Here is a 72,089-nt window from a genome sequence, read left to right as displayed (position 1 = left end):
ATCTTATGAAGGAGCAAACCGCTGATACCCAGATCAGTTGGAATATCTGTCTAATGATTTAATTGCATCAGATGGAGATGTCGCCTTGATTCCCAGATCAAAGATACTTACTACCCGTTGATGCCCATATCAACCGAAATATCTCCTTTCGATTCCCAGATCGACTAAGACATCTATCCCCGATTCTTGTTCGGAAGACATCTACTACGTCTGATACCCTGATCAATTGAAGATGTTCCTTCTCTTGATGCCCATATCAATTGAAGTTTTTTCCCCTGCCTGTGGATGCCCGTTCCTTCTTATCGCAAGTTGGAGCTTATTTAATTATCCAGGTCAATTGAAGTTTTTTCTCCCTGCTTGCGAGGTGGTACATTCCTTATTATTACAAGGCGGAATCTTCTATTGATCAAGAGCGCAAATTTTCGAGTTCATTCTGGTATTCAATCTCCTTCCACCTCAACGGTTCGAGACTTTCGTTTCTCACTCGTTGGGTTCAAGAAGTTTGAATAGGGGCATCTGTTGAAGGATAGAAAAAAACTTAGAAAGGGGGGTTTGAATAAGTGTGTGACTTTAAAAACTCTTAAGATAAAAACAATTGCACATTGATTGTTATCCTGGTTCGTTGTTAACGAAACTACTCCAGTCTACCCCCTTAGAGTGATTTACCTCAATTGAGGATTTAATCCACTAATCAGTCTTGATTACAATGGTTTTCCACTTAGATACCTTCTAAGTCTTCTAGAGTATTCTGATCACCACAACCTGATCACTCTAGGAACTCAATGCTTAGATACCCTCTAAGACTTCTAGAGAATTCGATCACAACTTGATCTCCTCTAGTTCTTTACAAATGAATGTAAACAAATTCTTACAAGAGTTACAATGCTTCTTAATAAGTTATAATCACAGTTGGGATTTTTCTCTTAAGTTTAAGCTTAATCTCACTAAGATATTACAACAGTAATGAAGTGAGGTTGAAGATGAAGTTTTGAGAGCTTTTCACTTTGACAGCGTTTTTGTATTTTTGCGTAGAGTGTTGTATTCAGCTTCTCATCAGAATTTCTATTTATAGGCGTTTTGAAAAGATGACCGTTGGGAGCATTTAATGCGTTGCGTGATCCGTACAGCATTGCATTTAATGTTTCACTCTTTTGTCAACTACCTCGAGCCTTGCTTTTCCTGCTTTAACTGACTTTGCCTTTAATAGCTTCTAACGTTCCTTTTGTCAGTCAGCGTAGCCTGTCATCTTGTACTTGCTTCTAATCTGATCTTTGTAGATACAATGTTTGAATATATTAGACTCAGACAGCTTGGTGCAGAGCATCTTCTTGTCTTCTAACCTTGTACCATAAGAACTTCAGTGCTTCTGCTTCTGATCTCAAGTTCTTCTGATGCTTCAATAGACCATGTTATGATTCTACTTGACCATCTTCTGATGTCTTGCGAGAGCATGTTCTGATGTTGCATGTTGAACCTTCTGAGTCAGTGCTTCTTGCACTAATTTTGTGCATACTATATATATATTTCCTGAAATGGAAATTTCATAGGATTAGAGTACCACATTGTCTTAAGCAAAATTCATATACATTGTTATCATCAAAACTAAGAATATTGATCAGAACAATTCTTGTTCTAACAGCTGTTTCACCCCAAAATTTGCTCTTTTTATTTGAGATATAAGTTATTAACGACGTTTATTTCGTCATTCAAAAATTGAAGAAAAATAATAAAGAGTTCTTATGGTTTTGAGGAAGTACGATGTGAAGGATGGTTTAAACGGTGAAAATACGAAGAAATTCATAAGTCCTATTTGAAAAGTGATATGAGATGAGTTACCGCATGGCCTAGACTATTTCGATGATATCAACAACTTTCGTGTTCGGCTCGAAAGCCAGTTCTTCGAGGAAAGTGGTCGAATTAACAAATTACCTGGATTTTCATAGTGGAAAAAGGTGCTGAATGTAGGGTTTCGGACCTCAGAAAATTCATATCTCATGACCCGCTTGTCGGATTTGCTCGAAAATTTAACCGGAGCTTCGTACCGTTATTCTTTAGATTTCATATGTTCGGACCGTCGACCAATTATGCACTGAAAATTCCCAGCATTTTGAAGAACGTCGTAATCTTTCGGTAAAAAGTGTGTTTTCGAGTATGTCGCGCCAAGTTTGAAAATTCATAACTTCTTCGATTTTTATCGTATTAAGTCCATTCTGGCGGCATTTTCTTGGAAATTTCGTTAGCTTCAATTCTTTGTCACACATGCTTGTTCAGCTTTTGAGCCGAAGATGGAGTTTTATCGAGTTCTTTAAGCGGTACTCGCAAAATTCTACACAGTCGCACCCGAGGAATCGGCGTTTCTCGTCATTCAAACGCGCGTAATTTCTTCATCGCTTATCGGATTAAGACGATTCTCGCGGTTATGAGTCACAAATTTAGTCATCTTCAAGTGGGTGTTGGTCTCGTCTCGGAATTTCGTGTCGAATCACATTTCCTCGAAAACGAGCCAAAAAGAGATAATTAAGGGCGATTTGGACATTTCACCACTCACACTATATAAACTATTTTTCTTTACATTCTCTCAGAACTTCAATTTCACCCAAAAGATCAAAAACACTTTCTTTCAATTCTCTCAAAATCAAAAACTACAAAATACTCAAAATCTCAAACAATCTTCATCAAGTCTCAAGAACACATCAAGATCAAGACAAGGATGAAGATTTTATTCCCTCATTGATCATCAATTGAAGTTCGAAGACCTCTCTCTCCACACTCTTGTGTGCCTCACTCCCTCCATAGATCTCTCGGATTCGCGTTCGTGTTCGTGTCGTGTTCGTGTTCATCCAATTTTGATTTCTTTGTTTGATCCGGTAAATTCACTATAAATCTTGTTAGATCATTGATTTTGTTGCTTGATCCGAATTTATATGATAATTGATGATGATGTTTGATTGCCGATGGATGATTTTTGATAATTGATGATAATAATCGCTTGTTGTTTGAATGATTCATGTGGATATTGCTTAATTGATTCAAATGTGAGAATTAAATGTGGTGTGTGTTGATAATTGTTGATGTTGTTCTTGAATTCAAAATTAGCACATAATATGTTTGTTGAATTGAGTGTGAGAAGTGATTTTGACTATAATGGGTAGTATATTGGGTGGTGTTATTGTGGTTGCTAATTGATGATACTTACTCATGGTTTTATGTTGATTTAGTGACTTATTGTGTCATTTTAATATGTGTTCAAGTGTTGGAACTTGTTGCTATACCATGCTTGTCGCTTTCTTTCCGAGCTTTTACATAACGCGTGCAATACGTCGGTTTTGCTAAAAATGTCATATCTTTTGATCCGTGGGGATTTTTTTTTACTTCCTTACATGTATCCGTACTAATTCGATGATTCTGAAGCTTTCCACGCGACCGTAATTTTGATTCGGGAAATTTTTGGTAAATTCTGGAAGTTGTGACAACAAGTGCGAAAATTGGCTTTTTAGGCTGAAAATTGACCGAATCGACCATTTTGCCGAGTCCGATTGCGTGGAAATCATCACTGAAAATTCTAATAAATGATAATGTTTCTTGCTCAAATTTTGTATTGGTTTTATGTAGCGTCTCAATGCGTTTGTTTGTTTTGTTATGTTTGCCGTAAATGGACGTAATTTGTTTGATATTGTGTTTTATCATATCTTTTGATCCGCTTAGAGTTTTAACGCATATGAATAATGTTTCTTGAGTGGAATAATATTTTCAGAGCTGTTTGTACAGTTTATTTACGGTTTCGACCGATTTTTTTTTACCGTTTTCGCCACTGCCCCTGTTCCAAAAGTCGCACTTCCAGGACGATTTTGTAAATTTCGACCGCATATTTGAGTTCTTTGGCATGTTTCTAGCTTACCATAAAATTTTGGTTTAATTCTGACAAGTTTAATTTTTATCGTTTTTACCTGATTTTACCGTTTTGGTGTACCTTTTGACTTGTAAATACTTGTTTTGGTTTCCATAATACTTGTGTACATATTTGACTAACATTTGAGTGTTATTTCTGGTTGTTATCTTACTTTTGCTCGATTTATGTTTTAAAAGTGTATTAATGTCAAATTTCTCATTTCGTTATCCTTTTTCGGTGTAAAGCACCAACGCAATTTCGATTGCGATGTTTGATATCTCTAACTTGTGTGCTAGTGTGCAAGGCATTTGGATAGTCACCGATCGACGCTTATCACTTGAGTGTTCCGCTTTATTTGCGGGACACAATTTCATTCACTCGTGTCGTGTTCTCATCTTGGAGACACGTTTCTTTTACTTTATATCTGTTTGCTTGGATTGCTTGTTCCTCTTGCAGGTGTATTGTGATTATGCTCGATGCATACGCCAACCCTTGTTTGCTTACATGGCCAATCGTTGTGCTGACTGTTTGCTATTGCCTTTGCTAGCTCGCTCACGCGATCCCAAGTTTTCTTTCTCTCTTCGCTGCAGTTTATGGATCATAATTCGTTTGGTATTGATCCCGTTTCATTTTATCTTTCTCGCACTTTATCGCCTTTTGCATCATCCTATAACATGAGAAGTAGGACTTAGACATTCATCTGGCCAAGCCCTCGAAAGAGGCTCTGTTTTTGTTGGTGTGTTTATATTTGTGCTTTGCGGCATGGAGTCACGGTGTAATAAGACCTAGATGGCACTCCGTTAAGTCCTCATGGAAGGCATGCGGAAAGGGTTTGCAATCAACCCCGCCCAGTCTCATCGAGTCCGTTCCATATGCGCACGCTTCGCGTTGCTTGCTTTTGAACATAATGGAATGATTTTAGTTCTAGAATATTATTGGAGATAAGACTAGAATGAATAAGGTTATTTATTTGGGTTTATTGTGTTGGTGGAAGTAGAATTATGGGAGGTGTGATTAATAGGCCCAATAAGAATAATATGATATAATTGTTATTATTTGGTTAAGGAGAATAAAAGAAAAATATGAGAAGTATCAGTAGGTTTAGAAGTGCTATTAGACAAGTGGGAAGAGGCACAAGGGTTTTGAAGAGGAACGTGGAGATAGGAAAATTTGCAGATAAGGCATATGGTTGGAATCTACGGGGAAGCTCGGATTCGACCGAAAATTCGATTCGAGGAATATTTTAGAGCGGTTTCCAATCCAAGGTAAGGGGTGGGTTTCTTGCTCTATAAACAGAGATATGATAAATCGTATGTGGGGTTAGGGTCATGAATTTTATCTCTGCATTTGTATAATTTTGGTGTTTGCTGTTATGTGATTTTCTAGAAATATTTGCATGATGAAATTATTGTTGTGTTGAACGTTAATTAACTCGGTTGGTTTGTAATTTTGTGAATGAAATTGATTGAATTAATTGAATCGACGGCTGTATGAAAGATAATTCTCTATGTTGTTGAATTACTGTGAATGTAAACCGATTATGGAAAAATAAATTTAGGAAAGGACGAAGGAAGTATAGAAGAACAAAAAAGAGAAGAGAGATTTTGTGTGGTAGGCGCCCCTTAGGCTAAAGAAAAAAAAAAGAGGAAAAATATATGGGACGGGGGCCACACCATGAGGGTGGGTGCCCATTAAGGCATGGGATGATGGGGGTGGACGCCCTTACCTTGGGGACGGGGGCCACCTACCAATTTTTAATACTTTCCATATTATTTTAGATGCTTGTATACAATTAACATATTTTCCATCATTTTCACTCTAATTAATTCAGTGGCAGTTACTCTATAATTAATGGAACTAGTAATAAATTAAATTAGGAGAATTGGGATGAATTAACAGAGTTGTAGATTATAACAAATGAGTTACTCGTGTGAAATTCAGTAGCAGTGGCAAATGATCAAACTCAGGTAGTTACATAGGTAAACTCTACACAACAAGTACAGGTGAATAATAATAGGAACAAAAGTATTAGTAGTGTTAGAACAAGATTTGTTCTAGTCAATATTCTTAGTTTTGATGATAACAATGTATATCAATTTTGCTTGAGACAATGTGGTACTCTAATTCTATGCAATTTCCATTTCAGGAAATATATAAAGTGTATGCACAAAATCAGTGCAAGAAGCACTTACTCAGAAGATTCAAGTATGCAACATCAGAACATGCTCTCGCAAGACATCAGAAGATGGTCAAGCAGAATCAGAACATGGTCTATTGAAGCATCAGAAGAACTTGAGATCAAAAGCAGAAGCACTGAAGTTCTCATGGTATCACGCTAAAAGCTCTCCAAGGTCAGAAGACAAGAAGATGCTCTGCACCAAGCTGTTTGACTCTGATATATTCAAACGTTGTATCAACAAAGATCATATTAGAAGCAAGTACAAGATGGAAGGCTACGCTGACTGACAAAAGGAACGTTAGAAGCTATTAAAGGCAACGTCAGTTAAAGCAGAAAAAGCAAGGCTCGAGGTAGTTGACAAAAGAGTGAAACATTAAATGCAATGCTGTACGGATCACACAACGCATTAAATGCTCCCAACGGTCATCTTCTCAAACGCCTTTAAATAGAAGTTCTGATGAGAAGTTGAATACAACACTTTGCACAAACATACAGAAACGCTGTCAAATTCAAAAGCTCTCAAACTTCATCTTCAACCTCACTTTATTATTGTTGTAATATATTAGTGAGATTAAGTTTAAACTTTAAGAGAAATATCACAGTTGTGATTATAGCTTTTCAGAAGCATTGTAATACTCTTGTAAGAATTTGTTTACATTCATTTGTAAGAACTAGAGGAGATCAAGTTGTGATCGGATTCTCTAGAAAGTCTTAGAGGGTATCGAAGCATTGTGTTCCTAGAGTGATCAGATAGTGATCAGAATACCCTAGAAGACTTAGAGGTTATCTAAGTGGAAAACCATTGTAATCTTGTGTGATTAGTGGATTAAATCCTCAGGTGAGGTAAATCACTCCAAGGGGGTGGACTGAAGTAGTTTAGTTAACAACGAACCAGGATAAAAATCATTGTGCAAATTGTTTTTATCTTAAGAGTTTTAAATTTACACTTATTCAAACCCCCCTTTTTAAGTGTTTTTCTATCCTTCAACTGGCATCAGAGCGCCGGTTCTAAGGTGCAAGCACTTAAACGTGTTTAGAAAAGATTCAGGAAGAGAAAAACGCTTAAGTCAAGATGGCTGGTGAAACTCCAACACCTACATCTACATCTAGCTCTGCTGAGCAATACAATGGAAATGGTTACAATGACTACACTAGACCACCAGTATTCGATGGTGAAAAATTTGAATATTGGAAAGATAAACTCGAAAGTTACTTTCTTGGTTTAGATGGTGACTTATGGGATCTTCTGGTGGATGGTTACAAACATCCAGTGAAAGCTAGTGGTGTAAAGCTCTTAAGACAAGAGATGAGTGATGATCAAAAGAAGCTATTCAAAAATCATCACAAGTGTAGGACTGTTTTGCTGAATGTTATCTCTCATGCTGAATATGAGAAGATATCTAACAGGGAAACTGCCTATGATATATATGAATCATTGAAAATGACTCATGAAGGAAATGCCCAAGTCAAGGAGACCAAAGCTCTTGCCTTCATCCAAAAATATGAAGCCTTCAAGATGGAGGATGATGAAAACAATGAGAAAATGTTCTCAAGATTTCAAATGCTAACTGCTGGATTAAGAGTTCTTGACAAGGGATACACCAAGGCTGATCATGTCAAGAAGATCATCAGAAGCTTGCCAAGAAGATGGGGTCCTATGGTGACTGCTTTCAAAATTGCCAAGAATCTGAATGAAGTGTCTCTTGAAGAATTGATCAGTGCTCTGAGGAGTCATGAAATAGAGCTGGATGCTAATGAACCTCAGAAGAAAGGTAAGTCTATTGCATTAAAATCCAATTATAAAAAATGCACTAACACTTTTCAGGCATGAGAACAAGATTCTGAAGAATCGGAATCAGAAGAAGAAGATGAACTGTTTATGATCTCCGGAAGGGTAAACCAACTTTGGAAAAGCAAGCATAGGAAGTTCAAGAACTTCAGAAGTTCTAGAAGCTTGAAAAAGGAGAATCTTCTGGAAGCAGAAGATCTGACAAGAAGAATGTCACATGCTATGAATGCAATGAGCCTGGTCTCTACAAGAATGAATGTCCAAAACTTCAGAAGGAGAATCCCAAGAAGAAGTTTCATAAGAAGAAAGGTCTTATGGCAACGTGGGATGATTCAGATTCAGAATCAAAATCAGACTCTGAAGGCGAGCAGGCAAACATTGCACTGATGGCCACTGTTGATGATGGATCAGAATCTACATCAGAATCAGATTCTGACGAGGTATTTTCTGAACTATCTAGAGAAGAGTTAGTTTCCAGTTTAACAGAACTTCTAGAACTCAAGACTCATCTTAGTATCAAATACAAAAAGCTGAAAAAGTTATTTGACTCTGAAACTAAGAAGCTGGAAGTGGAAAATTTTGAACTGAAGGAAAAAGTTTTAAAATTATCCAAAGATATTGGATCTTCTTCTGACTCAGAAAAATCCATTCCTAGTCTCAATCATATTTTGAAAGAATATGACTCAAGTTTTAGAAAGTTCTTATCTAGAAGTATTGGCAGAAGTCATCTTGCTTCTATGATATATGGTGTTTCTGGAAACAAAAGGATTGGAGTTGGCTATGAGGGTGACACCCCACACAAATTTGAATTTGTAAATTATTTGAAAATCACATACAAGCCATTGTATGAGCAGTTCAAATATGGCCACTCACATGATATTAGGCTCACTTCACATGCCAAAAGCTTTCATGCTACACACACTAAGAAGCATGTGACACAACCTAGAAAATATCATGCTGCTAAACCTAAGGAATATCATGTTGTACCTCCTGTTGTTTATTATGCTAAACCCAAGTTCAACCAGAACTTGAGGAAAACTAACAAGAAAGGACCCAAGAAGTTGTGCGTACCTAAGGAGAAGATAATTTCTGTTGCAGATATCCTTGGCAGCAAAGAAGACAAAGCACAACATGTCATGGTACCTGGACTCTGGGTGCTCGTGACACATGACGGGAAGAAGGTCTATGTTCCAAGACCTGGTGCTTAAGTCTGGTGGAGAAGTCAAGTTTGGAGGAGATCATAAGGGCAAGATAATTGGCTCTGGAACCATAAGTACTGGTAACTCTCCTTCCATATCTAATGTACTTCTTGTAGAAGGATTAGCGCATAACTTATTGTCCATAAGTCAATTAAGTGACAATGGGTATGACATAATCTTCAATCAAAAGTCTTGCAAGGCTGTAAGTCAGAAGGATGGCTCAATCCTATTTACAAGCAAGAGAAAGAAAAACATTTATAAGATTGATCTTTCTGATCTTGAGAAGCAGAAGGTGACTTGCCTTATGTCTGTTTCTGAAGAGCAATGGGTCTGGCACAGAAGATTAGGCCATGCTAGTTTGAGAAAGATTTCTCAGATTAACAAACTAAATCTGGTCAGAGGACTCCTAAATCTGAAATACAAATCAGATGCTCTTTGCGAATCATGTCAGAAGGGCAAGTTCTCCAAACCTGCATTCAAATCTAAGAATGTTGTCTCTTCCTCTAGGCCGTTAGAACTTCTGCACATTGATCTGTTTGGCCCAGTAAAAACAGCATCTGTCAGAGGGAAGAAATATGGATTAGTCATCATAGATGATTATAGCCGTTGGACATGGGTAAAGTTCTTAAAACACAAGGATGAGTCTCATTCAGTGTTCTTTGAATTCTGCACTCAGATTCAATTTGAGAAGGAGTGCAAAATCATAAAGGTCAGAAGTGATCATGGTGGCGAATTTGAGAACAACTTCTTTAAGGAGTTCTTCAAAGAAAATGGTATTGCCCATGATTTCTCTTGCCCTAGAACTCCACAGCAAAATGGAGTTGTAGAGCGAAAGAATAGGACTCTACAAGAAATGGCCAGAACCATGATCAATGAAACCAATATGACTAAGCACTTTTGGGCAGAAGCAATAAATACTGCATGTTATATTCAGAATAGAATCTCTATAAGACCTATTCTAAATAAGACTCCTTATGAATTTTGGAAGAACAGAAAGCCCAACATTTCATATTTTCATCCTTTTGGATGTGTTTGTTTCATTCTGAATACTAAAGATCATCTTGGTAAGTTTGATTCAAAGGCACAAAAGTGTTTCCTTCTTGGATATTCTGAACGCTCTAAAGGCTACAGAGTATACAATACTGAAACATTGGTTGTAGAAGAATCAGTCAATATCAGATTTGATGATAAGCTTGGTCTTGAAAAGTCAAAGCAGTTTGAGAATTCTGCAGATATAGATATCTCAATCTCAGAAGCTGAAGAACCAAGAAGCAAAGTGTCAGAAGCTGAAGATCTCATAAGCAAAGGATCAGAAGATCAAGTTGCTGCGTCTTTAGAGAATCTCATAATTTCTGAAGAGCCAACAGTCAGAAGATCTTCAAGACTAACTTTTGCTCACTCAGAAGATGTCATTCTTGGAAAGAAAGATGATCCTATCAGAACTAGATCCTTTCTAAAGAATGGTAGTCAGAACATTTGATCAGAATCAGAAGATGAGAAGTTCTATCTTTCAACAGAAGCAAATTCTTTGTGACACAGCTGTCATCAAGCGCTTTCTGATGGTGAACACCTGTTCACACGATAGGTAAAAGCATGCGTGAAACTGATGGGACGCCGCCCTAGGTAACTGTGTAAACCATTTCAAATATCACGTTCTCTCACCTAACGTCACTCATCATTTAATGCATTTGATTTCAATTGATTCTGTAACTGTTCATTCTCATAAATTAATTGCATTCTTTTTCAAATTCGCCCTTATATATACATTTCAAATCATAACGTTTATCTTTTTCGCTCTCATTCTCTCTCTTCTTGCATGCATTTCTGCAACTTGTTTGCCCTTTTCTCTAACCCTAAACACAAAACCAAGAAGAAACCCAGTAATCTCAGTAGCGCTCAAATGGCTGCTTCTTCATCGCAAGTAGTTGGTACCTTGTCTCAGCAACATAATCAAGGAGAAGAACAACAGATTGTTCCTGTAGTCACTTGCTCGATTCCTAGGAATGAGTTAGAAGTGATATGTGAATTAGTGGTTGACTTTGACAGTCTTGAAGAACATGAGTTTCATCTCAAGGATAACATGCTCTTTCAAGGGTGGACGTCATTGTTTTCTAAGTTCTGTGGACCGGTTTACCCAGAGCTAGTAAAGGAATTTTGGGTTCATGCTGTGGTAGCCCCTAAAGCTATTATATCCTTTGTTCATGGAAGAATGGTCGTCATCACTGAGAACATTCTGAGAATGATGTTCGACTTAAGAAACCCTAAAGGTGTCTTTGAATCTGATCAGAGAACAGATTGGGATGCCGTTATGATTGAACTCTACACGGATGTAGAGAATACAAAGCGTGTCAAAGACATGAAGGATATTTACAAAGTCTGGACCAAGATTCTTCTAGGGTGTTTCTATCACAGAAAATCAACCCACTCTCCAGATTTCGTCAACAAAGAGCAGCAATACATTATGTACTGCATTGGCACTCAAAAGAAGGTTGATATTATCTATATAATTTTCAATCATATGTGGCATGTTACAAGGGTTTCCAGAAATGCGTTCAGAACGAAGAAAGGAAATGTTATTCCTTTTGGAAAAATCATTACCAATCTTTTGGTTCACTCCAAGACTATTGAAGACTTGGAAGTTCAAGGAATCATCAAGGATCCTGTTATGACTACAGGAAGTTGCTTGAATGCCAATACCTTGAGGAAGATGAATCTTATTCAAGCTGTTAGAGTCATTCCTGAACCTCTCCCTGGAGCAAGAAGCAGAAGAAGTCCTATTCTTGCTGAGTTTGAAACATTCTTCAAAAGCGGGCTGCTAGATGTTAGGGCTCTATATCTTGACACTCTCAAAGAAGGTGGTGCTCAAGATGCTCCTGCTAAAGGTGGTCGCAAGAAAGCTTCCACTTCCAGGCTTGCAGTTTCAGAAGATGTTTCAGAAGTTGCACCAGAAATTGTTGCAAATAAAGAAAGAAGGACAAAGCGTAAGTTTGATCGTCCTTCTGTTAACCAGGAGAAGGAAACCCAAGAAGAAGTTGTCGCAATAGTTGATGAGAATGCTGCTGAAAAAGAAGTTATTGCTGAAGAAATTCAGGAAGTATTAGTTGAAAATGAAAATACTGAACAAGAAGGTGTTGAGAAGAAGAAGAAGAAGAAGAGAAAGTTGAAAAATAATAAGAATGTAGAAGATGGAAAGGAAGAAGTGAAGAAGAAGAAAAAGAAAAGAAAATTAATTATAGTAGATTCGGATGAAGAAGAAATTCCAGAAGCTGTGAATCAGCAAGAAAAAGTAAATCAAGAAGCAGCAACTCAAGAAGTTGAAGGTCAAGAAGCTGTGGATAGAGAGATAGAGAGACTGGAAACTACTAGAAGAAGGGAAAATTCTCTTGGGAAGGCAAAGATTGCGTATGAGAAGAAGAAGAAGCAGAGAAGACTTGAAGCTAAATTTGAAGCTCTTCAGAATATGTCCAAAGGTATACATATTTCTGAACCTGTTTCTGCCTCTGTTTCATTTTCAGAATCTGTACCAACAAAAGTTCTGGTTACCCCTCAACCAGAAATTCTACCAGAAACAGCCCCATCAGAATCACCTCAACTCACCCATGTTCTCACACCTCCTTCTTCTCCCCAAACCAATGTTCTTACCCCTCCTTCTTTACCTACCACAAATGCTCTCATTCCTCCCTCTCCACCCACAACCAACATTGCTTCTGACCATCCCCTTGAAACCCTCGTTCTTGATATTCAACCTCTTCAAACCCTCTTTCCTCCTCACTCAAATATCTCCACTTCTAAACCTCCTCCTAATGCTAATTATGAACCCATTTCATCCCCCATTCAAAATAATCCCTCCACCTCTGACCTCCCAAATTCTGCATCACATGAGCAACTGCTTCGTGATTGCAATTACACACCCAACCCTCGTCCTGAACCTGAGTTAGTGGTGTTAGAATCTGAGAATGAAGCAGAATCATCTCTTTGTCTCGATAGAGAACCTTAACCCTACTTCCTTCTGAAACCAAATTCTGCCAAACTCAAATTAAAATTCCGTAAGGAACTTTTTGTTGGTGTACATTTTGGAGTGGTAAACATTAGGATGCAGGAAGGGTTAGATGCCTTGAAAGCTGCATATCAAACCAGGATGGATGATGTGGCCTTCGGAAATCTCTGGAGAATCTTTAGAAGAAAGATGGACTCTATGTTTCTGGAGCTTCATAAGAGGTGCATAGCAACAGCTCCAGGTCCTCGTAAGATTCTCAGACCCTATGAAGACTTCTGGCATAGTCCTCTTGGAGGCAGGTATTGTTTTGAAGAGAAAGTTTTTGTTGATGAACTGGCAGAAGCTTCAGAAGCTTCAGAAGCTGAACAAGAAGCACATTCTTGGGAGATTGTTGTTTGAAAGCCTCAATATCCGGTTCTGACTGGAGAATTCCAATGACTATTCAACTGGCTAAGGGTGAATCCTTCTGAGGAAGCACCAAATATGGTCATTCCTGAAGTTATCTACCCTTCAGAAGTTGTTGCTCTCATTCCTCCAAAGAATTTGGCTGAGATTCTTCAAGCTTTAGAGAATGAAGATTCTGAGATCCCTGATCCAGAATATGCTGAAGTTGCTTCTGAATCAGATTCAGATGTTGAGATGCAAGATGCTGAGAATCATCCTTCTGAGAAAAGTTCTGTTCAAGAAAATCAAGGTGATGTTCTCACTCTGGATGCTGCTGCTGGTAATGTTATCCCTTTGAATGATAGCAATGCATATTCTTCTGCTGAACCCTCTGTTCTAGTGAACGCTATCAAGGCTCTTCAACAGAATCAAGATGTTCTTGCTTCTCTCCTAGATAAGCATGATATAGCACATGAAGAGTTCAGAGACTTCATAAAGGAACAGAAGGAAAGCAATGCTGGAATTCATGACCTTCTGGCCAAGATAGTTTCCAAACTAGGCTAGTCGTAGTCTTTTGTGTCTTAGTTGTCTCTATGTTCTTGCATCTGTTTCTCTGCATCTCCTTTTGTATCTTCTGATAATTTTCTGATGAAATCAATGAATATTATCTTCTTTTCTCTCATATTGTTTGTTTTTCATCTTGAATCTTTTTATGCTTTTTGATGTTATGACAAAAAGGGGGAGAAAATGTGATAAATGATTTGATTTATATTATCAGTTGCTGGGAGTAAGTCTCCACATTTCTAACAGAATTTGCAAGTTCTATGCTTGAGATTTTTTGCAGGATTGAAGACATTCTGAAAAAGCTCAACATGAGAAGCAAAGACATGGGGAAAAACAATTCTATATAGAAACATGCTCATGGGATCTGAAGCAAGCTTAGCATTGTGAAGCTTCAAGATCAAAAGCAAGAAGGAAGAATGTTCTGATATTCTCATGGCAGAATATGCTCTAACACATTCTTATTCCTTATATGTTCTGATGCATTTTGATGTGATTCTGATACATATTATATGCTCGGATACATTTTTTTGTGCTCTAATACATACTATATGTTCTGATACATATTTTATGTTCTGATTCATTCATGCTCTGACTTTTGTCGTTTAGTTTGTTCTGAAATATTTCAGGATGTAAAGATGCTCTGATGATGCTCTGGTACATTCAACAATGTTCTGATACAATCTAGCATGTAATGATTCAAGAAAAAATTCAAAGCTCTGAAGCTGTCCTACAGAAGCAAGAAGCAGAAGCTCTGAATGTTCTGAAGGTATAAGCATATGTGAACGTCTCAACTGAAATGGAAAATACTCAGGGAAGTCCTTTAGTTATAAATTTCTTCCAATATTTATTTCAGGGGGAGATTATTCATCTCAGGGGGAGATTGTTAATCTTAGGGGGAGACATATTCATACACTATGTTTATATGCTTATGCTATAACTATGTAATTTTCTTTAGCCTTCTGATATTCCGATTGCAAATTCATATCATTTGTATATGTTTTTGTCATCATCAAAAAGGGGGAGATTGTTAGAACAAGATTTGTTCTGATCAATATTCTTAGTTTTGATGATAACAATGTATATGAATTTTGCTTGAGACAATGTGGTACTCTAATTCTATGCAATTTCCATTTCAAGAAATATATAAAGTGTATGCACAAAATCAGCGCAAGAAGCACTGACTCAGAAGGATCAAGTATGCAACATCAGAACATGCTCTCGCAAGACATCAGAAGATGGTCAAGCAGAATCAGAACATGGTCTATTGAAGCATCAGAAGAACTTGAGATCAGAAGCAGAAGCACTGAAGTTCTCATGGTATCACGCTAGAAGCTCTTCAAGGTCAGAAGACAAGAAGATTCTATGCACCAAGCTGTTTGACTCTGATATATTCAAACGTTGTATCAACAAAGATCAGATCAGAAGCAAGTACAAGATGGCAGGCTACGCTGACAGACAAAAGGAACGTTAGAAGCTATTAAAGGCAACGTCAGTTAAAGCAGGAAAAGCAAGGCTCGAGGTAGTTGACAAAAGAGTGAAACATTAAATGCAATGCTGTACGGATCACACAACACATTAAATGCTCCTGATCCGCTGTCGCGCACGGATCAAAAACGAGTATTTTGAAAACGTAGTTTAGCGGTAACGACAACTCGAATATCGTTCTCACAAGGATTCTTGATTTTATTAACTAACACTAAAAACGATAATGGGGGTTTGTTTTAGAATCAATTTATAAAACAGAGTAAATTAAGTGATTATCAAAATAAGCTAAACGACTAATCCTACTGATTCGGGTTCCGACTTATCATCGGTTATAATAGCACCAATCCCTAAACGGCTTCAATCCTATTCGATTATGAGATTAATCAGACAAGCGCTTATCAAAATCATACGAGTTATGTTCCTGTTTACCGAATTAAGCAAACGGTTAAGAATATGACGAGTTAACGAATTAAGCAAACGATAACACGCAATTAAATTTAGGAACATGCATACAATCAAATTTAATAAATTCTATCCTATGAACAACAATCGAATTAAGCAAAAAATTGTAATCAAATTAAGCAAATGATTTCATAGAAAAGAATTGAACAGAAATCGAATTTAAATTAGTATTAGAATAACCTCAAAACAATGGAACCCATAAGCAGCAGGATTTGCCGTCGTAAATTAGTTCTTCATTCTAATCATGAAACCAAAAGTAAAATTTGTGGGAAAGAAAGGTCTCCCGTATTCTAGCGGCTGCCAACCCTTATAAAACAAAATAAGGTTTTCTTCTCTACTCACTCAAACTGGGTCAAAAACATAACCCAGACCCAAAACTAACGATCCAAAACTAAATAAAACTAATGCTGCAGCTTCAAACGAAATTTTGGAAAATATGCGCTCAGAATCTGACTTTGACTCCAACACAAAAGTTGTAGCTCTTTCTCTTAGCTTTCCGGAGATTATTAGAACGCCTCAATCGGATTCCCGGAGCTCCACTTATGATCATTTTAGTGCAGACTACTAATGCTGAAAATAAAGTGCGAAAATCAAATAACAATAAAAATAAATTAAAATATAAAAACATAATAAAATAGAAAAATAAACAAAGCAAACCATAGAAATGCCTAAGTACAAACATAAAAGAACGTGCATCAAAATGCACTGATCAGCTCCCAACGGTCATCTTCTCAAACGCCTTTAAATAGAAGTTCTGATGAGAGGCTGAATACAACAATTTGCGCAAACATACAAAAACGTTGTCAAATTCAAAAGCTCTCAAACTTCAACTTCAACCTCACTTCATTACTGTTGTAATATCTTAGTGAGATTAAGCTTAAACTTTAAGAGAAATATCACAATTGTGATTATAGCTTTTCAGAAGCATTGTAATACTCTTGTAAGAATTTGTTTACATTCATTTGTAAGAACTAGAGGAGATCAAGTTGTGATCGGATTCTCTAAAAAGTCTTAGAGGGTATCTAAGCATTGTGTTCCTAGAGTGATCAGGTTGTGATCAGAATACTCTAGAAGACTTAGAGGTTATCTAAGTGGAAAACCATTGTAATCTTGTGTGATTAGTGGATTAAATCCTCAGGTGAGGTAAATCACTCCAAGGGGGTGGACTGAAGTAATTTAGTTAACAACGAACCAGGATAAAAATCATTGTGCAAATTATTTTTATCTTAAGAGTTTTAAAGCTACACTTATTCAAACCCCCCCCCCCTTTCTAAGTGTTTTTCTATCCTTCAAGTAGTAGGTTTTGTTGCACATCTATAAGTGACTAGTTGCATAGGAGAGACATAATAAGTGGGAGAAAATATCCTAAGTCATACCAGTAACAGAAAAGAATAGTATCAGTTAATAGATATTTTAGGAGGGACCGTTTTGGGGAATACTCCGTTGACCACTATTTTCTTTGTGATGCATTGCGATGTTTGTGTGGATTAATGATTTTGATTTGTTATTGTTGAATTGTTTTCGTTGATTGATTATTGTGATATATTGTGATGTTGTGATGTGACTATTATGAAGTGCGGGAATTATTGTGACGAATTAATTACCTTTAATTATTGGTAATAACTGCGATATTGGCGTATGCCTCGTGACGATTTGTTGTGATTATGTTTGTGGTGTTGTAGGTAACATTTATGATTTCTAACTCTAATATATTATTTATCATAACTTTATTTATATTGTTAGATATCTTACCCTTTATGTCCAGCGCCAATCACTACTGGACCAACTAACGATTGGTTGTGTAAACTCTTGTTTTGTTTAAGTTGTTTAATGATTTGGATGAAGTTGAATAATGTGGAATAATTATGACTTTGTTTCCGTTGTAATAATAAATTGAAGTTTAAAGACCATAATTTGAGTAGTTATGTTGGTTCATCCATTTGCGTGTTGTGTATTCAAATGTTTTAATTTGAGTATATTTTGCTGCTATGAAGTAAATGTGACATTCTATTCTATTGTTTTATTATTATACTCTGATAATTGAATTAAATACCGTGGCTAGAATTGGGGTGTTACAGCTTCCGCCACACCGGAGACGGCAGGCGGAGCGTGTCAACCGCTAAAACTAAATCCGTTTTGGGATCCTCTTTCCCCTCTTAAACCCGATTCCACCTAAAAAATTGTCAATTAAAAGCCTAAAATATCTTGATTAGAAAGGGGGAGAAAGTAAACCCTAAGTCTAACAAAGAAAATTCAAGTCTAAGCATCAACAAATTCACTAAATCAGAGACGAAACAAGCATCATGGCAACAAGTAATGAACAATAAGGCACAAGAATGAGGGATAAGGGAGTTTACCGACTGGAGGAGTTTTTGGTGACTCTTCAAACTGACGGCGTTCCAAGAATACCAGAGATGCGACGACTTGCAAAATAAATGCAAAAGAGACGCGGAGAACTTCAATCTCAGGTAATCTTCCTGCGTTCCTCTAGATATTCATTATTTTTCTTCTTCTTTCTGGCAATTCTTTTGTGTGTGGTGCATTATTGCTTTGAGGGAGAGTCGAGAGTTGTTGTTGTCGAATTTGCAGTGAAGAAAGGTGAAGAGATGCTGAAGATTTCTTATCGTGAATGAAGATTGAAGCGCGTGGAATATATTTTCTATGACTACGATGAAGGATTGTGGAAGTTTGAAGTTAGAAGATTATTGAAGCTATGAGGATTTATGGAGAATTTTGCAGATCAATGCGAAGATGAAGTTATGGTGATTTTGGAGATTTGTGGAATGATTGAAGACATACGATGAGGATTGTGTAGAATTGAGATTGAGATGAAGTTTGATATTAGGTTGCAAAGAGAAAGATGAATGTGAAGTTTGTGGATTTTCTGCAGAATGATGAATCTACCGATGAATGAAGGTGAATCAAGCATTTATAAACAGTTGAAAGTTGTTAGAGGTAAAATGTTCTGAACCCTTGGATTGAGGTAAGTTGTTATCAGATGAATGGTGACAATGGATAATGTTATGAATGGTTAGTTGCAATTTTTCTCTTCTCGATTTTCTGTTACATGTAATCTCTTAATTTCTGTTATTGAGTTTTAGGTTAGAATTTCGGTTAGACTAATTTGATGCTGAGCTAATGCCGTTAGTGAACTTTGTTATGCAGGTTTTGTAGCTTGTAGTCGGTCCCTCTTGGTAGTGTTAGGCTGTAGGGTGATTTGCCATTTGCGGTTTGGCTGTTATTTGGCTAGGAATGTTATGTATGCCGAATTTTTGTTAGCTTTGAATCGTGAGCTTAATTGTGTTACGTTTTGGTTTTCTATGTGTAGGATTAATTGAATTGTTGCAGGTCTCAGAATTGTTGGAATTTGGTGCTGATTCGGATTAATGTGAATTCTTTTTGTTAAAGTGAAGGAAAAGTGGCCCTTGGAATAGGTTAGGAAATCAAAGCTTGTAGAATAGTTTTTGTAAAGCTTTTTCTTGTGTTGTGTTTATGTACAAATGGCATGATTGAACGTGTAATGGTTTTTTTGGATGTAACAAAATTTGATTGGGATTGTAATGGGATCCACGCCTTTAATATAACCACGCAACATGTTGTATGGGATCTTCTTGTAACATGACTTTGAAAAATCAACGCTAATCTCTTAGAATATTCAAACTATTTCTTCAAAGCTAAATTTGAATTCACAATCCTCTTTGACGATGTACTCGTGACATCCCAAGTTTTTCTTTTCCAACCTTGTGAATTTGATGAATGAACTTAAAACTGATTCCTGACCATTTTCCAATTTCCTTAAAAAACATTAAATCAACATTGCACCTAAGCCATGATCCTTGAAACACTAATTGCTTGAATAACCATCACCTAGTAACTTGTACTTGAAATAACCAAAAGTTAAAAGGATGAATTATGAAATGATAACTTTGAACTCAAAACAACCCATGCACATGAATTCTCTTGACTCACTCTTAAATAGTGGACAGATCGTGGGCTTGAGGTGCTTGATACCAAAAGAAAAACCATAAACCACAACCTTGCCTCATGATGAATGCTTTTAAGCTGGTAGCTTGTGTGCCGCGAAAACCATGTGAATCAAGTTTCGAATGATCATGAAGACCAAAGGAATCCTCAAAGTGTTGCAATGAACTATATACTGACAAAACCTTGGAATTATCACTGGGAGACTTGGTTGATACAATCCCTTATAGATGATCATTAGTGAGATAGCTTGTGAACCAAGCAATGACCCATAGAATTATGCACTTCACCAAGGAACCAAACCTCAAGAGAATGCCCTTGGTTACAACATGAATAGGGAAATAAACCCTAGTTCCCATAGTTCGGTGCACACAGAGGAACTAGTTGAATCAGACTTATTTAAAGTAGGAACTTCACAAATATAAAGAAACCCTAACATTCGGAACCCTTGATCTCATGCCAAATTTATAGGACAAATTTTGGGGTGTAACACCAATCATAACTTTTTATTAATTAATTTTTTTTCCTCCCTCCTTCCTTATCACAACCACCCCACGCCATAAATCCAATAAAAAAATAAATTAAATTTTATATAAATTTAAAATTTTCTCTTTTTTTATGGAATGTTTATAAGAATATAGATTTATGTGTGTTTTCATGAAAATATTTCTCTGTAATCTGTCGCTTTTTCTTTAGTGTTGATTTTAACTGACATAGCGTGACATGTAAGTATGACATAACGTGACATGTAAGTATCCGTTAGTAAAATTTAACTGGAGAGACAAAAAATAACGACTAAAAATATTGAAAGAACCATTATTTTAAAATATTTTTTGTGGATTTAAAATTGAGTCGACTTAAAAATATATTTAACTCTTAATTTGATACTAGCAAAGGACCCGTGCGTTCGCACGGGTCACGTAAAGTCAATATAAATATTAAATAAATATTATATAGTTACGGTTAAAAAATGTTTACTAATTTATATGAATTAACAGAAAAAAATTTCAATGTTATTGTCATACAAAGATTAGTTTATATACATATGTTTTATAAATTGTAATTGTTATTAAACCAAATATATGGTGGAAAAACAGGATTGATTCGTCGGACATGCCTATAATTTTTATAATTGTTTATAATTTTAATTTTATAATTTCTATTAAAAATTATTATAAAATAAACATATTATACACCAAAAAAATATATTGGTTTAATAATTTGCTTAGATTTAATGATTTGAATAATATTATGTTTGTTAACTTTAAGTAGTAATTTAGAAGTTATATGCTATAGTAATTCAGAAGTACATATGATCTCTAATATCTATTCAATTTAGGTAAATATTTTGTCGGTCCGTCAGAAAAATAGGTTCGGATCGTCGGCATGCCTATAATTTTTAAATGGTTCGGGTCGTTGGGCATGCCCGTCGGACATGCCTATAATTTTTAAATTCTTCAGTATTGTATTATCGACTCTGTTGTAATTCTGGGATTGGATTTATATACTCATGACTTATAACTTTATATGTGTCATTTTCTTCATAGCCTTCCTAATGTCGAATCTTAGTATACATTATAATTATTTGATTTGAGAAACAATTAAATACGTATATTAATTTATACGAATTAACAGGAAAAAAATTCAATGTCGATTGTCATACAAATATAATTTAATTTATGAAATTGTAGTAGTCGTCAGGATATACATAGATTTCATAATTGCTATTAAATCAAATATATGATGAAAAAATACGTTTGACCCGTCAAGAATGTTTATAATTTTGATAATTGTTTGTAATTTTAATTTTACAATTTCTATTAACAAATATTATAAAAATATATATATATTATACACCAAAAAAATATATATTGCTTTAATAATTTGATTAGGTTTAATGAATTGAACAATATTATGTTTGTTAAATTTGTGTAGTAATTCAGAAATTATATGCTATAGTATATGATCTTTAAGAAATGTGATAAGAAAATTGTAAAAAGTATCATACATCATAATTTTCCAACTAATGAAATTATGATGCATGGAAAACACAATTTTCTTGAGAATATTATTGATTTTTTAATTTAATAACCATTTTTTTACACTATAGAATTCTTCTTTATTATCCATCCACATTAATTCGTCTTGTATATAAGGATGCTATTTGACTCATTCCTAATGAGCACATGTAATCGGTACGTGTTATAATTGGTATGAATGAATAATTGGTAAAAAACCAAATATTTATATCATTAATTAAATCATAATTGACATTAATTTTCATTATTCACTCGAAATCAAATTTATTTATAATATCAATAATCAAATAACTTGTATTAATTTTAAAAAAATATGGATTATAACGCATTACATTTTCATTATATTGACTAATCTAATTTAATAATTATATCATTTAATGATTCAAACTTATTAATTATTTTGCATCCTTTAATATAAATTTTTACTAATATTGATCATATAAATTTAATGGAATTTTTATGCCAGAATATATTTAATGTGATGAGTAGTAATAAATTGAATCATTGTAGAGACCTTATACCTTTTTAGGCAAATGATAATGAGAAGGAAGCATTGGAAGTAATGAAGTGACAAAATATTTTGATTCTTAATGTCAATTATATAAATTTAATAGAGTTTTTATGATAGAATAAGTTTAATGTGATGAGTAGTATAATAAATTGAATTGTAGAGACCTTACATTTTCCTAGGCAAATGATGAGAAGGAAGCATTGGAACTAATGAAGTGACAAAATATTTTGATTCATGCTTGAATCATTGTAGGGAAAAAACCAATGGTTCAATTATAATTAAATAAAATCTGAAAAAATGATGAGTATTATTTGCATTGGAGAAGTCAACAGCCATGACTTTGGGAAATTTATTTTTTATTTTTTAGTATATGTAAATTATATAACTATGAAATTATTAAGTACTATTTTTTAGCGTCTTTTCATAAAAATTAAAAGATAAAAATAAAATTTAATTTTTAAAGTAAATTTCAAAATTTAAATTAACAGCATAATTATATGTCAAAGAATAATAAAAATAAATATTATTTTTGTTCCTGATTTTAAAAAAAAAAAACTGAAACATAATAGCAAAAAAAAATATCAATTTTAGGACAAATTGATTAAAAATGTGTTTGATATAGAGATATTTAAAATTAAACGGAAGTTATATCGAATCAAAAATATAATAAAGGTATTTTTTAAAAGAATTAATGATGAGAAAGTACACTTTATATATTTTATATTTATGTTACAAAGTATAAAATGATAAATTTATTTGTTGAAAATGATAAAAAATTTGTTTCAAAAATATATGATTATGATTAAGAAACATGAAAAAAAAAATTTGTGAATATTATAATAATAAAATATAATAATGCAAAAAAAAAAGACTTAATTTTTAAAAATACACTTCTTTTGGACATATTAAAAAATTACCCTTATATATATATATATATATATATATATATATATATATATATATATATATATATATATATATATTTGGGTAGATCCTTTTTTTCTATTTTTTTTAATATTAGTTATTTACATAAACATATCTTGTAAATTGATTATTCACAATAATGACAATTATATCTTGTAAATTGATGTTCTTAAAAGCAACCCCCAACTGTAATTGGTGATTTAAAAGCTACGATAATTGTTGCAATTTTTATTCTTTGAGAATTTAAAAACGGCACCTGTCATAATAATTAGAATAAAGTTATTGAAATTGATAAAACCCTTTAGATTCTCATGCCAATTTAGTTGTATAAAAATGAATTTATAACTTTTTGAAATAAAAATGGTATAGATATTTAATTATTATTTAAAGAAAAAATAGTTGATGATTTATATTGACTTTACTAAAAAATTCAAAAGTCCTAATAGTTAAACAAAATTGTTAATATAATTTAATATTAAAAAATTGATAATAAAATTAAAAGTTTAAATTATTTTTTAATATTTTTACAAAGAGAGTCATCTAAACCAAAAAAAAGAGTCAAGTACATTTTTTTAATTGAACTATACTAATGATATTTTTTAAGATGATTTTTTATTATTTCTTTTTTCTTTTTACATAATTACCATTCTTAATTTTATTATATAAGAATCACTATAATATTAATTATAATTGACATAAAATCTGCAATCAATCTGGTTAATATTTGTATTAATTATAATTTTAAATTTGTATTTATAATTGATTACAATTAAACAATCTTAAAATTTAAATCTTAAAATCAGAAGTGATATCCTTTATGGGGATATTTATTTTGATATGAGAACATGTGTGTTTACGTATCATATAATTATTTAATTTAATCATTTAAAAAAAAATTATAACTACACAAATTATAGATTTAAAAAACAACAAAGGTTTAAACCAAATAATTATTAATAATGTCAAAATAATTAAAATTGTAAACTACAACTTCAACGATTGCATTAATGTCGAATGTAAATTAATAACTATACAATTTTGTATGCCAAATTAATTTAATAGTTTATAATGATTTGAAATGTTGAATATAACCCTCCAAATGACGATTTAATTCTTAACCATTCAAATAGTATAACATGATATAATTATAATTAAATATGCATTTATTTTTAATATTGACATTAATCATAATAGTTGGAAAACATTAATTGATAATTGTATTTTCAAAAAATCATTAATGATGAGCCATCTAATTTCAAAAAAAGATAAAAATACAATTGGATTTAGGGTTAGTGGTGTTTTGTATTCGTGTGGATCCTAAGGTCAATTCATCAATAGGTTGGTTTTGGAAAAATGCAAAAAAATATAGTTTTGGTATCACATTTAATATATTTTTAAACATTTTTAATAGATGGATTTTCAAGATTTTAGAATATAAAAATTATCATTAGGCATGCTAATGATATTATAGTAACAGTAACACAATACACAACATAATTATACAAAAATTAAGAACAATTATATTTTATATACATTGACATCCAAATTGTTTGTCAATTTGATCACTAAATTGCTAAAAAGCATAAAGAAAAAAAAAACATCATAACTAAAGTATCCAACTCCTCAAAATAAAATTCATCTAAAATTAAATTGTGTAATAGTAAAAAAAAATCTAAAGGTTAAACCATTTTGCACAAAGGATCTTGAAATATTTGAGAAGGCTTCAAACTCAAATCTGTATCAACATCCTTTCCCTGTCATATCTTTGAATCTTTGGTTCCTTCTAGTAGAGAAAATAATTCAAAATTAAAAAACTGGAGAAGATAAGAAGGAATGTATGTGAAAGAAAAAGGGAAATTATTTTGAATCTGATTTTGAATTTTTGAAACTTGAATATTGGACTTGTTTTTTCTCCTTCGCAGACTGACCTATAATATGAGAAAGAAGAATAAATATTGACATTAAAACACAGTTAAGTATATGTATCATTTTTAAATATATGACAGTTTAAAAGGTTGATGCCAACAACAACTGTGTAACATCAAGAGAATATGCAACCAAAGAAGCAAAATGCAGAGTTCAACAAACACAACCACAATTAAAAGCACCACCACTTACTATTGAAGAAAAATATGTAAAAGAAATTCTATCTGAAACCGAAACACCCATTTTGAAAACACAAAAAGTTTCAATTTTGACAACATAAACAAAGACTCAAATGCAAAGTATGAAAATTGAAAAACAACCCATCACAAACAAAGCATTGTAGAAATCTATGGATCTAAGTTTTCTTATGAAATTAACATTTGCTAATTACATACAACAAATATTGAAACAGAATATGAAAAATATAGAAAAGGACAGATGAATACTAAAGTTATGCAAAATGTTGTACCTTTTTTAGAGTTATTGAAGGATGGCGGAACAACTAATGGTGTGTGTATCATCTTCTACCTCTTGATGGTGTCACTACTTTAACCAAGACATTACCACCATAAGCATCAAAAAATAAATTCCCATCATGTTTCTAACCACCCCCAGATCTGAGCGTCAACCACCTTCCTCACAAAAACGGCGGGAAGAACACCAACACCACTATGTTCTTATTGTCTTAAATCTCCTTTCCGCCATAACAACATTCCACACAAACACTAAACAACCGTGAATATCCATACTAACACTGCAAGCACACCAAAAAATCAAAATCAATAATGATTTGTTTGTTTTTTGTGATTTAAACAGAATGGAAACATTGTCAAAAAGTTGAATGAAGGAACTGCAAAAACAACAATACTGAAAAATCCTAAGTAGGTCACCTACTTGAATAAATGATGTGGATGAGTGTTGGAAGGAGGAAGGAAGAAGAGGTTAGGCATGCAATGTTGGTGGCTTTGTATTGTACGACTATATAGCTGTAGAGAGAAAAAATGAAATGGTTTAGGGTTTATTAATAGGAATGTTCCAATGCATTGAGTGGCATAGAATGTAGTGCATATTTTTCATATTCCAATAAAGTAGTTTTGCATTAAATTGGTTGTTGGAATGTAATCATGATTAGATGTGTAATTACTTTCAGGGGTATGTAAAACCCTGTTTAATTGATTGTGATTAGGGTAATTAAGGGAATTTGGTAGTAATTGATTTTTATATATTAAAGTAGATGAAAAATATTAATCATTAATTATATAATTCATAAAATATTGAATTCAAATCATAAATAAAAATACAATAACAGTCTTAGAAGTTTGAAAAACATTTAAAACTATTGAAAACGTAATATTACAATTAGTTTTGAAATATAAAGAATTTAATACCTTTGAATCCATTATAATATTACAATCAGATTTGGATAAAATCTAATTTTTTTAATACATAATCCTATTTAGAATATAGAAAATATAATATCTTTTAATACATTATAAAATTCTAATCATATTTAAAATATTAAAAACTTAATACTTTAAATCCATTGTAACATTCCATATATAAAAAATCCCAACAAATTTTTAAGATATTTTCCTGCCATAGCAAACAAATTGAAGATAAACAGTAGAAATTGTAAATTAAAAAGAAACACTAACTATGGATATGAAGGACTGAAAACTAAAAGTTCAGTTAAAAACAAACTTGAAGAATTAAAAATTAAATAGGAGTTGCACAACTAAGCATTAATACTTATGTGTTGCAAATTAGAATAGAAATTAGGGGAAATTAAAAAACATAAATTGGAAGATAATAAAAAATTTGCGAAAACAGAACACTAACTGAAAATGATGATGAGGAAAAATAGTATTCGAAGAATCAATATCATAAAAAGAACTATTTTACTAACAAATTTTATTGAAAATAATAGAAAATTCATGAACAAAACCATTGATATTTTCAGACAATCAAATTCTATAGTCATTTTCCTATAAAAGAAAACAAATTTAAAATAAAGAGTTTATATGGAGAATTGAAAAAAATCATAATAATACATATTGGTCTTTGCAACTGGATATTTAATTTTTGAAACATTGAAAAGGAACCCTATACTTTCTGAGTTAAGAATCTAAAAACAATGACAGAAATCAAACTGATATTTTGTTGATCATCGTATAGAAATCAAATGGACAAAAAAAGTGCATGTGCATAATTAAAAATGAAACCCTAAACCTTTGAAATGGAATATTGAAAATTTGAAATTATAATAGTTAATAGAGTTGTATAAATGGAGCTGCTTGATAAAAGGTTGAAGAAGGTTAAATAGATAAGGTTGTTGTTCATTATTTAGGATTTTACATGGGTAAAGAAGAAAGTAAAATCGATGGATGTCAAGAAAGAGGAACAACAACAGTACCGTAGTTTAGGGTTTGTTCGCTCAAATCTGGATTTTGGACGAAATCTGAAGCCATAGTATATAGATTAATGAGAGTAATTTGAAGGGTTTCTCCAAAATCTAAGAGGAGAATAATGGAGATCGTTTTGCACAATTCCAAGGAACTTTTCACAGTTTCAAGGAGATTTTGCACGTTAGTAATGATGGGAGTAAAAATAGGGTAGAATTGAAAGACTATTTAATAATTAAAATATTTAGGGGGATGCAATTATCTTTATGTCCCCGTTAATCACTCTCAAATGGGTGATTAGAGGGTTAATAAAAGAATTTAGCATGTATTCTACTTTATTATATTAAAAATATTAAAAGTAGATTTAAAGATTAGAAAATGGAAAAGAGAAACATAGCGTTAAGAAACGAGAAGGAGTTGTTTAGCAATTAGCATCGTCTTCTCCAAAACAAGATCCAGTAATATAACTGCACCTCCTGGCCTTTCTGGCTCCGCCAGTGTTATAACTCATTGAGTGAAGAAGAGAGAATGGTTGATTTGAAGTAGTAATTGTATCGTAATCAGTAAATGGGTATGGGTTGGGGAAGAGGAATATTCGAAGGTTCGGTAGTGCTGGGATGTCTGTGTTCACTTGGTTGGGCAGGTCTATGGTTTTTGAACCGTCGTCTCTACAAAGAGTACGAAGAGAAACGAGTCCTCGTTCAAATCATCTTCAGCGTCGTCTTTGCATTCTCTTGCAATCTTCTTCAGCTTGTCATCTTCGAAATCATTCCCATCCTCTCCAAAGAGTCAGTAAATTAACCTAACTTTTCATTTTTACTTTCTGGATTTCAACATTATCATGTATTGTTTGATTTATAATTTATGTAGGGCAAGAGTGGTGAATTGGAAGATTGACTTATTCTGTTTGATTTATAATTTATGTAGGGCAAGAGTGGTGAACTGGAAGATTGACTTATTCTGTTTGATTCTATTGTTGGTGTTTCTTCTGCCTTATTATCATTGTTACTTGATGCTTAAAAACAGCGGTTTCAGGACTCAAAGGGCTGCTCTTGGAGCTCTTTTGTTTTTGTTTGCTTTTCTTTATGCTTTTTGGCGTATGGGAATTCACTTTCCCATGCCATCCCCTGATAATGGTTTCTTCACTATGCCTCAACTCGTTAGTAGAATTGGAGTCATTGGTGTTACTGTCATGTCTGTTCTATCTGGTTTTGGTGCTGTAAACTTGCCATACAGTTATCTATCACTTTTCATTAGAGAGATTGAAGAAACTGAGATCAAGGCCTTGGAAAGACAATTAATGCAGTCAATTGAGACTGCTATATCAAAGAAAAAGAAAATTATTCTCGGTCAAATCGAGATGGAGAGCAACCAAGGATCTCAGGAGGTTACATTTTTTTTAATCTTTTTCCACTCCCTGTTTTTCATTCATCCACTTTTTTTTAATGTTTTTCTTGTTTGCCACAGAGGTTAACTGCCAGATCATTTATCAAACGTATTGTTGGCACAGTTGTTCGATCCGTGCAAGAAGACCAAAAAGAGCAAGGTTAGTTTGCTTTAATTCTTGAAAACCCCATGTAAAGCTTCTGCATTAGAGATCTAAATTTCGGTAACTATAGTATTCAAGAATTACATGATCAATTTATAGAGCAAATAAAATCTGTGTACACAAGACATATAGATTGAAAAACATCTGTTTATTTTAATTATTACAAAATGATTCGCAAGTATGCTGTGGTTTATGTGGTTGGTTGGAGGTTAATGTTTGAATTTTCGAGGATAATTTGTTACCAACTATTACCACTTCTTTGGGAAAGGTTTTTTGGATAGTATTAACTAGTAATTGAGTGGGAAGAAAGGGAAACTCACACCAACAGAGAAGAAGAAATGCCTTATTGATGGGTCTTGGTCAATGGTTACACAAAGACTTAGAAAACTTACACTTCCAAGACTGAGCAACTTTCCAACCATCTTCTGATTCTGCCTCAAATCCTTCCCCTCCCTTTACTAACTGACGGGCAAAAAATCAACTAACTGAAGGCATATCTATAATTTTTGTAGCTTCTCTATGGACGTTGATTGGCCCTTCCCTAGATCCCACTACAACAAGAGCTCTAAAGCAACAATGACTTTGAAGTGGGGAGTCTTTAGAAGTTACTGTTTGATTCATGGAATCAACGTCTTGTAAATGCTAGATAAGATTGTCTACAAAAGACCCATGACGCACAAATTGGTCCGACCCTTCTCTGGACCCCCCCACCCCCCACTAGTGGAGCTTCATAGCTTAGGGTTTCCATTTTTGGTATATTTAGAGAGATTGGGATCCATTACTCAATTCATCAGTGTTTCCCTTTTATCAAAATGGGGTCGTCCTTCTTAATTCATGCAAATAAATATTATCGTGTTTAAATATGATTGGGGTTTGGATGTAAAGTTTGCTCAAGTTGGGGGTTTAAGTGATTTTTTTGAATGCTTGTCATGAAGATACATTTGATAGTGGCACATCTGATTGTATATTTTTATTTTTCTTTAATTATGTTATAAAATTGTCAAATACATATTTTAAAATTTTCTTTTATTAAATGTGAAGATATCAAAGGCATGGAAGCAGAGGTACTGGCTTTAGAAGAGCTTTCAAAGCAATTGTTCTTGGAGATCTATGAGCTTCGTCAAGCAAAAGTTTGGCTCATTTCCCTGACCCACTTTCTTTTGGAATCTGCAAATAGTTTTGTTGACATTTTACTTCGTAGTAGTCAATCCTCACGTCATAAACTGCTTCTCGATATATTTAGTTTCAGATTTAAAATAGTGATGGACTGCTTTGATAACACTTAAAATCCCAAAAGGCTTTTCTGAAAGAGCTTTTTATAGATATTAGTTAAATCATTATGCCCCCTTTTAGAAGTGTTTGGACTCTTGCTTCTGGTGATATATATATTTTGGTTTAAATATATTTTTGTTCCCTGCAAATATACATTTTTTTGCTTTCAGTCCATGTAAAATTATTATTTTGTTTTTAGCCATTGAAAATATTTCATTCTTTGCTTTTGGTCCTCGGTGTTTTATCTTAGTCCCTCCATAATTTATTTATGTTGGAATTGATCCATGTAATATGTAGAAGATTTGATTTTAATCCCTTAGAATATGCACTACGGAAGGACTAGAATGAATATTACATAGACTAATTCCAAGTTTGGACAAATTTTGCCAAGACTAAAACAAATCACCATGGTCCAAAAGCAAAAAGTGGTATACTTGCAAGGACTAAAAATATATTTAATCCTTCTTAATCACTCTTCCAGTTCCATTATAAAAGTGTCTCCTAGATAAACCCTTTGGAAAGTAAGGCTTGTAAATTGTAATAAGGTTTTAAGTTCTTGATATGGACAGTGATCCTAAACATTATCAATACTAACAAAGCAATAATAGTGTGATGATTGAATATCCCACAAAGCTCTGTTTCTTGATTGTAAACTATCTGGTTCTAGTTCAATATATAGTGGTACTTGTCTTGAATGTAAAATTGATGCCCCATTGTAACTGTACATGATTTTTCAATGAGGTTCTACTAAAGGGTTTTCAGCTGCTGGACTGAAGCCCTGAAGATAAAACAGTTGCTCCCAAGGACACAAACTATAACTATCATCACCAAAAACTGGCATTACCCTTTGAAAAACCTGGAGCCTTATTTTGACGAATGCATGTTGTAATCAATGATAAAATCTTGAGACTTGTTTTGTATAAAAAAATCCAACTTCATCTTCAAAAATTCTATTAAAATAGTGTGATTGAACTTTGTTGCACTTTCTCATATTTTCTACATAAATCTACTTACTATGAAAATGGTTTTCACTTTGCAGGAAGCTGCTGCATATTCTCGCACTTGGAGAGGACATATGCAAAATCTACTAGGTTATGCTTGTTCTGTTTATTGTGTGTATAAAATGATCAAGGTATATTGGACATCATAAACTGATATTTTATAGGCTAGAATTAGCGTTTATTGGAAAAACTAATGCTAGTACTTGTTAAGAAATGTGGTTGGGCCTAACTCATCCCTACAAAACCGGCTAGTAGGGTGAGGATTGCCCCTACTTATAAGCACATGTTCAGGCCATATATTGTCTGATGTGGGACTCTTAACACACCCCTTCACGCCTAGGACTAGACAACTAGAGCGTGGAAATAAATGGTGGGTGGCCTGATAGCGGAAACCATAATAGGTGGTCCACCAGAGCTTAAACGAGACTCTGATACCATGTTAAGAAATGTGGTTGGGCCTAACCCATCCCTACAAAACCGGGCGAGAATTGCCCCCACTTATAAGCACATGTTTAGGCCATATTGTCTGATGTGGAACTCTTAACAAATGGTGGATTAGAGCTTTCTTAAGTTATAAATGACTCGGAAGCAATGTATGGTAAATCCATAAATCCATTTGCTGAATGATGCCAACCTAAAGATTCTTTTGTTTGATAGCAACTTGTTTTCAATTTATTGAATTAGGAGAAACTAAGAGACATTTAGGTAAACTGTGTGTCTGAATAGCACAACAAAAGATGCATTACATAAGAGAAAATACAAATCCTAGTATTAATTACATAGATATCCTATTCTATACTAGAATACACTAAGGAATATTCTAGGGAATATTCTCTCTATATACATATAATATAATTATCAACACTCCCCCTCATTCTTGAGCATATAAGTCAAATGCACGAAGTTTGGTACATATATAATTGGTTATGGGGCTTCAAAGGGATTTTGCAAACACATCTGCCAATTGATCATTCGAGTTGACAAAGCTTGTGGCGATGTCGCCTGACTCGATCTTCTCTCTGACAAAGTGACAGTCTATTTCAATATGTTTTTGGTCCTCTCATGGAAGACCGGATTTGAAGCAATGTGCAATGCAACTTGATTATCACAAATAAGTGTCATTGGTCTTGCTTCTTCAATTCGAAGTTCCTTGAGTAATTGTTTTAACCAAATAAGTTCACATGTTGCCATTTCCATGACTCTATACTCTGCCTCAGCGCTTGATCTTGCAACTACATTTTGTTTCTTGCTTTTCCAAGATATAAGGTTTCCTCCAACAAGTACACAATACCCAGAGGTGGATCGTCTATCAATGGGTGACCCTGCCGAATCAGCATCGGAGTATCCAACTATCTGATGCACACTTGATGTATCTTAGATTCCGGACAATAACATCCATGTGTTCCTGGCAAGGAGAATTTAAGAACTGACTTACCACACTATCTGCAAAAGAGATGTCCGGATGGGTGACTATGAGATAATTTAGCTTTCCAACCAATCTCCTATACCTTCCTGGGCCAGTAGGCTCCCCCTGATTGGGTAGCAGTTTTACACTTGGATCCATAGGAGTATCGGCTGGTTTGACATTCAATAACCATATTTCTTCCAAAATATCCATCGCATATTTCCGCTGGGAAATCGCCAAACAATCACTAGATTGGACCAAATAAAGTAGAAACGATACGCGAGGGACCCCAAACATCGGAGTGAACTAACGTAAAAGGGGACGCAACCCATTTATTGACTCGATCGTGAAAGTGACTACGAGTATGTTTCCCTAACTGACAAGACTCACAATGTAAAGTAGATAATTTAGATAAATTAGGCACCAACTTTTGTAGCTTGGGAAGACCTGGATGACCTAACTGCGTATGTATAATAAGTGGAGAATCTGTGGTGGAGCATGTGGTAGATGACGTAGAGAAGTAGTAGAGGTCTTGAGACTCACATCCGACGCCAATCGTCCGTCCCGAACTCCGATCCTATAGAGTAACATTACTGTTAGTAAAAGTGATAGAACAATTAAGGGAACCGCATTAAACAACTGACTGACAGTAAATTAAATGGACAATTAGGGACATATAGGACAAAAGTAACAGAGAGAGATGATAGAATTTGAACAGTACCAATCCCTTGGGATCAGGTTTGAGAACCATTTGCAGAAGTAATACTGGATAAGAAACCAGAGGTAGACAGGGAAGAGAAAAGACCTTTATTACCGGTAACATGATCAGACGCACCAGAATCGAGGATCCAAGGAGCAAGAGGAGATGATTGAGAGAAGAAAACAAATGAATTACCAGTGTGCGCAACCGAAGCCGTGGAACCAGAGGTCTGGTTAGTCTGACACCACCTGAGGAAATCCTTGTAGCTAGGCGTAGGGTTCTGAAGAGAAGGTGAAGTCAGCATAGTGTCTGGATTTTCAATTTGAGTTGCATTTATCTAGCGTGGAGGTTTGCCATGCAACTTCCAGCAACGATCGATAGTATGCCCAAGCCGATTACAATGGTCACACTTGGGACGAGGTTTGGAGTTGGATGGCCTTCCTCGAAGGCGATCTGATTGTTGCCAAGAGATGCAAGAGAAGCAATGTCACCTGGTGTCGGAGTAACTATACATGGAGGGGAAACCAGACCAAACGCATGAGGTGTGGTCAAGCGCAATAATTGCTCACTAACTGCATCATAGTTAGGAATAGTAGTACATGATAGAATCTGGTTGCGGACGGACTCGAGTTCTGGTGGTAGTACTTTGAGTGCCGTGACCATGAAAAATTTACTCTGTTGTTCGGCATGAGCTATTGCATGTTTTGCGTAAGGCATGAGGGTCGTGTAACTTGCTTTCAATGCATCAAGCTTATTCAGATAGGCTTGCATATCCATATTTTCCAACTTCAGTGTGTCGAGTTTGAGGATGACACTCTATAGGCAATGAACGTCGTTGGAGAAAACTTTCTTGACCTTATGCCAAACCTCATAGCAAGTGGAGAAGGCTTGTTACTGCGCTTGTAGGTTAGGTACTATAGAAAACCATAACACAATGCACAAAGAGGCATCAATTTTCTTCCATTTAGCGAGTTTGGCGGATGGAACATCAGTTAATTTTGTGGTTAGAAGGTGATCTTCATATCCCTGACTGTGAAATCACATATCGACAACACGAGACCATATGTTATAGTTGGCTGATCCGATGAGTTTTTCACATGGGATCAGCCAAACTTTAGTGAATGAGATAGAATCGGTGTCTCCATGGCTTAAAGAAACAAAAAAACGGGGGCTGTTTGAACGGGAGCACTGATTTTCGAGAGTCGGAATGGAAAAGCAAGACCGGATCTGTGACCTGAGGAGGGAGGCGAGTGGAGCGGCCGGAGAAATGGCCGGATCGGGCGCGGATGCGCGGCAAGCGCTGGGTTAGTGACGGCGCGTGAAGCCCACGCACAGGAATTGTGACGGGGTGTGGGGGCGCGTGAGGCGTTATTGGCGGTGATCGAAAGGGCGACGGCCGGATCGGAGGTTGGCGAGTAGGATGGTGGGATCAGTTTTCCTTAACGTCGCCGGAAGGTGGCCGGAATAGTGACGGCAGTGGCGGCGAGGTTGTTAGCGGAGAATTTCGAGAAGTGAGAAGCAAATCGGAGTGATGACACGGTTTGCAAAAAAATTTCTCACCGAAAGACAATGGGTCAACGGGGTAAAGTATGGTGAAGAATTGCCTCTTGGTAGGCTCTAGATACCATATTGAATTAGGAGAAGCCTATGAAGCACAGACACAATACGAGTATTGGATACGATACGTATCCGATACGGTGATACGTTACTAGTTGAAAAATACAAGATACGATACTTTAAGATACGCATATAAAAATTAAAATAAAATATTTAGTTAAAAAATAGAAGGTACGAAGAAGTAGAAAAAAAATAGCAAAAAAAGGAAGTAGAAAAAAAGTAGCAGAAGAGGAATAACCGAAGAAGTGTACGTTGCAATTGTAGAGAGAGATATGGTGAATATTGAAAAATGTTAGTCTTATAAATAGCAAGTAATGATGAATATAATTAAATATAAGATTATTGGAATTGAAAACAGCTATTGCCTGTTATATTAGGAAGTTAACCAATGTTGAAAATAATTAAATTAAATGTTGGAAATTGATATAAAAGATTATTAGATTCTTTGAAATGTGAAAAGATTAGGAAAGAATTACATAGGGGAATAAATAATGACCATTAGAAAATTAAAAAAGAAATGAATAGTCATTAAGAAAATAAAATCTGCAAAAAATTGGAAGGTCACGTATCCGAGACGTATCGGAAGTGTATTGCATCCGTATCGGAACTTTTTTCTATTTTTTTATTTTTTAAAAAAATCGGATACTCCTTCGATACATATCGGCAGCGTATCGGAGCGTATCGGATACGATTCGACAGGGATTTTGAAGTATCCGTGCTTCATAGGGAGAAGCTAAGAGACATTTAGGTAAACCGTGTGTCTGAATAGTACAACGGAACATGCATTATATAGGAGAAAATACAAATCCTAGTATTAATTACATAGATATCTCATTCTATTCTATTCTATAATACACTAAGGAATATTCTCTTTATATACATATAACTGACAGAGATAATTTTTCTGTTATTATGATAGAGCAGCCTGTGCTCTTAAATAGGATACAATGTATTTAGAAAAGGAAACTCCTAATAGATACTCATCACTGCCCTGTTTCAATTCTATAACTAAGGGCCAATAATTTCTATAAATACATACACATTATTCAGCTAATCAAATCCTATTTATGAGAGTTTAATCCTATTTAAATATAAAATATACAACTGATTAAACACTTGTACAACTGGTTCTGACACTCCCCCTCAAGTTGGAGAGTGGATGTTACCCATTCCCAACTTGCTGATAATAGATTGAAATGTAGAACCACTTAATCCTTTTGTAAGAACATCTGCCAGATGATTTCCAGTTGATACAAATGGTATACATATTGTCCCACAATCCAATTTTTCCTTGATGAAATGTCTGTCTACTTCGACATACTTCGTTCTATCATGTTGCACTGGATTATGTGCAATGTTTATTGCTGACTTATTGCAATCTTTAGGTCATGTAGAATTATTTTCAGCCATAGGAGTTCACAAATACCTAAAGCCATTGCCCGAAATTCTGCTTATGCACTTGACCTCGCAACAACGTTTTGTTTTTTGCTCCTCCAAGTCACAAAGTTTCCTCCAAGAAAAGTACAATATCCGGATGTGGATCTTTTGTCATCTACTGATCCAGCATAATCAGCATCTGTATAAGCTTCCAAAGTAATTCCTTCACCCTTTTTAAATAGAATTCCTTTTCCAGGAGTGCCCTTCAAGTATTGCAAAATTCGATAAACAACTCTAAGATGATTTTCTTTGGGATTATGCATGAATTGGCTCACCACTCCCACTGCATAAGCTATGTCTGGCCTAGTGTGAGATAAATATATTAACTTTCCAACCAACTTTTGATAGGATTCTCTATCCACACTTGCATCTTCAACAAATTCACTAAGTCTGTGGTTTTGTTCAATTGGAGTTTCTACTGGTTTGCATTCCAATTTACTAGTTTCAGATAATAAATCCAGCACATATTTCTGTTGAGAGATGAAAATACCATGACGAGAGTGTGCCACTTAAAGGCCCAAAAAATATTTTAATCTGCCCAACTCTTTTACTTCAAACTCTTTCAGCAAACACACTTTTAGGCTATCCATTTTTGCTTGATGATTTCCTGTTACAATTATATCATCCACATAAACAATTAGTGCAGTAGCTCCCCCTAAGGCTGAATGCTTAGAAAACAAAGTGTGATCTCCCTGACTTTGTTTAAATCCCATATCTTTCATCACAGTAGTAAACCTGCCAAACCAGGCCCTAGGGGACTGTTTTAGTCCATAAAGGGCCTTCTTTAGCTTACAAACTTTGCCTTTCTCAAAGCTGAACCTAGGTGGGACCTCCATGTAAATTTCTTCTTCAAGGTTTCCATGTAGGAAAGCATTCTTGACATCGAATTGCTGCAAATTCCATCCATAATTAGCTGCTAAAGATAACAAAATTCTGACAGTGCTCATTTTTGCGACGGGAGAGAAAGTCTCATGATAGTCAATCCCATACGTTTGTGTGTACCCCTTAGCTACTAGTCTTGCTTTATACCTTTCAAGTGTTCCATCAGACTTGTATTTAAGGGTGAATACCCATTTACAACCAACAAGTTTTTTGTCATTAGGAAGCTCTACTAACTTCCAAGTTCCATTTTTCTCTAGTGCATCCATTTCAACTTTCGTAGCTTCTCTCCACTCTTTGATATCTAGTGCTTCAGTAACATTTTTTGGGATAATGGTACTGTTTAAATGAGCAAGAAAACTTCTATGATTGTTGGACAAATTATCATAGGATATAAAGTGAGACAATGGATACTTTGGCCTTTTTGTGCATTCTCTAACATCCTTCCTTATTGCAATTGGAAGATCTCTAGCATCCATGGACATAACTATCAACCCAATTTATTCTTCATGATTTGAATATAGATATAATTTTGTAAGGATTCCAACTCATATAATGCAGCCCAAATAAAGCTCATTTGGGTTGATGAAAGTTACCAAAATATCCATGTATTTGAAAATATGAACAACTTAAAAAGTAACAGCTTAATATAGTTCCCTAACAAAAATTAGGACAAAATACAGGTTGCACCTTAAGCTTCGTTCTTTGTTTTGTTACCCCTAGCCTCTGAATTTTGGTAAAGTGTGAAATTGTTAAGTGGGAAGTTAGACTCAATGGAATGGAGCACTGCTATTGCGTGTCACATGGTAAGGGTAACATGTTAACAATACCATGGTAAGGGTAACATGTTAACAATACCACTTTATGTAGGGAAGTTCAAGGGAGTAATATAAACCAAACTTCTGGGGCGTAATATTTTCTTAAAAACTTAATGGAAGCACCTGTGTTGTTGAAACTTAAACTCCGGGTTTATTGATGCTAATGCTGTCTTGCACCATATAAATTTAAAAGTACTTAGATAAAGATTTGGCATGCTATCTCTATAATTAGGAACCTTAGCACCTTAAGCTTCCTTCTGTGTTTAATCCCTTAATTGAAGGAGCTTGGTGAATTTAGTTAAAGAGGAATTTCATCATTTTTAAGTGAAGAGAAAAAGTTTATTTCATCTCAATTTTATTTTTGGAAAGATTCCTTTTCCTCTCCTATATCATTCTCCTTTTCAATTTAATCTAAACAACAATTGTTGATATTTAAATTAATATGTTCTGTATATATATGGATCACGTATTCTCTTATACCCTAGTATATATTTCTTGAATATTCTATTGTAGTTAAAACTCTAGATTGTATAGTGATTTGTTTTCTAGCCTATAGAATGTAACCTCCGTGGTGTAGTTGATACTCTACTTTGTAACTATATTGTGCATCACTCCCAAATCAATGTCCTCTACTTTGCATTTATGATAATGGTGAATACACCAATGCTTGATAAAGTTCATTTGGCAAAATTGTAGTTCTCTCTTTTTCATTTATAGCTTCTACGTAATTTGTGTGAAAAATTTTTAGTGACACTTATAATGGGATAGAGGGAGTTTCATTTCATATTACAGTGCTGAAAAGTTGAATCGAGGCTGCTGAACATATGTTGTTTTTCCCAATTGGTGACACCTGTATGGTGATATTAGCAGTGATAGTATTTTGCTGTAGTATTTCTCTAGTGAGTTTTTATTATTTTTGAATTTGTTGAAGTCAATATGGCTAACTGATTAATTATTTTTTTGCAGTCATTGCAAAGTGTTGTTTTCAAACAGGTAAAGATCGTATATCATTATTAGTATTTTCCAAATATTATTACTGCTTTCCAGCTTTTGGACTGATTCTTATACTGTCATTGTACTTTTTTGATGATAATATGTTTTTATTATAGGCTGGTTCAGTTGATCCCGTGACAAGGATGATTAGTATATTCCTACAATTTTTTGATATTGGAATAAATGCAGCCTTATTATCTCAGGTAAGTGTCCAATTGCATGCCATTCTTTTTTCTGGAATAAATGATGGTCAATTTGTCGCTAAAACCCAATGCATTCTTATTTAAAGATCAAATTAAAATTTTTTCTTCCGTATTCTGTAAAGAGTTATATCTTGTATAGGTATGTGACGAGTTATTGAGCTGACCTTATAGTTACACTACACATGTCCTAATTTCACGATGATAAATATGTAGAGTTTGATTATTAAATACAATTAAGTTAGTGCTGTTCATTGCTATAATCTTTTGTTCTTCTCCCATACTCTGATTAATTGGTGGATGTTGCCTATTAGAATTTTCCAGTTCCTTTGTTGTTGACTCATGCTAGAATTTGTATGATATTAAATGATTTGATGTTGTATTTATTTATAATTTTTCTGCATTTATTTTACAGTATATTTCCTTGCTATTCATCGGAATGTTGGTTGTGATATCAGTGCGTGGATTCTTAACAAATTTAATGAAGGTATTTATCCTACTTTCATTTGCGTACTTTTTTCCATTTGATGTTTCTTAGATAGTTATGTTACTATTAGCATGTTACTCTGTTAAACTGCCTCTTAGGAAATACTTAATAGCTTCCTTAAAAGGAAGCTAATAATGTGGTTCTGCACCTCCTAAACCTATGGAAAATTTTATAGCTGAATTTGCATATAAGCTGGGATAATTTACAAAAGAATAAAATATGATAATGGAGAGTAAACAATGTACGCTCCTGGCACGAATAAATGAATAATCTACCTCTTTTGGTAGTAAACAACCTACTCAAACTCCCAAACAATATTGATTATTGGTATGCTTTTACAGTTTTTCCAAAAATATTTTAAAAGAAAAATCATTAAACATAAGGAAAAATATAAAACATACATGCTTATCACCAATCTCCAGTAGAAATATGACCCTTCATAAATAAGCAGCTCTCACAGTGAGATCAAAATGTCCACTTCGACAGAATGGTAGGACTTCTATTATGAGATATCATTCTCGTCAACACTGAAATAATGCTTTTAGTACTAAAATAACAAGGTTTATAGTAAGAGACACAATTTAACTACTTGACTTCTTATGATGACCAACTTTATTTAATTTTTTGAATTTCAGTTCTTTTTCGCTGTTTCAAGAGTTGGAAGTGGATCGTCTAGCAATGTTGTTCTGTTTTTGTCTGAGATAATGGGAATGTATTTTCTATCTTCTATTCTTTTAATCAGGAAAAGCTTAGCAACTGATTACAGGTAAAAATGTGTGCTTGGTTTACTGTTCCCAATCTTTCGGAGCTGGTTTCATTTCAGAATAAACTTTTTTATTCCTTTCTTGTTTATTAATTTTGGAATGTGCCATGAGTTCGCAAACATGGCCTATGTAGTAATTAATATGTGTGTTGGTAATGTTTTAACTGCTTTGTAGAATGTGTCCAGCAATTCTGCTTAATCAGAATTACAGAATTGGTGGGGTTTGATATTTACACATGGTTGGAGACAATATATGAATTCTAAGTAAGAAAGGTTACGGAAATATTAAGTTTTTAATTAATCAAAATGTTTTAACAGAATAGATAATAAACACAAAGGAGAGAAAAATGAAAACATTAGGTTACTCCGTTTATAAATGCATGGGTTAAGATAAAAAGAAACAAAAGAATGGACAGCACCAATGTTGTTTCAGTAAATTTTTCAATCCTATTTATATCTATACAATCAATTTACTACCTTTCAGTGTTCAGAATTTAACTCAAAGTTGTCGCAGACCGAAGTAATGATTGGTCTGGTTGTTTGTGGCAATCGTCTTGTCTTGAGTGATTCAAATAGTTATAATTTCAGTAAACTACCTAGGATGATCAACATTTGTCTGTCTTGATCATATCTTATCTGAATCTATTGACAGGATTATTATTACAGAGGTAATGGGTGGTGATATCCAATTTGACTTTTATCATCGGTGGTTTGATGCAATTTTTGTGGCTAGTGCATTCCTTTCTCTACTTTTACTATCTGCTCATTATACATCTCGCCAAATCGACAAACATCCCATTGATTGTGAGTGTAACTTTACCATTTAAATAAATATGAACTGATCTTCTTTTAAGCATTTTGAATTATAGATTTTGCTGCTAGATAGTGAATCACTTACTATATTTGTTGTTTGTGAAACAGGAAATATATACTCTCTATATACATGTATAGTTTCTACTGCCACTGAAGGTATGACTCGGTCCTCTAAACATGAAGGTTCAGACCTTCTGGATGGGTGCATTTAAGTTTATTTGATAACTGATGGGGATTAATTATTATTTTGATATATGCCAGTGAGTAGCTGATTAAAAATCCATGCTGAAAAGATTTCTCATCAGTGAGGGTTGGATATTGTTTGTAATGTCAACATATGCACATACTGCCAAATTCATCAGAATATCCATTTTGGGTTTATCTTCTTTCGAAAGGGGAGACTTCCAAACAGATATTATTGTTGGGTAACATTGAATGTAGATTTGCTTTTGCACTTGGCCTGGGATTGGTTCCATAGGCATAAAGGAACATCATACTTGGTGGTAATTTTCGATTATCCTTAATTGAAATCCTATCCAATATATTTTGGTTGTTTGTCTTGAATAGTTGTAAATCATCGGGTTATTATGGAGTAATATCTATCATATACCCGCACTATAAAAAGTACATCAGCTAGTAGTATCTGTATTTTTCTTCAATGTGAACCCTTCTCATTTTTCTTAATTCTACAAATATTCCTTCTCAAAGAACAATTTCCAGGTCAGACTATTATTGTGTTATGGAATTTAGGAGGATTCTACGTGCCACCCCGTAAGTTATGTATTGCACCCTTCTCATTTTTCTTAATTCCACAAATATTCCTTCTCAAAGAAAGAACAATTTTTGAAACAAATTTTTGGTATAATTACAAATTTTTTGGTAGTACATTTGAAATTTTCGGTATCTTATAATTTTTTTGTGGAAATTTCAAAGGTAAGGAGTCTATACTAGAAATTTAATTGATAACTGAAATTTTCGATGGTGTATTTTGTCAAAATTTTTGGACGATCAAGATTTTGCTAACAGTTTTGTAGGGCTATGGTTTCACTGACAATTTTGTGTGGTATAGAATGAATCCAAGATTGTTAAAATTGGGGCATATGTTATAGGGAAAGACATTTAAAAAATGCTTTTCCTCGATTTCTGATTAAGGTAGAAGTGCATTTCAACGAAAACAATCCTCTTGTTGAATATAGCTTTTGAATGACACCTCATCTCTCGCCAACTTGATAGAAAAGTTGAATGAATTGCTGCTAGATATCGGGAATAAAAGGGTGAGAAAGATTGAGTTTTGTGAAGTTCGGGTTAATAGTAATGGAAGGATGAAATACAATCTGATTGAGTTGAAGACTGATGAAGATGTGACGACCATGTGAAAATTGTTTCGCCGTAGAATAACTAAGGAGTCGATCGAGTTTGATACGCAACTTTTGAGATCGATTGACGACATAATCAAGATGCTGATACGTCTAAAATCATCTGGTAGTAACTAGGTTTTCATGCTTAGTTATTGTGGAATAATCAATACAGAATCAAATGATTCTGTTTGTACAACTCATTAAGGAATAGGATTAATGTAATTAATTAGTTATTATTTCCTGTTCTTTTCTGTAATTAGAATTAGTATTCATGGGAAATTAATTCCCTTGATTCTTAGGTCAGATTTCTCTTTCAAATTCTGCCTTGTGTAGTCTATAAATACAGCATATGTAATTCTCATCAAATGAACGAAAATATAAAATATATTTCTTTAGTTATTTTTAATTTATGATTGTTGTATTGCACCGTCTTGTGTTATGTTTATCTTCTAATCGAAACATGTAATTGACAAAATATTATGCAATAAAAGTACCGTGATGTGAGAACTAGTCTGAGTCACATAATATACAAAATATATAACTATAAAATAAAAAAAAATCTAAATAGGCCCCCCACAAGCTATGTGTACAACTCGAGCTAATCATGTGAAAACCTCACCATTCGTGTTATCAAACCCATGAGGCTATTCATAACAACGACGATCATCTGGAGACGCTCCTGATCATCTGAGCTGGTGGAGGTGGTAGTGGAGGCACGTCGTCAGTCGGTACCTTAGGATAAAAAACCCTAACAATAGAAGGCCTTGCAACATTGGAAGACCCTGTAGCAGGTGGTATGAGGCGATGGTGTGATACAACGAGATACCACTTCAGATAATCATTCTCACATTGCGAAAGGTGCTGAACAGTCACTGCCTTAGACCTAATGTCACAAGCAGAGTTGATGACGTGACTATGGAATCATTTATCAATGCCTCATTCAGGAGCTTCCAAAATTGGTCGAGGGATACCTTAAACATAACCGTACTGTCAAAGACACCTATCAGAAAAGTATCTAGCCACCGAGGTCTCTTACCTCATATGTCCTGAATATAATGCAACGTCGTCGAATGGATGATGGGCCCGGCGAGCTGTGTATGATGTCCAGACGATATCATCTACTGTCAGAGCATCCAACATCCTCCTGTACTCTATAATCCCACCCTGAATCTCTTGCACGACCCTCCATCTCTTCGCTCGTGGAGCGTCTTCTACGACACGCTACACCCTTCTATCATAAATGCTAAGAAAATGCTCGTATATCCAGCACTAGAGAAACAAAAACTAATTAATGTCACAAACAAAAATAAAATAAAAACAAATAAGAAATGCTCGTATACTTGGAATATACTCAGATAACCAACAAGTTGTCTGGTCTCAGGCACAGTCGCAACTCCAAGTGTCGTGTAAAGCATAGTCAAGGCGGCAACTCCACAATCCCACCAACATGGAGTCTCTAGACTATTGAACATCCATAGGTAATGGACATCAATGTAAACACCTGATTTATCTGCAGAGTACATCAGATGTAGCATGTACGCCCTAGCGACAACCTCATACCTCTCTGCCTCCTCAAGCTCCCGGTACTTGTCTCACAAACAAGATGAAGTTCCCTGTTAAAATAAAACTCCTTCAACACGATATCCTCACAGACATGTAGATCCTCTACAATCTGGCGTAATGTTGTCGTCTGGTTAATGATAGAACTAGTAAAGAATCTACCCTCAATGGGGAGATGAAACAATAAAAGACATCATCCAAAGTGATGGTCATCTTCCCTAATGAAAGATGACAGGAAGATGTCTCTGAGTGCCACCGCTCAACAAAAGCAGATATCAAGGAGACGTCGAGCATGGTCAAGGAGAAATCGACGAATTCCAGCAGACTAAAATAAAAAAAAATGCGCCTGACCGGCTCAGGCATCTCACCCAAGGGGGAGTTCTTTAACTTCGATCAGGGGAATGCGAACTTCAGCGGCTGACGCTCTTGTAGGAAACAAAGTTGAATAAGTAAACCGTAGTCTTTTAACATATCACCGAACCATTATAAATATTTTGCAAATAAAAAATATAACATATATACCTCTCAATGCTATACTATGTATGCGACATGGGAAGCATAACCAGTGAGTACATATCACTTACTAGTTGTAACGCCCCATTTAAATATTTAGTCATTTATGTTATAATTTTAATAATTAGAATTGATTGTGATAATGCTAAGGGCACTTTTTGCAAGGGTAGAGTGCGAGTTTTAATGGATTAGTTTATTATTGAGTTAGAGTTAAAATAATAAAATAATAGTAATGGGATACTAATAATATATAATACAAGTTATTATTATTATTAGTAATTAAAAATATTAGTATTATTAGGATAAATAAATAATAATTAGAATAATAACGAATTAGAAAATAAAGGGAGAAAAGATAGAAGTTAGAAATTCATTCTAAGTGAAAAGAGAAAGAGGAGAGCTAGGGCAAGGAAGGGGGAATCAACCAATTTCATCATTGTCAAGGGAATCAAAGCTTGGAATTGAGGTAAGTGGGGAGAATGAGTTCTTTTAATGGTGATTGAACATGAGAGGGGTAGTGAGGGTTCCTTCCCCTCTTAGGATTTTAGTCATATGCTTGAATTATGAAAAAATTGTATGTATGTTTGTGTAATCAATGGATGAAATTCATAGTTGTGTTTTATGGGTATAATGAATTGCATTGTTGTATGGAAATTTCATGTTGTCTCTCAATATGTATTGGAATTGATGTTGTGTATGTACAAATAATGATGAAATTGATGTGCGAATGTACATATGATTGTTGTATGTTGATAGAAACAAAACCGTAATTGAATTCACGTTTTAATATGATAAAATTGGGATTTCGGGACATGCTGGGACTGGATGCGTATTTTGAAAATATGCAGAAAAGTGCCTCTGGTACAGTTGAACCGGTTACAAATTTTGAGGTAACCGATTACCTCATTGAAAAATGGAGTTTTTGGGCTACTGGGGGTCAAGTATCAGGTTACCAGTCACCAATGTGAAAATTGGTGTGGTTTATGCTATTAGAATGTGTAATAATCGGTTACCAATTTTGAGGTAACCAGTTATCACTGAGTTGGATCAAAATATTTTCATACTTCCAAAATTTGTAACTTGGGTTATGAGTGTCTGAATGACGGCCGTGCGAACCGTTGGAAAGTTGATTTAACGCACTTTTATCTAAAATTATTTTCATGTCGGAATTTTAACTCTTCGAAACATTTGTAGGTATTTCCGTAAATGTAAACTACGACAGGTATGTGAATGAATACAAAATTGACTTGTATGCACATGTGATGAACTTGTGATAGTTAATTGATGATTCTGCAACTATTTTCTGGTGAATTGTGATAACTTGAACCGTATAATATTCTTCTGCGTTGGAGTAATTCAAAGGGAGGAATACAGTGATCAATGAGGATCATGGTGTGCATAATGCTATTATCTTGTGTTTGTGGTGTGTCATGCATTCATGTCATTTATGTGGAGATGAGCCTAGGTGGGAATCCATGATGGGTGCCTCGTCTCTTCCGGAATCTCAAGGTAGAGTCGAGTTGAGATAAGTCGTAGTTCGAGGGAACGCTTAAGACTTATCCGGATTCCGACGAGAATCGGGTTCATATATTTGAACTGTATTGGTTGTGTTGGTACCGCATGCATAGTGTCGTGATGGGTGAATCACTTTGCATACATAATTGAAATGTGAATTATGCACAGGAAATGTGCAGGATGTTTTATGTGAATTACTTGTGTATGTGATTGTTGTGTTGTTTTGTGAATACTACTCCTTAGCATGTGATATTCACCAATAATTAGTTGAATGAAATTTTCACCCCCTTTCTGTTGTTGTGTCTGTGCTTCTTCGGAAGTACAAATAATTCAGGTACTTGAGTAAGCATGGAGCTTGTGTTGCTCGTTCGAGTCTTAGGAGTCGCTCTGATACGTAACACCGGGAACATGAGATTATTTTTCTTGCATTGTTTTATTTGTTTCATTATTACGTATCTTATTTTTGGATTATGTTAAACCACGAGTTGGTGGAGTTTATTTTTGTTAAGGTCTTAGAGCCATTGAAGTGAATTATTTTTGAATTTCCGTTATTTGATCTAATTGCCGAGCAATAAAAGATGAAGTGATTTGATACTTCATGACATTTTTACGGGTTGTGACATTACTACTTGTGTGAACTCTGATTATTTCGTGAAACAAATTATTTTGTTAATTATATTTAATTAATGGGGAGAGTAGTGTGTTACATCTAGGCCCTCTCGGGAAGGCTCCATCCGTGTCAATAGATGCCTAGAAGCTCGAGTCGTGGCCTCTGTATCTGTAGGTGTAACACTCTCATCGGCAAGATGTACCTCCTCATCAGCAACATCATGAACCTCTTGAGCCTTAACTAGTATCTCATCCTCAACAGGTACCTCATCGTCAACAATGGGAACTTGTACCTCATCCATAGGAACAAGCTCCTCCACAACACCGGAACCTGCTCAGCCTCCACAGGAGAAGGCTCATCCACAGAAGCAGAAACTCTAGCAAGTCGACATCGGGGTGCACGGAAGTGCCACAGTCCCCGTGTCTGCTTAATCATTCATTTTCAGTTAGAAAAGGTCGAAACATGTCGTCCAAGATGTTGCTGGAAAGCCTCAGCCTTAACAGCTATAGCGGAAGTTGACGCTCTATCAGTGGTTCTACGGGCAATGGTGTTGTCCTTTCCTCTTGTCCTCATTGAAAAGAAAGGGAAAAAAATGATATGGAAGATATTACCAGAAAATTTTCAAAACATTTCAACTATCCGAAATTTCAAAATTTCCGGTAAATTCTACTTGAAATTTTTTAAATTTATGAAATTTCCGAGAAATTCTTCGAGAAATTTTGAAATTTCTGGCATCGCCCAATTTTCCCTAAAGATTTTTTGGTATGATTAAGAAATTTTTGGTATGTCATTTACTATTTGCAAATAATCTCAGATTGATTAGAAAATATTTTCTACGCAAATGCTAACCTAAATTGGCCCATGATATAAACACAACAATTCTAAAGCCCTAGGCAGAAAAGAGGAGCAGCCTCAAGAACGCTAGAAATTTCCTCAAAAAATTTCAAGAAGCTTGAATTGTTTGTACTCATACGGGCAACAACTTTCAGTCAATTCCAAGCATATATTTGTGCTCCCGAGGTTTGGTAGGGTAAGTACATGATCACATCCATGGCCAAAACATCTTGAATCATGCACATCATAAACATCTGATTGCTATTATTCTTGAAATCGTATTTTAATTCCTTTTGTGTTTTGATTGAAACTAATGGTTCTCATGAGTTCCTGAGATACTATAAGGCAGATCTGAACGATCACATGGAGCTCATAACGACTAAATCGCAACCTGCCATGGTTAGGGCTTGAAAACGTAAAAGCTTCGCCTTCACGTTTCCAGGTATTTTCAAGCCAAACAAATGTCACCATTGGGCCCATAAGGAGATTTGGGATCGAACCATTTCATTTTATGAAGCTAACAATTCGCGTTTTACGTTTTGCATTCTGCAGGTTCTAGCTACAAAAATGGCGTAGCCAAACCGTAGCTAATCAGCATCAAAATCGAAGCTGATTATCGAGCCCAAGGAAGAAGACGATGAGCTGTCTTCTTGGTCCACCCTCGACATACGCGTGCGAATCTGACTGGTCGGTCAACAAACGCGCCCTCTCTCTCCGCATGCTATTGGTTTGTTTGAACGCAGGGCCCACTTTGACTCAAGTTTGATTTTGAGGCTTTGAAATAAGCATCTTTTAATATTTATTCTTTTCCGTGCCTTTATTAATAACTTAATGAGTACAGCGCAAGTGGTAATGTAATAAAATTGGTAACCAAGAGGACCTGGGTTCAAGCCCAGGTTCTAACATTTTTTTTCTTGAAAATGGTTCTTACAGATCCGGTGCATTCAACCTTTACATGTCTATGGCACGCCTTAATCTTAGCCGTCGATTTAGCAGCGAGGCCTGATCGGAGGACCCAAAAGTGACGTTCTACCATACTCCTTCACAAAGTACCACACTGGATCTACGCCCTTTGTTTTACTCAACTTTCTTTTTTTGTTTTGTTTTGTTTGTTTAAATAATCTAATTAACCCTTAAATTAACCTTAACTACCCATTAGCCACATAACCATTAGAAATAGTTTTTGACTAATTTTATTAGTCAATTTAATTTTAATTAATTAGGTTTTGATTTATCATTTGATTTAAAATCATTAAAAAACACCAAAAATAATTTTCATTTTTAGGATTTTTCTTGTTAATTAATTTAGTAAATTCTAGGTTTTAATTTTAATAATTATGATTAGAATTTAGGTTAATTAGGACTTAATCTATTTACGATTTAATTAGGATGTAATTAGAATTAGGTTGATTTAGCGAATAATTTAATAATTAGGTTTTTACTTAAATACTAACCTCAAACTACCTTCGATTCTTCTTCTCATCTCTAATTCCATTGAATGGCGCGTGTTTGTTTAAATTCAGCCCTTTATTTAATTAATTAATTATATTATTCATTTGGTTTTAAATTCTAGAAATCAATGTATAGGGCACAAGGAAATTTTTTGTAATAACGTAGATTTACGTTTTCGCACACTATAAACTGCTGATATTATATTGTTTAGATGTATGCTTATGATTGTATGTTCAAGATTAAAATCAACCGTTAGATCATTAACTTCCAAGATTAAAATATCTGAACATAACACACTCCTTTTTACTGTGCACACACCCACCTTTAAGGTTTCCCCTCTTACGTTGCCTTTCGGAAAATAATAGTCAAGTCCCTCGTGCGTAGGGATGCCTTAGCCTATGATGCCTTCAATTCAAAATCACCATGTCCCTCCGATTTAAAGATCATAGTCCCTTCGATGTCGCATTCGGTATAAATGATCTTGTCCCTCAATTAAATGGTGATAGTCCCTTTGATGGCTAAGGTATCCTTACTGGTTTCCTTTATGACTATTCATATCTCATAGGACTTCCTACCCTCTTTATGGTATGAGTAGTCTCTATGACGATTTGATGACCCTTCGATGACCCGCACATCCAATGTATAGGACTACCTACCCTCAAATGGTATGGATAGTACTATCGCCCAAGGAAAACTTTAAAGTATGGGAAAGACCTTACAAACTTAGGGTAGGAACTCTTAAGTTCTTCCTCACAACAATTCAAACCAAATGATTTTCACACCCCGTTTTCTAACGTTGTCTTTTTAGACATTTTCAAAATCAAATTGTTTTTCTAAACATATACGACACTTTTCAAACATTTCAAACAAACAAGTGAGCTAAGCAACTAAGAGCCCGTAGATAACTACGGATGAAAAGGGTGCTTACACCTTCCCTTTTCATAACCTACCCCCCGAACTCAATCTCTTTTCAAAGAAGGTCTTTCCGGTTCTTTTATACCGTTCCTAATTGGATAAAATAAAAGGCGGTGGCGACTCTTGCTCACCGTAACATTTTGCTTGTGAAAATAATAAAGTCAGTTCACCATATTATAGGTACGGTACACATATACTGGCTGAAGAGGCTGATGACTGGTGGCTTAGCAATCGTTAGAGATTGCAAACCACATGTGAAGTTATTACGTGGGCTGTGTTTAGTAGAGAATTTCCGAGGAAATATTTTCTAGAGGATGTTCGCAGAAAGAAAGAAAATGAGTTCCTTGAGCTGAAACAAGGGAACTTGACTATTACTGATTATTCTGCCAAGTTCGTAAAACTTGTGAAGTTTTATCCGCATTACTATGAAGAGACTGCAGAGTTCTTAAAATGTATCAAGTTTGAGAATGGACTACGTCCAGAGATCAAGCGAGCTATAGGGTATCAACAAAATCACAGGTTTTCAGAGTTGGTAAACAGTTGTAGAATTTATGAAGAGGACAATAGAGCTCATTCGGCTCACTACAAGAGTTTGAGTGAGAAAAGAGGAAAGTAGAATCTGAGTCGTGGGAAACCTTATAGTGCCCTAGCTGACAAGGGAAAGAAAAATGTAGCTGATGGCAAGAGGCCAAGTGGGGGAGGTGTTTCTCCTAATCCTATTAAGTGTTTCAGGTATGATATCACGGGTCACCGTGCTAATGAGTGCCAGTCTGATGTGAAGAAAATTTTCAAGTGTGGACGGCCAGGTCACGCTGTTGAATATTGTATGACCAATATACCTACCTATAATAACTGCAGAGAATAGGGTCACATCAGCACCAATTGTCAGAAGCCAAAGAAGTCGCAGGCAGATGGGAAAGTGTTTGCATTGAAAGGGTCTCAGCCTACTAGTGTAGATCATTTGATCAAAGGTACTTGTTATGTTCATGATGCTCCTTTGACTACTATTATTGACATGGATGCGACCCACTCGTTTATTTTTGCTGAATTTATAAAGAGGTTAGAACTTGTGTCATCTACATTGAGTAGAGGGATCATGATTGATACTCATTCTATGGGATCAATGACCACTTCTTTAGTATGCTTAAATTGTTCTCTATCAATTTTGTGCCAAGATTTCACTGTGGATTTAATCTGTCTACCACTCAATGAGTTGGATGTTATTTTAGGGAACTGGCTAGAGTTCAATCGTGTTTATATTAACTGTTACATCAAGACGTTGTTGTTTCTTACTCCAGAAGAAGAGGAGTTGGCTGATTATTTAACAACTAAAGAATTAAGAGCATTGTTGGAAGATGAATCCAAAGTGTTTGCGATGTTTGCCTCACTATCTATTATGGGCAAGACGCTGATCAATGATTTGCCTGTGGTGTGTGAATTTCCAGAAGTGTTTTTGGATGATGTTTCTGAATTATCCCCGGAGCGGGAGATTGAATTCACCACTGACCTTGTTCCTAGTACTAGATTGATATCTATGGCACCATATAGGATGTCGGTATTGGAGTTAGTAGAACTGAAATTGCAACTGGGAGAGTTACTTGATAAGAAGTTTATTAGACCCACTGTTTCACTGTGAGGAGCTCCAGTGTTATTGGTTAAGAAGAAGGACGGTAGTATGCGACTCTGCATTGATTATGGTCAGCTGAATAAAGTGACAATATAAAATAAGTATCCACTTCCGAGGATTGATGATTTTACGATCAACTCGTAGGGGTGCGGGTGTTCAGTAAGATTGATTTGAGATCAGGTTATCAACTCGTAGGGGTGCGGGTGTTCAGTAGGATGATATTCAAAAGACATCTTTTCAGACTTGGTATGCACATTATAAATATTTGGTGATGCCTTTCGGAGTGTCCAATGCGTCGGGCGTGTTTATGAAGTACATGAATCGTATCTTTCACAACTATCTCGATCAATTTATTGTAGTTTTCATTGACTATATTTTAATTTATTCCTAGTTAGATGAGGAACATGCAGGACATTTGAGAATTGTATTGCATGTGTTGAAAGAAAACAAGCTGTTTGCAAAGTTGTCAAAGTGTGAGTTCTGGTTGCAGGAAGTGAGTTTTCTGGGCCATGTTATTTCTATGGATGGCATCACGATGGATCCATCTAAAGTAAGTTTTATCTGCAATGAGAACCTCCAAAATCAGTTACTAAAATCAGGAGTTTAATGGGCCTAGCGGGTTATTATCGTCGGTTCATTGGAGGTTTTTTTAATATGGCCCTCCCTTTAACTCAGTTGACTCGAAAGGGCCAAGCTTTTGTGTGTGATGCTCAGTGTGAAGAAATTTTCCGAGAATTGATGAAGAGGTTGACTACGGCACCAGTGTTACTGCTACCAAGTCCACTTGAACCTTTTGTGGTATATTGTGATGCGTTTAAGATGGATTTAGGCGGTGTTTTAATGCAAGATGGTAAAGTTGTATCTTATGATTCGCGACAATTGAAAGTTCATGAAAGGAATTATCTGACTCATGATCTTGAATTAGCCGCAATAGTTTTTGTATTGAAGCTTTGGAGACATTACTTGTATGGCTCGAGACTCGAAGTGTTCAGTGATCACAAAATTTTGAAATATTTGTTCGACCAGAAGGAGTTGAATATGAGGCAGAGAAGGTGGCTAGAGTTTCTAAAGGATTATTATTTTAGCTTGAGTTACCATCAGAGGAAGGATAATGTTGTGGCTGATGCTTTGAATCGAAAGACTATTCACATGCCGACTTTAATGAGTAAAGAGTTGGACTTAATCGAACAATTTAGAGCTTGAGCATGGTGTGTGAACTAACATCAAATATTGTAAAGTTGGGTATACTGAAAATTAATAACAACTTCCTCGATAAGATTCGAGAAAATAAAAAACTTGTCCATAAGTTGGTGGATTTGATGTCCGCAATGCAATCTGATGCAGAGAATGACTTTAAGGTGGACGATTTTTGTGTGTTGAGGTTTCAAGACAAAATTTGGGTACCGAATAATCCCGAACTTTATGAAAATGATCTTAGAAGAAAGTCATCGAAGTAGTATGAGTATTCACCTAGGAGCTACGAAAATGTATCAAGATCTTAAGAAACTGTTTTGGTGGTCGGGTATAAAGAAAGAAATAAATCAATTTATGCTTGTTTGACTTGCCAAAATTCGAAGGTAGAACATCATAAATATTCAGGGTTTGATGCAACCGTTAGAAATTCCAGAGTGGAAGTGGGATAGCATTTCAATGGATTTTTGTGTTTGGCTTACCGAATACAGTAAGAGGTTTTAACACCAATTGGGTGATCGTTGATAGACTAACAAAGTCTACACACTACATACCGATTAATATCAATTTTCCTTTAATGAAACTAGCAGATATTTATATTAGAGCGATAGTGAAGCTACACGAAGTTCTGTTGATCATAGTGTGAGACAGAGACCCAAGATTTACTTCTGGATTTTGGATGAGTTTGTAGAATGCTTTGGGCACTACTCTAAAATTGAGTTCTGTGTACCACCCACAAACAGATGGTCAATCACAGAGGACTATTCAGTCGCTAGAAGATTTGTTGATGGCTTGTGTGAAGGTGGAGAAAAACATAAGAAAAGGGGGGTTTGAATTAAGTTTTTAATAATTTCCCTTTCTTCGATTTCTTGCGCAGAAGCTTAGGAAACTCATTTTATCAGAAGCTTTCCTTTATGATTTATCAGAAGCTTAGTGTTTTTCAGAAGCATTAAGCTTTCTTTAAAACTTGAGTCCTATTATCTTCTGACTAAATGATGATCCAAGTAAAATAAATAGAAGCAAACAACACACGATATATCCTGGTTCACTTGAGAAATTCTCAAGCTAGTCCAGTCCACCCTTCCGAGGTGATTTCTCCTTGAACTCAAGGTCTTAATCCACTATAACCAAACTGATTACAATTGCACGGGTAACCGCCGATGACTGACACTACAGAGACAACCGCCAATGACTCACCATACAATGCACAAGCTACCCACAAGTGACTAACCCTCCACAAGCTACACGCAAGTGACTAACTACAACAAAATGAGTTGTTCAATGACCTCAACAGATATAACATTCATTTACCTCATTAAAGTCATGACCTTCACTTGGTCTTCTAAGAGGATTTTCACAATGACTCACTGGTATTGTTTTCTTGAGCTTCTGATCCCCACTCGATCTCTCAAGGTACCATCAACGTACAGTTGATAAGATTTGTGTTTACATAATTGCTTCTATTTAAGCAGATTACACATATTGTTTAACATAATTATGAGCAACAACTCTCATGTTAAAGAATTTTACATGAAGAATCCTAGAACTAAAACACAATATGAGCAACAAATCTTATGTTCATTACATTGTTCTACAGAGATGTATATAATTATATGTTGGATAACATCTTGTAGTGTTCTTCATTCTTCATCTTCTTTGTTGAGCAAGTTATGAGCAACAACTCATTGCTTCTTTTGATCTCCATCAAGATGTATGTGATAAGAGTTGAGTAGCATCTTGTAGGATCTTCATTCTTCATCTTCTTGTTCAAATTAGCTTTTGCATATCAACGTAGGTATTAGAATCAACTAATTAACCCAGTAGAATTTTTAATTGGCATGAGCTTCACCTTCTCTTTTGATATATACTTCTTAATCAATGGCTTCTGAATTTATTTTCTTTTTCTGCATACATTGATTCTTCTATCTCCATCTATGTCGTTGAATTTCATTCAAGCCAAGCAACAACTAACAACTGCAATGACAACAACCATTATGACAATGTGAAAGTTAGCATCATGATACTTGTAACAAAAACTTATTCAGTTTTATGCAACCTTGTTGGATGAACTGATCTTCTTTTTATATCTTCTCAAAAGAGACGTTGGAGGGCAGGAAGGTCCTTTTGATTTCCAACAGCTTGATCATAGTGGAAGACAAGATAGTATGCAACGCCCTTCCTTTCCTGGTAGTGGAACAAAACATCCGTCTGTACCTTGTACTACATAGTGTTATCTTCTATTCTTCTTGAACTTCAGAGACTCATAACATGAGTTGGAAGAAGATAAAATAAGCTTTGGATCTTCAGAGCTACATGTCTTTAGAGTCTTCAGAACCATATCTTCATAATCTTTTAGACTTGGTCTTCAGAACCATTTGTATTCAAAAACTTGAGTCTTTATAACTTCAAGTCTTCGGAGTCTTCAGAACCACGTCTTCAGAGTGTTCAGTACTTGGTCTTCAAAATGGTTTCTTCAGACTTCATAATTTAAGAGTTAGAACACTGTTATCAGATATGTGAGCATTTCCTTTCAATGTATAAGAACACTTATAATCTTCTAAGGCTTGACCCTTGGTGTATTCAGAATCTTAACTTTGTCTTAGAAGCAATAACTTTTCTAATTAACAAATATTGACTTCTGATCTTGACGTGAAGACTCGCTTATTGATTTCTGATCTTGGGGTAGAAGCTCTAACAAAATTCTTTCTTCTGATTACTTGTGACTTCTTGAAGCATTAACTTATATGAGAAGCAAACAGTGACTTGACTTCTGATGAATATTAAGTATTCTTCCAGAATTTCTGATGTCTCTTCAGATTCAGATACGAAAGGTGTTTTTGATGATTCTTTACGGATAACAATCCAAAATCTCTTAGAACATAGTATTTGCACACTCAAGAAACTATTACAAACTAAATTGTTACATAAAAAATATATGTATTGTAATCGTCAAAATTCAGGGACATATTGCAAAACCAAATCTTGTTCTAACATTGTGTACTTGAGCAGGAAGGATCTTGGGATAGTCACCTGCCGCTGTTTGAGTTCACATATAATAATAGTTATCATCCTAGCATCGAGATGGCACCTTTCAAAGCATTGTATGGCAGAAGGTGTATGACACCTCTTTGTTGGTATGAGTCAGGTGAGAGAACCGTTCTCGATCCAAAAATTATGCAACAAACCACTGAGAAAATGAAGATGATTAGGAATGAGATGAAAGAAACTCAGAGTAGATAGAAGAGCTATCACGATAAGAGGAGGAAGGATTTAGATTTTTATGAGGGTGACCATGTTTTTTTAAGGGTCAATCCTGTGACCGATGTCGTTCGTGCTTTGAAGTCAAAAAAAGTAGGGGTTATTGGACCGTATCATATATTGCAGAGGGTAGGGGTTATTGCATACAGGGTGACTTTCCACTAGAGCTTTCAAACTTGCATGATGTGTTTCATGCATCGCAACTTCGGAAATACATAGGAATCATAAGATAAAACAGTTAAGGGGGAACGGTATTCCCTTAGTTAGAGTAGCTTGAGGAGGAGCTGCTGGAGGAAATGTGACTTGGGAACTGGAGAATAAGATGCGAGAGTCGTATCCAGAGCTGTTTTCATCAGGTATATTTTCGAGGACAAAAATATTCTATGTGGGGGAGAGTTGTAATGCCCCATTTAAATATTCAGTCATTTATGTTATAATTCTAATAATTGGAAATGGTTGTGATAAGGCTAAGGGCTCTAGTGCAAGGGTAGAGTGTGAGTTTAAAGGGGTTAGTTAGTTATTGAGGTAGAGTTAAAATAATAAAATAATAGTAATGAGATGCTAATAATAGATAATACGAGTTATTATTATTATGATTATTATTATTATTATTAGTAATTATAAATATTAGTATTATTGGAATAAATAAACAATAATTAGAATAATAAAGAATTAGAGAATAAAGGTAAAGAACATATAAGTTAGAAATTTATTATACGTGAAAAGAGAAAGAGGAGAGCTAGGGCAAAGAAGGGAAAATCAATCAATTTTACCATTGTCAAGAGAATCAAAGCTTGGAATTAAGTTAAGGGGGGAGAAAGAGTTATTTTAATGGTGATTGAACATGAGAGGGTAGTGACGGTCCCTCCCCCTCATAGGATTTTAGTCATATGCTTGAATTCTGAAAATTGTATGTATGTTTGTGTAATAAATAGATGAAATTCATAGTTGTGTTATGTGGGTATGATGAATTGTGTTGTTGTATTGAAGTTTCACGTTGTTCCTCTTAATGTGTTGGAATTAATATTGTGTTTGTACAAAGAATGATAAAATTGATGTATATATGATTGTTGTAAGTTGATAGGAAACAAACCCGTAATTGAATTCATGTTTTAATTTGATAAAATTGGGATTTTGGGGCTGGTTTAGTATTTTAAAAATATGCAGAAAAGTGCCTCAGATATAGTGGTAACCGGTTATGAGTTTTGAGGTAACCGGTTACCTCATTGAAAAATGGCGTTTTTGGGCTACTGGGGGTCAAGTAACCGGTTACTAGTTTTGAGGTAATTAGTTACCACTATGAAAATTTGCATGGTTTGGTTAATGGAATATGTAGTATCCGGTTACCAGTTTTGAGGTAACCGATTACCATTGAGTTGAATTAAAATATTTTCAGACGTAAAAAATTTGTAACTTGGGTTGTGAGTGTCTGAATGACGCGCTGTGTGTGTTGCACCCCAAAATTTGCCCTCTTTATTTGAGCTATAAGTTATCCAAGACGTTTATTTCGTCATTCAAAAAGGGAAGAAAAATAATAAAGATTTTTCATGGTTTTAAGGAGATATGGTGTGAAATGTGGTTTATACGGTGATAATGTGAATAAATAAGTCATAGCTGAAAGGTGTTATGAGCTTAGTTCCAGCGAGGCCGTGACTGTTTCGACGTTCCCTACAACTTTCGTGTTTGACTCAGAAACCAATGCCATGAGGAAGGTTGTCAAACTCACAAATTACTGGAGTGTTCACAGTGAAAAATGGTGCTGAATGTAGGTTTTCGGGCCTTAGAAAATTCATATCTCATGATCCGCTTGTCGGATTTGTAACATCCCAAAATTTCTTATTTAATTAATTCAATTAAGTTTTAAATTAATTAATTTGAATTAGCATTTTATTGGAATTATGTTGGGAGAAATAATAAAATGTAGTGTTGGGTCATTGGTGGAGTTAGTAATGTGGGGGTGTTAGTGTGAAGGAGCCCATTACTAAATTATGTTATGTTTTCATAAAACAAGAAAATAAGAGGAAATTGAGAAATAGAGGAGGTAAACCTAAGAGGGAGAGAAGAAGAACTCATGGGCAAAAACTATTTTCGCAAGCAACCCTTTGGCATCCTTTACAAAATGAGTCATAACTTCCTGCTCGTAACTCCAAATCAGGTAATCCTCGAAGATTCGGATTCTATATGGAAATTCCTTCGATTTGATATATTAATTCGTGTCAGGGAAGTTCTTGATGAGGGAGATAAGCGAGTTTGAAGATTGGAGATTCTTGCTGAATTTGGAGAAAAAGGGGTTACAGGTTTGATGGAGAAGAAGGGGAAAAGTCCAGATTCTTGGCTAAGGTAAGGGGGGACTCTTCCGATTAACCTCTATTATCGAGTTGTAGGTGATAGGATTAAGATTTGTATGGTATTGACTCAATAGAGAGTTATGTTATAGGTTGGGGTTTTGACATTCGGGTTCAAATTGATAAATTATGTGTAAATGCTTCTTATGATGTTTGATTATGTTTGGATGTATTGTTGAGGCATGAAATAACATGGAATGATTGTGAATTGATTCTGTTTTTCGTGTATGGTCGAAATGATTCGATTTGGGTTGTGTTGGATTGAAATAAGTTGCTGTCAAAAGTGCTTTTTCGCTGTTACAGGTGATGTAACCGGTTACGGTCGGGCTTGTAACCGGTTACGGCTGTGAAAAATGGGGTTTTTGGGCTGGTTACGAGTTCGTAACCGGTTACGGTGTTATTCGTAACCGGTTACGGCTGAAACTGTTTTTGAAAATTTATTTTCGTAACCCGTTACACCTTTTCGTAACCCGTTACGGCTGAAGCTTTTTTTGAAAAATTATTTTTGTAACCCGTTACGCCTTTTCGTAACCCGTTACGCTGCAGCTTTTACGAAAAATATTTATTTTCAAAATATGTATTCTATTTGGTTGGGAATAGCATAACCGTGTGTGTTGATTACTATATTGGTTGATGATTATGACATTGGTTGGTCTATGTGGATGATGAGCATGTTATGGTTGATACATGCATTTCATAATCATTATGTGGCTGATCCTTGACGATGGTGGATCAGTGGTAGCTAATTCCCATTGTGTGGAATTAGTGAGTGGGTGTCGCCGTATCCTTGACGATGGTGGATCGGTGAGATGGGTTTGTCCCATGATTGGTACCACATGCATGTAGTTGCATTGCATTGGGTGTTTGATTTATTATAACATGAATGGAAGTTGTCCAATGTTATGATGTTGTGTGTTTGATGTATGTGTTTATAGCCTGAATATATGATGATGTTGGGTGAATATTATACTGTTGAGGTTTTATCGTTTATGAACTGATAACATTGTTTAATTGCGAATGAGACTCACCCTTACTGTTGATTATTTTTCAGATTAAGGATTAGCGGCTTGTGCTGGGTGAGGATAACTCGTAGAGTTACTTCGTGTAGTTCGGTTGTGTCGGTGTCATGCTCTGGTCTTGTAACACTGGGGGGCTCTTGTGTTTAGAGTTGGATGATAACTCTAGTTTTGGGTTTGTTGTTGAATAATGTTGTTTATGCCTTGAACGTGGTAGATGATGGTTTTGATTACTCAACTAATAAAGTATTCCGCTGTGTTTTAAACATGTTTGCAATTGTTTATGTTCCTCAGAACCGCATGACAGATGTTTTATTTTATATGAGATAATCGTAACACTCTTAATGATATGTTTACTATGAAAATATCATTTAATTTATTGGGGGTTTAGAAGGGTGTTACAGGATTCGCTCTAAAATTTAACTGAAGCTCCGTGCCATCTTTCTCAAGATTTCATATGTTCAGGCCGTCGACCAATTATGAACTGAAAAATCCCAGCATTTTGAAGAACGTTTTAATCTTTCGGTGAAAAGTGTATTTTCAGGTATGTCGCGACAAGTTTGAAAATTCATAACATCTTCTATTTTTATCGTACGAGGTCCATTCAGGCGGCATTCGCTCGGAAATTTCGTTAGCTTCGATTCTTTGTCACACATGCTTGTTCAGAATTCGAGCCGAGGATGGAGTTTTATCGAGTTTTTTGAGCGGTACGCACAAAATTCTGCACAGTCGCGCCAGATGAATCGGCGTTTCTCGTCATTCAAACACGCGTAATTTCTTCATCGTTTATCGGATCGAGATGATTCTCGCGGATACGAGTCACAAATTTAGTCATCTTCAAGTTGACGTTGGTCTCATTTCGGAACTTCACACCGAGTCATTTTTGCTCGAAAACGAGCAAAAAAAGAGATAATTAAGGGCGTTTTGGACATTTCACCAGTCATACTATATAAGTCATTTTTCTTCACATTCTCTCATAACTTCAATTCACCAAAAATCTTCATAAACACTTTCTCTCAATTCTCTTGGATCAAAACCCCAAATATCATAAAACTTCCATCAATCTTCATTAATCTTTATCAAGATAAAAAACAACATGGATTGAAGATCAAGATTTCGAGTTCGCATTTGTTCTCCTCTACCTATATCTTGCGCCTCTCTCTCATTCTTCTTCCGGATTCACAACTTCGACGCTCTTTCGTGTTCGCGTTCGCGTACGTGTTCGTGTTCGCACTTCGGTTTAGATCTTCATTCGGTAAGCTTTCGGATCTTGAATTAAGTGCTTAATTGTTGATCATCATGCGAATTTGATTATAGATCCATTGTATGTTGTTGATAAGTGATGATTAATGATGATTGATTGGTAGATCCACTTGTTGTTGATTGAATTGGTGGTGATCATGTGAATTTTGAATATATTTTATGGTTTTTGTTAATAATCGATGATTGTTGATGATTGATCATTACTCTTGTACCTTAGATCTTTTAATTGGTGATAATTTTATGTGCATAATTGATTGGATCCATTGTTGTGGCTTGTTGTGTGCCTTAAGTGTTTTTGTTAATGCTTGCATGAACTTGTGGATTGATAATTGATGTTGATAGTATGCAATGCATGAGAATTGAGGCTTAGTTGTGGTTGTTTGATGCTCTTAATGCTGCGCAAATTAAGACAAATTCATGCTTGATTATATCTTTTATTTGATGCATGATTGAAGTGCTTTTGGATGTTAGTTTTGCTGTTTTTTTGCTTCTGCCAGTGGTGTAACCGGTTTACCTGATTGATGTTGTAACACCCTTCTAAACCCCGCGGCAAATTAAATAAATTTATTCAGAGTACATGAAACCAAGGGTGCCACAATTAAATAATTAATTAAACATCATTCAGTCATGTCATGCATTCACTAAGGCAATCATCATCAATTAAAAACATTTCATGTTAACACAGCAAAAATTAAATCATACGGATTAAGTTTAACAACTTTAAAACTTATCCTTCAAAACATCAAAACATCAAAACATAACCTGAGTTATAAAACATAAACTCTAAACATCGCGTCCCCAGTGTTACAAATATCAGAGCATGACACTTGACGCTAACTAAACAACTGACTCATGAGCTAATCCTCACCAAGTCTAACAGCCGCTATCCTCAATCTGAAAATGACAACATGTAAGGGCGAGTCTCGTCATAATTAACAAATGTTATAAGGTTATAAAGCAATAACACATCATAGTTGCATCATTCACCCAATTGTTTCATAAACAGACATTCAAACAAGTTTTATCATCATAACCAACCAACACATCATCAATATTTATAACACTAGAATACATCTAATCATGTTATAAGAGTATGCATATGTATGAACTGACACTATGCATGTGGTACCAACATCATCAAATGGGAATAACCCATGACCGATCCAACATCATCAAGATACGTCCCTGCCAGCACATATTTCACACAATGGGAATCATGCCCTTTACTGATCCAACACATCATCATGGATACAACATCAACAATGAATATGAATGAATACAAACGTACATGAACACACTTATACCATCGTCAAGTCTATGAGTAACATCATCAAAATACTCATTTCATCATAATCATCATCATCATCAAGAATGTTTATATATATGCATCATTAAATCACAATCACATCATTAATCATCACATAGATTATTCCACAAGGTTCGTTTAGCTCGAAACGACACACGAAACAGACCAACGGTTCAAAAGTTATGAGTTTTACAAAATACTTCATTTTTCAAAAACCTTCAGTGGTAATCGGTTACCCAAATGCCAGTAACCGGTTACCCTATTTCACGAAACACATTTCCCTATTTTTTGTATGGGTAATCGGTTACACCCCTTTCACTAACCGATTACCGATTCCCATCCAATAATTTTTGCCATTTTACAATGCAGTAATCGGTTACCCTACCCTTAATAACCGGTTACTGCGTACCTGCAATCCAAAATCTGCAGCAATACAGTGTTCTACACATTCCAATTCCATCCTAATTCCACCAGAACGAATTTAAGGAATCAAAACTCACACACAACACAACATACACATCATAGAACACAAAACAAGCATCAATTGAAGTCAAAGTAACACAAACATCATAGATTCCAACAAAATGATCAATTATCATTCAATTAATCCAAATCCCTAAATCTATCATATGACACAATCAACACGAATTCTACACGTATTCAGTACTATCAACCCCTAACCCGATAATAGATGTTAACCAGATAAGTCCCCCTTACCTTTGCCAAATTCTTGAACTAAGTCTTCTTCCTCTTTGGTTCTCTTTCACGTTCTTCAGCTTTTCTTCTCACAACTTCCTTTTCATGTTCCAACTTCCTTCCTCCTCTTTTCCTTATTTTATGAAAACATAAAATTTGTAATGGGCTCCTTCACAATTACACCCCACACTACTAACTTCAGAATGGCCCAACAACTAACATTTTATTATTTCTTTCCACATAATTCCAATAAAATGATAATTTAAATTAATTAACTTAAAACTTAATTAAATTAATTAAATAAGAAATTTTGGGATGTTACAACTCTCCCCCACTGAAAGAGTTTTCGTCCTCGAAAACATACCTCAAGCAAAGAGTTCCGGATAGGAATCTTTCATCTGGCTTTCCAACTCCCAGGTGATGTTCCCATCAGCCGGTCCTCCCCAAGCTACTCTGACCAAAGCTATCTCCTTGCCACGCAACTGCTTCAGTTTTCGATCTTCAATTCTCACAGGAAAAGTTTCAACGGTTAAGTTATCCTTCACTTGTACGTCATCCATCTACTTGAATCACATGGGATGGATCCGCAACGTACTTCCTCAACTGAGATACATGAAATACGTCGTGCAAATTTGCAAGCATCGGCCGCAAAGCAATACGATAAGCTACTTCTCCCACTTTTTCAGAAATCTGAAACGGCCCAATAAAGTGCGGAGTCAACTTCTTTGACTTCAAAGCTCGACCAATACCCGTCATAGGAGTAACCCTCATAAGCACATGATCTCCCTCTTGAAACTCAAGTGTGTTCATCCTTTTGTCATGATAATTCTTCTAACGACTCTAAGAAGCCTTCATCGTTTCTTGAATCATCTTAATCTTCTCTATAGTCTGTTGTACAATTTCTGGTTCGATCACAACACTCTCTCCAGATTCATACCAACATAATGGACTTCGACACCTCCTACCATACAAAGCCTAAAACAGTGCCATACCAATACTCGAATGAAAACTGTTGTTGTAGGTAAACTCAATCAAAGGCAGATGACTATCCCAAGAACCACCTTTTTTCAGCACACAAGCACGCAACAAATCTTCCAACGATTAAATCGTCCTCTCAGTCTGTCCATCCGTCTGCGACTGATAAGCAGAACTCAATCTCAGCTTAGTACCCAAAGCCTTCTATAAACCTTCCCAAAACTTTGACGTAAACCTCGGATCTCTGTCAGACACGATACTCGAAGGAATACCATGTAGCCTAACTATCTTCTCAATGTATAACTCAGCCAACTTCTCCATCGAATAATCCATTCTCACTGGTATAAAATGTGCAGACTTCGTCAACCTGTCCACAACAACCCAGATAGCTTCACAATTCTTAACAGTTCTTGGAAAACCACAAACAAAATCCATTGATATGCTATCCCACTTCCACTCAGGAATAAACATCGGTTTCATAAATCCAAATGGCCTCTGATGCTTAACTTTTGACTTCTGACACGTCAAACAAGAGAATACAAACTCAGCAATTTCTTTCTTCATTCCAGGCCACCAAAATAGCTTTTGCAAGTCATGATACATCTTGGTAGCGCCAGGATGAATACTTAATCCACTACGGTGTCCTTCTTCCAGAATACTCTTTCGGAGTTCAGCAACATCAGGAACACAAACTCTGTCACCAAACCTCAGTATACCATTCTCGTCAACTCTGAATTCACCTCCTTTACCTTGGTTAATTAGAGTCAACTTATCAACCAACTCAACATCAGTTTTCTGACCCTCTCTGATCTCTTCAAGGATACCACTAGTCAGCTTCAGCATACCCAATTTAACACTAGTAGGAGTGCCTTCACATACCAGACTTAAATCTCTGAATTGTTCAATCAAATCTAGCTCTCTCACCATTAGCATAGACATATGTAAAGTCTTCCTACTCAATGCATCAGCAACCACGTTTGCCTTACCAGGATGGTAATTCAAACTAAAATTATAGCCTTTAAGGAAATCTAGACACCTCCTCTGTCTCATATTCAGCTCTTTTTGATCAAAGAGATACTTAGACTCTTATGATCACTAAACACCTCGAATCTCGAACCATACATCTAATGTCGCCACAACTTCAAAACAAAAACTACCGCTGCCAACTCTAAATCATGGGTCGGATAATTCCTTTCATGCATTTTGAGTTGTCTTGATGCGTACGCGACCACTTGTTGATTCTGCATCAGTACACCACCTAAACCCATCAGTGATGCGTCACAATATACCACAAATGATTCTGTCGGATTCAGAAAAATCAAGATAGGAGCACTTGTCAGCCTCTTCTTCAGCTCTTGGAATCCTTCTTCACATTTTGCATCCCAAATAAAAGCCCGACCCTTCCTGGTCAATTTAGTTAGCGGTAATGCTAACTTTGAAAAGCCTTCTATAAACTTTCTGTAGTAACCTGCAAGACCAAGAAAACTACGAATTTCCGACACTGATTTCGGAGCTTCCCACTGAGATACCGCTTCTATCTTTGTAGGATCGACAACAATACCATTCTTAGAAATCACATGTCCAAGAAAACTAACTTCATTCAACCAAAATTCACACTTTGACAATTTGGCGAAAAGTTTCTTCTCTTTCAGTAATTCTAACACAGTTCTGAGATGTTCCGCATGCTCTTCTTTATTCTTGGAGTATACCAAAATATCGTCTGTAAATACTACCACAAACTTATCAAGATAAGGATGGAAAATCCTATTCATATACTCCATAAAAACACCAGGTGCATTTGTAACTCCAAATGGAATCACCGAATACTCGTAATGCCCATACTCGTAATACCCAGATTCATTTCATATTATTATTGATTATTATGCCAAAATGAATCAATTAATCCAGATTAATCCAATTATCCATTTTCAATAATGATTATTTAAAGCTTATAACATTCAATTAATATGGACCTTAGGGATAATTAACATTCTGATTAAATTAACAAAGATAATTGAAATAAAAAAGGAATTAGGGTTAGATATTGTGGCGCATCAACTTCTCCTTTCAGACTCTCCCCTAACCTCTCTTCGCAAACGGCGCCTCCGGCGGCCAACCTCCCTGTAAAATGCCGTTCCGTCTCGAATCAACGAGCTCTAATCATGAACTCACCCTAAAATCACACTCTGAGCCCGACTTTCCTATCGATTTAACAAGAGCAACATGCAAATATTCGGCTCGAAGGAAAGAAAGAGCGAACCCTAGGTTTTGAAATACACGGATTCAAGCTATAACAGGGGAATTGTAGCTCCGAGGGTACAAATAGATGTATTACGCCTACAAATGGAGGATAATAAGTGTCGAACAAACCTGATTGACGATCATAGATGGAGAAACAGAAAGCCAGAGGTGAGATTCCGAGCTGGTGCGAAATAAAGCAATTGGAAGTGACTACTCTTCAGGTGAAATCTCGGTTCTTTGATTCTTTCTGTTCTTCTTCATTCATAATTCTCTTTCTTCTTCGCTCCTTATTCTGATTCGCTTTTCTTTGTCTGTGATGGCGAAGTGATGATTATGATGTGAGAGTCAATCAGGGGGATGATCAAGTGGAGATTGAGAGATGAAGAGAATCCATGGAGATTGAGGTTATTGCGTGATGATGAGTTTGGAGTTGTGGATTGCAGGAGATTGGAGTGCTTGAGTGATGAAGATGATGAAATGAATGTGGAGAGGGATTGGAGAAGTGAAGAGTTGTGGATTGAAGGAGAGTGAAGAGTTGAGAAGCGTGGTGGTTCAGGCAGCAGAGTAGTGAAGGTTATGGGATGAAGAAGTGAAGTGGTGTGGAAACAGAAATGGTGGAGTGAAGAATGGTGAAGAGTGGATGATGGTGGTGGAAGTGATTGAAGGTTGATCGGTCACCATTTCTACTTAATTTCGTCATACATTCGGCATAAGATCGCCATACTTGGTAACACTTTGTGGTTGTTTTTAAGTGTTTTTCTTTAATTCATCTAATTCTAGTTATTCTATGAGCAATGTGTTTTTATGTCGTTTTCATTGTCAATTAGGTGCTTTTGATCTCGTTTGGTAATGGTTTCAGGTTAGCTTCAGATTGATGGAAGATCGCGTGACCAAAAGATGTGAAGAAAGAAGCAAAAAGCAAGGAAAAAGCATATGGGTAGAGGCGGACACGGTCTGACTGTGTCACCTGACACGGCCGTGTCAGGCCTCAAGAAGAATTGATCTCCCAGACCAGAAGCGGACACGGTCTGCCCGTGTCAGCGGTGCGGGCAGGATTTCTAAAATTGTGGTTTTTCCAATTTTTTAAAGTCCGGGGGCAGACCCTGGGCCGGTGGCGATACCATGCACTATCAAGAATATAGCATTTAAAAAGGTACTCCTCGATTCTGGTTCTAGTGTACGTTTAATGCCTTTATCCATTTTCAAAAAGCTTGAATTAGAAAAGATTAATGAAAGTAAGACACAGTTAAGGTTCGCCGATCACACCGTTAAGAAATCCTATGGGGTAGCTGAAGATGTACTAGTGGAAGTTGATAAGTTTGTTTTCCCTGTTGACTTCCACATCAAGGAAATTCCGGAAGATGACGAAACTCCTATCCTTCTTGGGAGACCCTTTTTGTCGACAGGCCGCTGTAATTTTGACATTGAAAAAGGGACGCTAACGCTGAAATCATTTGATGTAGAGGTAACCTTGAAGATGTTAGGAGTCAGGAAACATAGGTCAGATGTGAATGAGAAAACTTCAACTGGTATGACGGAAGGTGAACAAGAAGACAAAAATCTTAAAAATCTCCAAGAAAAAGTTTCAAGCATAGCCTCTCTGTTGGAACCAACTCATGTAGCCGCCAAAAGTCCTAAGAAAGCTAAGGAAATCGAGAAAAATGTGGGAAGCAAATTGAAGAGAAAAGTTATCCAGGCTTTTCATCTTTATGAGTTCGCGGTTGCGGAAGTGGCAAGCAACAAGGTTTGGAAAAGGAAATACCCTCCATAAAAAAGCTTAATGGACAGTCGAGCCATGCGACGTTAAACGAAGCGCTTCGTGGGAGGCAACCCACGGTTTTAATAATAAATCTTTCTGGTTGTTTGTCTTATTTTCAGGAAATAAAAGAGAGCATCTCCAGTGGAATCTAGGAAGTGATCATTGGAATGCAATACCTCTGTAAGCAACCTCTCTGAGGCTGGTTCTAAAACATTGAGGACAATGTTTAGTTCAAGTGTGGGAGGGGTTCTCTGCATTTGTTTTTAGTTGTTTTCCATTTTTGTTTTTGTTTGTGTGTTGTGTTGACATTGTGTTATAAATTGAGTGATGGATGCCGAATGAATGATGATTGGTAGTTAGTGGATGAAAGGTGCAACCTGAACTTAATCTCTCGAGGTACTTTGGAAGTGGACATAGCCGAAAGTGTCGGACGCAACTTGAAGAACTGGACTGAGAAGGTAAGTGGTGAAATCGAGCCGGAAAGGAAAGTCACATGACATTAAGGGTGTGTTGAAGCTGCAAACTTAGCCTACATGGTGAGGAACATAAAATGCCAAACATATGTAAAGATCATCATGAGAGTGAAATCAGGTATGACTTTATCTCTCTAATTTTGCGTTTGTCCTACCGACACAGTACAATTATGAAATCACACACTGAGGCACTTGTTTGTTCTCCCCAAAGCCTTTCTTTCCTTCATTTATTTTTGTTTTATCCCTCGTTAAACCCGTTGAGCCATCCCCCCTTGTTTGTTAAACCCACACATGTCATCCTTATCCATAATTCTATCATTTTTGTTTGGCACTTGTGTAATTATTGTTTCTTTTGAACTTGTGTGAAATTGTAAGTTTGGGGTGGTGCTTAAGAAAATAAAGGGCAAGTGATATATAAAAAAAAAGAAAAGTGTAAAACACAAGAAAAAAAAAAGAAGAAAATTGTTTGAAACACTTGCCTAAAAAGATTTGAAAGACTCGAACGATGTTGATTACCCGGTAATTAGGTAAAAAGGAGAGTCTAAGAAGAAACCCCCTCACACAAAATCGAACACAAAGACAAGAAAAATAACATAAGTGCTAATTCATAAACCATTTGCATATCAATCTCTTATTTATCCTTCCTTTCACCTCAGCCCCGTTACAACCTAAAAAGTCCTCAAAAGTGTGTGAATTCTTTTTGTGTAGTGAAAGTAGGATGCATGCAAAGTCAAGGGTTGATATTGCATATCGTGATGTTGAGCGAAAAGCACTCTAACCCTGAGAGACAATGTGAGAAGTGTGAAAAGTTTGCAGGTGAAATACACTCTGTTGTGAAGTGTGATGGACAACAAGGTTCGATAAGCCCAAAAGCCTAATCAAGAAAGAGAAGTAAGTTGCGAAAGACATCGACTATGTTGTGGAAAAGAAAAGTTTAAGGTGACCTCTGTTTGATCTCTTGCATCACTTGAGGACAAGCAATGAGATAAGTTTGGGGTTGTGATCGGTCACCATTTCTACTTAATTTCGTCATACATTCGGCATAAGATCGCCATACTTGGTAACACTTTGTGGTTGTTTTTAAGTGTTTTTCTTTAATTCATCTAATTCTAGTTATTCTATGAGCAATGTGTTTTTATGTCGTTTTCATTGTCAATTAGGTGCTTTTGATCCCGTTTGGTAATGGTTTCAGGTTAGCTTCAGACTGATGGAAGATCGCGTGGCCAAAAGATGTGAAGAAAGAAGCAAAAAGCAAGGAAAAAGCATATGGGCAGAGGCGGACACGGTCTGACCGTGTCACCTGACACGGCCGTGTCAGGCCTCAAGAAGAATTGATCTCCCAGACCAGAAGCAGACACGGTCTGCCCGTGTCAAGGGACACGGCCGTGTCAGCGGTGCGGGCAGGATTTCTAAAATTGTGGTTTTTCCAAATTTTTAAAGTCCGGGGGCAGTTTGGGCATTGTGGCTGAAATCAAAAAAACCTAGAGGGATTAAAAGAGGCTTGAGAGACAAGGGGAAGGGACTTTTGGATCGTACGAAAGAATTCCAGAAGAGAGCAAGATAGCATCATCAAGGTTGTGGAAGACGAAGAGATTCAACGGTGGAAACCATTGAAGATCAGAGTTCTCCTAATCTTTTGTAAATGTCTAAACTTTCTGATTTTGGTTTCTTGAATATTATGAGAGGCTAAACCCCCCAATGCCAGGGGGGTGTCCCTGATTTGAATTGTAATGACTTTTGAATTCCGTATTTCTTTAATCAAGTATTAGTTTTATGCAATTTGATTGTTTAATGTTTTTATGCCTTCTTTGTCGGAAAAACAAAGATTGATCTACGGTTAACAATTTGTAGGACTACGGTTGTTAAGGTTTTTAAACAATTTGATCTAGTAGTTATCACCTAGGACTAGGGATACCGAAAGGTTATTTGAACATTCTTGATTATTTACATCTTTGGTTTACAAACCTTTGTTTCTAAGGACTTAGGCAATAGGATTGCAAACCAAAAGGTTTTCCACTAAGGACTTAGGGAAACACCCTTAAGAACAAATAGTTGCATTCTATGAACTTGTTAAAGAGATCTTTTTACAGAGTCATTATAAGGAAGATCAAACACCTACCCTGGCATTACCTCAAATTACATCTTAAAAGTCAAACTTTAATTTCAGCTTATTTTTATTATTTCTTTTATTTAAATTTGCTTATTGCATTATAACAAAACACCTATTCGCTCTTTTGTTTAATTGACTTAAATAACTTGTGTTTCCTACGTAATCCTCGTGATCGATACTTGGGGTAAAACCCATTATAACTACACCGGTGAAAATAGTACACTTGCTATTTTTCCGATCAAAGGTAGTGAAGAAATTGACTTGAAGAATGTGGAGAGAGTGATGAAGTGAAGAGAGGAAGAAAATGGTTGACACCTGAAGCACTGCAGAAGATGATGATTATATAGATGATTATATAGAGGTGAGTTCCTTGATTTTTTTTGTTACATTCTGGTTTCTTCTGTTATGTTAGTTAGAAATTATGTTAGGTGGTTAGGAGTTAGAATTTTTGTTATGAATTCGGTTACATGGCTCTGAAAGTTAGTTGGAGGGTTGTTATTCTGTTTTGGAGGTTAGGATTCTGCTATTCTGGTTGTTACAAATGATTAGGGTTAGTTAGAGATTGTACTAGGTTGTTAGAGGTGGTTAAATCAGTTAGACAAATTAGGAAGTGGTTAGCAATTGGTTAGGATAGTTAGGTGTTTGTTATAATTATATTATGAGAAGTTGAGGTTAAATGGCAGTTGGTATAACTTGTGAACTTGTTTGGCTTGTGGATTTTTATTTGGTCTTCTTCTTGAATTTGTATGCAGGCTGCATGTTTTGTTGAAGGGCCTAATTGGAATATGATGCAGAATGGGACAGTTTGATAGGTGTTTGAATTTGTGATAATGAGGTTGTAGGTTGGATGCATAAACCGTGCAGTCAGACTAGAATTGATGATGTACGCGACTTATCCGTCGTACATTGAAATGAATCGGTTTTGTGAGCTTTGTTCAAAACTGTCTGAAGTTGTTAACAGGTATGGAGCTGTTCCGAATTGGCTTGAAGAGTGAAGGATGGAGATTGGAATTGAAGATTAGACTTAGAATTTAGTATATATTTTACTGTATAACATTCTTGTGATGTAAGATATAACTGGACAGAGATGAATATGGATGTGGTTATGTGATGTAAATTGTAATGATATTGACTTGGAATGAATGAATGACCTATCTTATATATGTGTTGACCTTTGTGACCTTGAATAAAAATGATTTTTCTCTTTTCCAAATTCAAATTCTCCCTTAATTAAACTTGAATGAAAACCTTTGAAACAAACGTGTATTGTATAATATTTAAATCCAAATTCAACACTTGTGTCCCGATTGAATCTCAAATCCATAAAACTTTATATTTGAAGCAAACTTGATATGCACAAGACCTTGGCTTGATGCATCAAAGGATAAACAAACTCATTCTCATTTT

At 35.4% G+C, this 72,089-nt stretch overlaps 2 protein-coding genes across 2 annotated transcripts; both read left to right on the top strand.

The window, feature by feature from the left end:
• Positions 1-28,101: 28,101 nt before the first annotated feature.
• LOC131601676 (GPCR-type G protein 2-like) lies at positions 28,102-42,330 on the top strand. The gene is made up of 12 exons (XM_058873543.1): positions 28,102-28,519; positions 28,659-29,118; positions 29,199-29,277; positions 30,322-30,410; positions 31,592-31,684; positions 39,376-39,402; positions 39,519-39,605; positions 40,018-40,089; positions 40,725-40,855; positions 41,505-41,656; positions 41,774-41,821; positions 41,927-42,330. Coding segments are annotated over exons 1-11 (1,413 nt in total). The 5' UTR covers positions 28,102-28,298; the 3' UTR covers positions 41,776-41,821; positions 41,927-42,330.
• A 9,107-nt stretch (positions 42,331-51,437) lies between these two features.
• On the top strand, positions 51,438-52,058 carry LOC131604699 (uncharacterized). The gene has a single exon (XM_058877124.1). The coding sequence runs from the start codon at positions 51,438-51,440 to the stop codon at positions 52,056-52,058; it is 621 nt and encodes a 206-aa protein (XP_058733107.1).
• The last annotated feature ends 20,031 nt before the right edge of the window (positions 52,059-72,089 follow it).

The sequence above is a fragment of the Vicia villosa genome, linkage group LG5 (genome assembly GCF_029867415.1).
Source record: "Vicia villosa cultivar HV-30 ecotype Madison, WI linkage group LG5, Vvil1.0, whole genome shotgun sequence".
NCBI lineage: Eukaryota > Viridiplantae > Streptophyta > Magnoliopsida > Fabales > Fabaceae > Vicia > Vicia villosa.
This window is presented reverse-complemented; position numbering and strand designations above follow the sequence as displayed.

Coding starts and splice junctions, on each gene's coding strand:
- LOC131601676 (XM_058873543.1), top strand. CDS start 28,299: ATGGGTATGGGTTGGGGAAGAGGAATATTCGAAGGTTCGGTAGTGCTG. Junction 28,520..28,658: donor ATTCCCATCCTCTCCAAAGA/GTCAGTAAATTA, acceptor TAATTTATGTAG/GGCAAGAGTGGTGAACTGGA. Junction 29,119..29,198: donor GCAACCAAGGATCTCAGGAG/GTTACATTTTTT, acceptor TGTTTGCCACAG/AGGTTAACTGCCAGATCATT.
- LOC131604699 (XM_058877124.1), top strand. CDS start 51,438: ATGGATGCGACCCACTCGTTTATTTTTGCTGAATTTATAAAGAGGTTA.